General features: G+C 51.1%; 1 long non-coding RNA gene and 1 other non-coding gene across 2 annotated transcripts; one reads left to right on the forward strand and one right to left on the reverse strand.

The window, feature by feature from the left end:
* Nucleotides 1-12,261: 12,261 nt before the first annotated feature.
* LOC113904359 lies at nt 12,262-29,257 on the forward strand. Its single transcript, XR_003514494.1, has 3 exons — nt 12,262-12,907; nt 22,727-22,940; nt 26,260-29,257. It is a non-coding gene; the product is annotated as an uncharacterized LOC113904359 (long non-coding RNA).
* Nucleotides 29,258-69,947: 40,690 nt separating this feature from the next.
* TRNAE-UUC lies at nt 69,948-70,019 on the reverse strand. The gene has a single exon. It is a non-coding gene; the product is annotated as a tRNA-Glu (tRNA).
* Nucleotides 70,020-71,040: the final 1,021 nt, after the last annotated feature.

Here is a 71,040-nt window from a genome sequence, read left to right on the forward strand (position 1 = left end):
TTTCTACTGTACTCAGTGATTAGAATAAAACAGCTGTATCATGTTCAGTGTTTAAGAAGGTCAGAACTACAAATTCTGCTAAGTTGTGTATCAGGGTCTTCCCTGATGGGCCTGTGGTTAAGACTCCAGGCTTCCATTGCAGGGGGCTGGGTTCAATCCCTGGTCAGGGAACTAAGATCCCACATTGCTGTGTGGTGCAGCCAAAAAAAAGTGTATCCATTTACCAGGGCTGCTGTAACAAAGTACCACAGACTAGCGGGGCTTAACCAACAGAAATTTGCTGTCTCACAGTTCTGGAAGTCCCAGATCAAGGTATTTCCTTCTGAAGGCTGTGAGGAAAGAAAGGGTCTCTTCTAAGCCTCTCTCCTTGGCGTGTAGACCGCTGTCTTCATGTGGGCATGGCCTTCTCCCTGTAGGTATAAGTCTGTCTCCACACTTCCCTTTTTTATAGGGACACAAGGCATACTGGATTAGGGTACTCCCTAATGACTTCAGATGAAATTTCATCATGTCTGTAATGATCCTATTTCCAAAGAAGTTCACATCCCTTGGTCCTGGGGATTAGGCCTTCAACATGTGAATTTAGGGGAACACAACCTATAACAAATATGTATTGTAGCTATTTGGAACCAGGCATTAGCTTGACCCTTGACCCCTGGCTTGATTGCCCTGTAGGTACCTCCCTACCCACCCCATCCCCCTACAGTAGCCCCTACTTCCTTCTGCCCTCTCCCTTTCCTTACTTAGCACATTTTCAAACTTTCCCGCTTTCTTTATCTTCCCTTTTCCCTACAAGGTTAAGGGATTTTTTTTTTTTCCTATTATTATAAAATTCTTATAAACTAAAAAAAACAAAATTCTGACCAAAAAACCACCTGAAAACTCTCCAGCAGAAAGCACTGCTTTTACTTTTCTGCAGCACTGCCTTCTAGATACCTGTGTTCATTTCATATTTCCACCCCTCTTTTCCTTGTGGGAAAAGTTTGACCATCTTGGACACTGTCCAGCATTTTACTTCTGCCACTTCCAATCATCTTGAACTTTTAATCTCAAACAGTACAGAGAACAGGCCTCAGGTCCTGCAGGGGCACCATGACTCTTGAGGGGAACATCCGGGGAGACTGTCTTGAGGTCAGTTCACCCCTCCGGTGAGACTTCAGGGGCATCTGCAATGCCTAGAAAGGGTAGATTCAAAGGGATGTGGAGACTTTGCCACCCTCCAGATGGTTCTCTCGGGGACATGAGTCTGAGGTCAGGCCTGGCTCAGAGGACACCTGGAGGTGTGAGCATGTCCAAGAAGTAGCTTCTTCAACCCGAATGAGCCTCCTCCCCCTCCTTTTTTTAAATGGCCCCATCGGGTGGCATGTGGGATCTTAGTTCCCTGACCAGGGATCAAACCCATGCCCCACACAGCATGACCCAGAAAATCCGCAGCGCCAAACTGCCTCAAGGTTGCGGCAGGGCCCAGAGGCAGCCTGAGACCGAGATCTGGGGCCTTGCCACTTCTCTTTGACCTGGACTATTATATGGTTTCTACTAGTTGATCTGCTACCAGTGTCTCCCCTTTGAGCCACCATCCTTACGGCTGCAGGGTGAGCTTCTGAAACTGGTCTGCTTTAAATCACTTTAAATCACTTTAAATCACTCATCTGCTTTACAGTCGCCTCCGCAGTCCCGTCTGGGACCTGTGCTTTCTAGGCCCTGGTCAGCCTTGAAACAGACAGTGCTATCTTGCTACACATCGCATGAGATCCCACAGCGCTTGCTTCTCAGTGTGGCTCCTTCACACCGTGCCCGGGGGTGAGTATAACTTTATCATTCATTCTTTCATTTGCTTGTTCATTCTCCAACAAATATCTTTTGACATTTCGAGGCCAGGAACTATTCCAGCATCGGGGTGGCAATAAACAAAATACGCCCAAGCCCTAGCCCAGATTGAAAGTGTCTTTCAATGGGCACTTTCAATCCAGGAGGTGTCCTAGAGCCTTTCAACTCCCGTCTGAATTCTGAGAGCGAGGCCAGCCCCAGCGTCATCTTCAGGCCTGCTACAGTAAGTGGTCTGACCCTCCAGGGCACCCCATATCCCTCATCCAGCACGCTGGGCTGGGCAGGAGTCCACAACTGTGAGTCACAGACCCCAACTACACACCAAGCAACCGCAGGTGGCTCAGTGCTGCACAGCTCCCCAACTCTCTGCTGCTTCCTCCTCCAGCCTGTGACATTGAAACAGAGCTTTGTTTCTGCTTGCTGGCCTTGCCTACTGCCTGACTCAGAGTTCATGAAGCTGCAGTCAAGCCTAGTGGTTAAGAACATGGACTTGTGGCGTCCTAACTCCATTTCTACCACTTACTAGCTGTGTGACCCTGGACAAGTTATTTAACCTCTCTGATCCTCAATTACCTCTTCCATATATTGATGTAAAACAAATTGCACTCAAACTCTGAGCTTCATGTCTTCACCTATAAAAAACAGGTTATAAGATTCAGTGAGCTTTTACCTTTAAAGTAAAAGACACTTGCTTCTTTGGAAGGAAAGTTATGACCAACCTAGACAGCATATTAAAAAGCAGAGACATTACTTTGCCAACAAAGGTCTGTCTAGTCAAGGCTACGGTTTTTCCAGTAGTCATGTATGGATGTGAGAGTTGGACTATAAAGAAAGCTGAGTGTGGAAGAATTGATGCTTTTGAACTGTGGTGCTGGAGAAGACTCTTGAGAGTCCCTTGGACTGCAGGGAGATCCAACCAGTCCTTCCTAAAGGAAATAAGTCTTGAATATTCATTGGAAGGACTGATGCTGAAGCTGAAACTCCAATAGTTTGGCCACCTGATGTGAAGAGCTGACTCATTTGAAAAGACCCTGATGCTGGGAAGATGGAGGGCAGGAGAAGGAGATGACAGAGGATGAGATGGTTGAATGGCATCACCGACTCAATGGACATGAGTTTGAGTAAACTCTGGAAGTTGATGATGGACAGGGAGGCCTGGCGTGCTGCTGTCCATGGAGTCACAAAGAGTCGGACATGACTGAGCGACTGAACTGAACTGAACTTTTACCTTTAAAGTACTTAGGAAAGTGCTCAGCATGTGGTAAAGTTTAAGCATGTGTTTGCCATTGTCCCTCCTGGGTTCCTGCTTGTTGAATCTCCCTGGGGCTCAGAATCATCTCACTCCTGATGACTCCTGGATAAGATGTTTTGGTCATGGAGACTGCATGGAATTACTGATGACTCCACTTTCTTCCAAAAATTCTTTGAAATATCCTTCATATAAAATAGAAACTAGAGGGACTTCCCTGGCAGTCCGGTGGTTAAGAATCCACCTGTTAATGCAGGGGACACGTGTTCGATCCCTGATCAGGGAAGATTCCACAGGCCACAGGGCAACTGAGTCTATGTGCCACAATTACTGAGCCCACGCTCTAGAGCCCAACTCTGCAACGAGAAGCCTGTGCACTAGAACTAGAGAGTAGCCCCTGCTTGCTGCAACTAGATAAAGCCCATGCACAGCAATGAAGACCCTGCGCAGCCAAAAAAATAAGCGATAATATGGCACAAAAACTGTGAAACAACTTTAAATAAATAAACAACTTAAAATAAAGCAGAGGTAAGGTTAATCCAAACGTAATCACCACTTTTGGTTCTGCTAAGGTTTCACCCCACTTTGTCTCTTAGGTTCCTAGCTGCTGCTGCTAAGTCGCTTCAGTCGCGTCCGACTCTGTGCAACCCCATAGACAGCAGCCCACCAGGCTCCTCTGTCCATGGGATTTTCCAGGCGAGAGTACTGGAGTGGGGTGCCATTGCCTTCTCTTAGGTTCCTAGCAGCCAGTGTTAAAAGGGAAACACTTTAAATTCAAATTTTAGAACTGTTTAACAAAATTCAAAGCATCCATAGGATATGAGTGAGGCTTTCTTTCCACAGTGTAGAGCACAACGCCAGGGGCCATTAAGCCCAAAATGTTTTTTTTCTAGCAAGTGCCCAGATGCAGGTGGCTGGCTTTCCCTGTTGGTGGGAACCCAGCAGGCTTCTCACGCAGCTGCCGCTCAAGGAGGGCTCAGGGGTTGGGCGGCAATGGCTGCTCTTCCCACTAGATGGCGCTCGTGGACCATCATTACTCGCAGCGCCTCGAGGTTGTAGCAAGCAGTTTTTCCGTTTTCTTAGCCGATTTCACGTGGTTATTAAAATCGTCTGTTCTATCATGTTTCTAATCACACAAACCTCCACCTCTCTGTCCTTTGCACTGTCACAGTGGGTTTTGAGGTTGGGGGGCGGGTGGGAGCCAGGAGGAAGAGAGGATTCTTCCTCACTTTCCCTCCTCTCCTCCATCCACCCACCCTCATTAGCATGAGCTTTTGCCACCACAAATCCCAAACAAAGTACAGGTTTGCAATTACCATGACAACTGCTGGAGCTGCGCCCACTAACAAGTTACCATGACAACTCTTAGACCAAGGGGGAACCCTTGTTCGTGGGCTGAGACAATACAACCAAAGGCTAGAACATCTGGACGCTCAAGAAATGTGGTTAACATTTAGCATTCGGCTTTTTCCTTCAAGTTGGGGTGTCAGGCCCACCAATGACATGCCTATGTGACACAAAGCCAAGTTTACTTACTCTAATGCATACAAGAAACCCACACACCAGGCAAGCCATTGGAGCCTCTCGGTCTTTGAGGTCAGGGTGGGTTTTTGTAGGACCAAGCGGTTGAGGTCAGCTGGAAAAACAGGGAATGATTAGGGCTGGCTGGTGGGTTAGGAGATAAGGGACCGTTGATTGGTTCAGGTTCAAAGAAGGAATCTATTTTTCTTTGGTGAACATTCCCTGTGTGGCTACGGCTTTGCTAGATCCATGGGTCAGTTGTTAGAACTTTAAGATCAAGGCAGTTGGTTAGCTGGTTTCTCAGTCTGCCATCTTCCAGTAGCGCTTGAAGACACGGGTGTATCATATTCATATTCCCAGAGTGTGGCACATACCAGAACCTCTTTGAAGGGTAGGTGAAGGAACTCAAAAACACCCCGCTCCTTTTTGTGCTTCCAATTCTTCCTCCTGGGCTTGTCCCATGATAGGTGAGCAGACAGGGAAGTGGATTCATGGAACACACAAATTCACTGAGGCACTTACTTTATGCCAGGCACTGGGCGAGGTCCTGGGAACACCGTGATGGGCAAGCCAAACAGGACTGTGTCCTGACGGAATCAACATAAGACAACACAAAACAGCCTCAGCTTTAGGGAGCAGCACTGATGCTAAAGAGCATATGATGGGGAACATGGCTTGGACAGATTTCCTGGGGAAATGATAGTTGCAGTGAGATGTGAACAAAGAGTGAACCTACCTCTTTACGTAGGTAAAGAGATGGAGGGAGAATGTTCCAGACAAGGGGAAAGGCAAGTACAAAAGTTCAGGAGATGGAAATTCACGGGTTAAGAAAGAAGGCCAGTTTCCCTGGAGGGCAGAGCCTCAGAGCACAAGCATGGTGCAGGACAGGGCCAGCCCAAGCAGGGCTCTGCCGGCCTTTTTATGGATTTCTATTTTTATCCTAAGAAATAGGGAGGTGGCATTACTGTTTTTATAGCTAGGGGTGGGGTGTGTTTTAGAGACATCAAATGATTTGGCAGAAATCCTAAGTGAAGCCATGAATCTTGGAGCTGCTCCTGGGAGTGTGCATAAAGTAACTGATTTTGTGTTTCAAAGGGATTTGTCTGGCTTCATTCTGGAGAAAGGACCTGAGGGAGGGCAAGAATTGACAGTGGCAGCTTGATGAGGCTCTGGCATTGGGACCAGATGGTGCTGGCACAGTGGAGGGTTGTTGCATAGGTAGATGGGCAAAGAGCCGGATAAGGACAGGGGGATGGAAGAGGCACTACGTCTCCAGCTTCTGTGACTGGATGATGTGCTTGGTCACTGACACGTGGGGCCCCAGAGAAGAGGACCAGGTTTTGAGGGGAGGTTTGTGAGTGTGGTCTTGGACAGGTGGCATTTGAGGCGACTCTGGGGTGGGGATAACAGTAGGAGGCTGGGTCTCCAGTCTGGAGCTCAGAGAGAGGCCCAGCCTGGAGGCCACATACGGTCTGCGTACGTGATAACAGCACAACGGCGACTGTTAATTGATGAGTATCTCGGTTCCCATGCCCTTCTGGGGACATTACTGTTGTCACCTTCTGGTCATAGTAGTGCTTTAGGTGGGTGGGGGAGTTTGGGGGGAATTTAGCTCTCTTCCAGAATCCCCAGGCAGGCTCCACTGGGACGAGTATGGCCCTGAAAGTGAATCCAGGAAGAAACAAAGGCACCCACACAAGTGGTGACAACTGTTGGTTTGAAGGTGGCAGCCTGGAGAAGCAGGTGTGACCACACCCAAAAGTCTAACCCAACCATATCTTACCCTTTCACATAGCACCCCATGTTCACTCACATCGCATCAGCTGGCCCCTCAGTTACCTGAGGTTACTGAGGTAACTACTGGTAAAGAACCTGCCTGCCAATGCAGGAGTCATAAGAGACATGGGTTCGATCCCTGGGTTGGGAAGATCCCCTGGAGGAGGGCATGGCAACCTACTCCAGTATTCTTGCCTGGAGAATCCCATGGACAGAGGTGCTGGTTGGCCTACAGTCCATGGTGTGACAAAGAGTCGGATATGACTGAAGTGACTGAGTGTGCGCGCGTGCACACACACTGAGCATGCAGTGTGTAAGAGACTGAGACAAATGAGAAAACACAAACTCACAGCAGAGACTCACATCTCCAAACGCTTGTGTCCAAGATTTCAGTGCAGTCTCTTCAAAATGTTCTGGAAACTCGAGTTTTTTGTTTAGTTTGGTGTGAACTCATTTGGCCTCATAACCTGACAGAAGGGACGTGAAGATGTTTATAGTCTTTATTTACCCTTTTTGCTGTAGGAATGTGGTGTGTTTGATTACAGGGTGTTGTTCCAGAGCCCACAGCTAGTGGTGGAGGTGGTGGGGTTACCTTATACCTATTCCGTGAAAAATCTAAATTCCAAACACATTCCTTCAGATTCTAGAAGCGGGCTAGTGGACTATTTTATCATCAATCTTTTACTACTCAGGGGAGCATACAAGAAAACGTAAGCATGCTAAAAATGAAGATCCTGAAAGTGTGAAAAACATAATCTCATGTTGGTAGAAACAACAATTGGTTTTTGAGCACCCAGAACACTGCTAAACAATTTCCTAGACAGTGAGGAGGGTAAAGTGAACAACATAACCTTTATACGTTCACAAAACTGACAAAACTGTATTTTTAAAATTCTATAAAGGATGTGCACACAGATTAGCAGATAGGAAGCTCTGAAAGAGCAGACAGTACAATTGTAAGAGCGTTTCTTGATCCAGGCAATATGAGTAATTTTTTATTCTTCTCCACGTTTCCAAATTTTCCTCCAGTGCTCAGGACTTTTTTTTTTTTTTTTTAAGAGAATCAGTTCAGTTCAGTCTCTCAGTCGTGTTCGACTCTTTGCGACCCCATGGATTGCAACACGCCAGGCCTCCCTGTCCATCACCAACTCCCGGAGTTTACCCAAACTCATGTCCATCGAATCGGTGATGCCATCCAACAATCTCATCCTCTGTCGTCCCCTTCTCCTCCTGCCCTCAATCTTTCCCAGCATCAGGGTCTTTTCAAATTAGTCAGTTCTTCCCATCAGGTGGCCAAAGTATTGGAGTTTCGGCTTCAACATTAGTCCTTCCAATGAATATTCAAGACTGATTTCCTTTAGGATGGACTGGTTGGATCTCCTTGCAGTTCAAGAGTCTTCTCCAACACCACAGTTCAAAAGCATCAAGCCTTCGGCGCTCAGCTTAAGTCCATTCTCTTTAAGAGAATGGTGGTCTTTAATTACCCAGCAATAGCAATGAACTAGACCAGATCCGTCTTGCCCCTCCGCCGTAGCTGTAGATTCGGGTACGAGGCTCGGTGCAGTTCTACAGCGCAGCAGCAGAGGGCGCCGCGCCCGCGGAGCTCCGAGCGGGGCCGCGGCCGCGCTTTCCTCCCCAGCAACACCGGCCCGCGCGCCGCTCCGGAGGCGCGGCCTCCCGGCTTCCCCCGCCGGGCCTCTCCCTCGCCCCTCCTCCCGCCCTCCTCCAGCCCCAGCCGGGCGGCGGCCTCGCCGCGGCGACCTCGCCTGCGCCTCGCCCCCAGGGCCGGGCCGACCCGGGCGCGGGTTCCCGGCCAGGCTCCTGGCAAGACCCGCCCGCGTCGCGCGGGAGGGCGGAGAAGGCCCCGCGCACCCCGGCCGTCGGCCCCCCTCCGCCCCCGGCACCGCCCTTCCCCTGCCCCCGCCCCCGCCCCTCCGCGGGGTCGGCCGGGCCGCAGGCTGACTCGTACTTTGGAGCCGGATGGGGAGACGTGACCGCCGGGACCAGAGCTGCGCCGGGAACAGGCGCGGGGGCGGGAGGAGGAGGCCGGGTTTCTGGGCACCTGGCGGCCGGGGCGGGGAGCGGCCAAGCCCTCCCCGCGCGCCGGGTTCCCAGGGGAGGGGGAAGGGACGCGCGCTCCTCCCGGCGCCCGCGGCCCCCGCCCTGCGCCTCGGCGCGTGTGTGCGCGCGTGCGCGCCGCCTTCGTCCCCGCGGCTCGTCTGTCCCCCGGCGCCCCGGGCCGCCCCGCCGCGGGGAGTCTGGCCTGGGAGGGCGGCCAGGTCACCAGTCGGGTCCGCCGTAGGTGGTCAGGTAACCCTCAGGGACCGGGGAAGGAATTTATGCCGTCAGAACACAGCCAGCATCGAATCCCAACCTCGGCCCTGCTCGGTTTCCTCGTCTGTAAAATGGGAAAAGTCGGTATCCATCTTCCATTAGGATCGCATCGGGACCAATCAACACTGGTTACCCTTCATAGTTTTCTTCTCAGTGGTGAGGATTGAAAGGGCGACGAGTGCACAAACATTTCAATGACCCACCTTCTCCTTGGGTTAAATGCCTCAGCTCTAGGTTTTTAAGTGTGGCCTTTCTAGGACTCGGATTGCGAACAAGGCTTGATATGAAAATCCCAGGATCTTAGAATCAAAAAGCGGGGAGGGCTTGCCCCACTACATTTAACTGCTGGTCTTTCAGATTCCAGCCCCAGCTCTCTGCCACTTGCTGTCTGTGGCTACTTCACCAAGTTCTTGAGTGTCACTCGGCCTCGGGTTTCTCAGCTGTCAAATGGGAACACTGCTTGGTGGTGACGGGGTCGGGTACTCAGGACTCATCTCCTACTTTCACAGACTCTCATGCGTCCTTTTGGCAAAGTTGCCCTTTGTCAAGAAATTCTGGAGCTGTAGATCCTCCCCAGGCTCAAGGCTATATATCTGCTTCTCTGTCCCGGCAGAGGACCGTTGGTCACCCCCTTGTTAATCGATGTCATTTCCCTTGTAGGAGATGGGCCACTGCCAAGCTCCTCAACCTGACCTTCCTTTATCCCTGACCTTAGCTACGGTTTCAGGGTCCTCCTCCAATCCTGGGGAGGTGGGGGTGACAGATGCTGAGAAAGCTGAGAGGCCCAGATAGGAAAATTGTCCCTCAATGTGTGAGTTCCTAGCAAAACAGGAAGAAAAGAATGCTTACTGAAAACTAGCCCCATGCTGGGGTGATTTATTTGAAGGCTCTGAAGAACCTTGGGGGCGGGAATCATCACCTCCTTTTTGCCCATAAGAAAGCAGAGGACCTGTTGCCTGGCACTCCCAGTCTGTCCTTAGCTGGATCCTCCTCCACCTCTGAGGACCAGTGAGTGTTACAGGAGGTGGTGCCACCTCCACCTAGGGCCCCTTCCAGCTGCTGTGTGGCATTGTCGACGGGAAATGGCTACAGTTCCTATCACTGCCTGGTCCTCCCACCAGTGAGGTTCCCCGGTGGGTGGTTATCACTGGTTTGAAAGGCCAGTTGGCTCTTGGGAAACAAACAGAAGCCTCACCCTCCCTTCCTGTTGGAAACTTTGGCCTCAGCTGCAGGGTGGATGCTTGGGAAACACATTTCAACTCCAGCCTTGGGGGATCCAACTGCTCCTGGAGATCTTTGTCAGTGCGGCTCTCAGGGCTTGTTGGACTTGGGAAGTCTACAGGCCTGGGGGCCCCTGCTCTGAGTCTGAACCCTCTCGATGGTGAGCATCTGCATCAGCGGTTCTCACCCCTGGCTCCCCAGGAAAAGAATGCTGATGCCTGGGATACCCCAGACCAGTGAAATCACCTGGAGGGAAGGGGGCCCGTGCTGCAACATTTGTGTGTTCTAAAGCACCCCCAGGTAATTTCAGTGTGCTGTCGGGGTTGAGAAATCCTGAGGGAAATCAATACAGCGTGTGATCAAAGAACAGAATAGGAAAGTATTTGAAATCTGAACAAAGGAGGATTTGCATCAGAGACCAGCTAATAAAAGCCGTCCAAGGCAGGATGGCTCCTGCAGCTGTGGCTGACAAATTCTTGGAAAGAATCCATCCGTCTGGGAACTGGCATGACTCGGTGCCCCGGGGGGCAGAGGATGGGACCCCGAGGCTCCAGGTCCCCTCTGGGCCACGGGGCTTGCTTCTCAGATCCACCTCTGTGCTGCCAGGCCCTGATGCTCTGTGAGCCTCTGTTCTTCCAGTCCAACTGGATTGCTTGCTGTTCCCAGAACTCGCCCGCTGTCTCCCCCTCCAGGTTTTGGTTCCAGGCATTTGTTTCCATCTGGAATGTCCTTTCGCCCATCTGTTCAAATCATTCCTGACTTCAAGGTCCCTGCCCTCATGCCAGCTCCACCAGGAAGCCTCCCCCTGGGGGCTTCTGTAAGCGCCTGTCCCTGCCACCACCCCACCCCCCAGCCCCACTTCCTGGTCTGTCACTGCCAGGGTGTGCCCAGGGTCGTCTCCCGGCTAGGCTGTGGATGCAGGAAGGGCGGGGGCTGTCAGCACAGGGACCCTCTGTGGCTTCTTCCTGCCCCGCCTGTCCCTGGGGGTGGGGGCGCCTTGCGTGGAGGGGCTGCACGCGTTTCCTGAATGCGACAGAAGTTGGCCCTGTTCCCAGGCAGGGTGGACAGTGACACAGATCAACCCTCTCCGCTCAGGCCCCTTGCTGCTAGTTCCGTGGTCCGGCCGCTCTATTTCCTGAGTGCCAGGGGGGGCTTGTGGTTAGCCGGCAGCGACAGGAATGAGCCGAGGCCAGGCCTTGACCCAGCACGTGGTGTCCCCAGCACCGGAGCAGCTCCCTCGGGGGAGGGGCGGGGGACGAGGGCGTGGAGGCCTGCATGCTGGTGCGGTCTCTTCCCACAGACACCCCTGCCCCCCACGAAGTCTTAAAGAGGGGGGGGAGGGTGGGACCCCGCCACTTCGGAGGGCCGTCGGGGGTCAGCGCTGGTGCCGCGGGGCCGCCTGCTCCTGGAGCCCACCCCCACCCCGGGTCCCGCGCCGCGGGATGTCCACGCCGCGATCGCGGAAGGGGAGGGGGTCCCGGAGGCGGCCCGTCCAGTGCCGGCGGTTGGGGGGCCTTGTTCCTTCCTGCGGTCGCCCATCGCCGGCTCACGCCGCAGGTGACCCCGGCAGCTTGCCAGTGGTCCCCGCTCCCCTCGGCCGCGCCCAGCCCAGCGCTCCCCCTGCCGCAGACGCCTCCTTGGGGTTTTCCGGCTCTGAGCGCCTCAGATGACCTCGCCGGCCGCCGGCCCGAGCCGCTCCCTCCTCCCGCCCTCCACCCCCCGGCTTCCCGCCTCCCGGGCCGCGCGGCAGGGCTTTCTGATGAGTCAGCGGGAGCTCGGGAGCCTCCAGCCGCGCCGAGGCATCTGCTCCGGTGACGCACCGTGACTCACGGGCGCCCGGGCAGCCGCAGTCCCCGAGCGCGCAGCGCCGAGTCGGGACGCCGAGCGCAGGCCCCCCACCCCCACCGGCCCCGGGCGGACCCCTCTCCGCGCCCCGCGCGGGGCAACGGGCTCCTCCCGCCTCTAGTTCCCTCCCCACCCCACCCCCGGTTCCCGCCCGCCTGCGGCGCTCTCCTCCCCGTGCCCCTCCGATCCTGGCCCCAGTCCAAGCTGACATCAGACGCTGGCCGCCCGGCCACCCTCTGAGTCAACAGTTTCCGAAGCCGAGCCCGCTGCCAGGGGCGGGGAGAAAGCGCTGCCTCCGGGGGAGGCGGAGGGGGCGGGGCGGCCGGGTCCGGCAGCCGCGGGAGGGTGGAGGTGGGTGGGGACCAGCGAAGCTTTTTTTTACAAGAAGTCACGGGGGTTGGGGGTGCGGGGGGCGGTTAGGGGGAACCGAGAGGGTGAAAACCACCCTGCAGAGCGGCCGGGGCGGAGAGGAAACCTGCGCCCAGAGCCACGTGCTGGAGCCGGCGCGGGGTGGGTGGCTCGCGGAGGCGTGGGGGAGGGAGAGGCCGCTGCTGGGAAAGGCCCCAGGCCACGTTTCTGGGGGAGGAGATGCGCCGCGAGTGGACACGCTCGGCCCAAGGCCAGCCGGGGACCTTCGTGTCTGGAGAGGGCGGCCCAAGATCCCTCTGATGGGAGCAGCTCTGGCCTAGCCTCGGACGGACGGCCCTGCCTGCTCAGGGATGGCCTTGCATAAATGCCCTGGCCTAAAGGAAATGGCAACCCACTCCAGTGTTCTTGCCTGGAGAATCCCAGGGACGGGGGAGCCTGGTGGGCTGCCGTCTCTGGGGTCGCACAGAGTCGGACAAGACTGAAGCGACTTAGCAGCAGCAGCAGCAGCAACCTGGTTGCCTCCTCTGACCGCGGTGGGATGGGGTTGAGGTTGAAGGGTCTTCTATCTCACCCCGCCCCTGCCCACCACCACCTCAAAGAGGATATCTGTCCAGGGGTCGAAGAATTTGAGAGACTGAGTAAACTGGGGGTGGGTGGCCATCCAGTGAAGGTGAGGAGAGTGGTAGGAAGAAAAAAAGGAAGCACAAAAAGAAGGAAGGAGAATCTTAAGAACCTGCCAAGGACGTAACTGCAATCCTTGGAAAGGTGAGTTTCCTGTTACCTGAGGTACTAGGCCAAAATCCTGAGGAGAGAAAATGGATTAGCTGCAGAAAGGAAGGTGGAGTCTGGGCTTTTTTTTGCTCTGGGTAAGAGGCTGGGCGATGGTCTGCCACTGTCTGGGTTCAGCAATCGCTTCGAGAGGCTGCCTCCTGTGGTTCTAGGATGTGAAAGTGAAAGTCGCTCAGTTGTGTCCCACTCTTTTCGACCCCATGGACTATGCAGTCCGTGGAATTCTCCAGGCCAGAGTCCTGGAGTAGGTAGCCTTTCCATTCTCCAGGGGATCTTCCCAACCCAGGGATCGAACCCAAGTCTCCTTCATGGCGGGTGGATTCTTTACCAGCTGAGCCACAAGGTTTTTAGGTTGCTCAAGGACAAAAGATCTTTTAAAGAGCACCCACTTGCACCTAGAAGTTCCCTGACCCTTTGCCCCGCCCTTGTCAGACAGGAAGGAATGGAGAGGAGCCAGGAAGACAGAAAGCCAGCAGACCTCCACAGGCGCCTGGGTTTCCTCCCCTCTGAGTCCACCTCATCTCACCCCACCCTATACAGCTGCCATGGGTGGGGGGCTTCCAGCTGGAATTCATTCTCAATCTCTTTTTGGGATTTGACTTGCCCTTCTTTCCAAAGCCACGGCTCAGCAAGTGATGCCAGCCCCAGGAGGGGATGTCCGGGTCTCATCTTGCAGCCAGAAGGAGCACAACAGCTGGGTGCCCAGAACCCATCCGGGTCTGTGCAGAGCTGTTTGTCAGTGCGGCCTCCCAGGACCACGTGAGCTGCCTCTCACCCTGTATGACCCTCTTTCAGACCCAGGCAGAGCAGAGCTCCCGGCCCCCTTCCCCTCGTGCCCAGCCTTCTCCCAAGTGTGCAGGCGGGTGGCTCATTCCTGCCGGGTCAAAACCACATTGAGCTGGACTCCTGGGAAGTTCTCTCTGGACCTCTGTAGAAGAGGTAAAAATGACAGCTTTTGGGAAACCAGGGGGTCTCATTTGCTGAGGTGGGTCAAGATGCAGAGCCCTGTGGCATCCAAGAGCAGAAGGACTGGCTGGGGATCCTCATGGGCGCTGTTAGTTAGGAGCAGAAGGTCCTGGGCCCTGGGTGTTTGCACTTCGGGGGAAGTTGGTGGGCTGGACCAACGGGGGTTTATCCTGGGAGCTGAGGCCAGGTGCAGCAGGGTGCTCTGGTCGGATACTGAAGTCAGAAACACTGCAACCCCCAACTTCCACTTTTTTTTTTTTTTCTTCATGCTGAGAACGCCCTTGGTAGGGGCTGCCTCCTCCACTGTTTCAGATTCTGCTTTCTCACGTGTGTGTCAGAGAGGCAGTTATCACCTCTGTCAATCTCTTTTCTCCCACTCCCTGATCTGTGTGCCTATGGCCCTTGGCAGCTGCACTGTCACCCTTCCCACGCTCTGCTTGGCCTGAGAGAGAGAGGTTTTGCTGTCTTCAGCTTCCCTCTCTACCCAGAGGCCTGCTGAAAAGGCCCAGAGTTTCATCTTTGCAACTCCTTCCTGGTGGAACGCGTGAGGAAGTGAATTAGCTGTCAGCTCCGTCCTCTTCTGCCCCACGCTTGGCCTGGCAGCCTCTTTCGTGTCTGAGGTCGCTTCCTGTTTGCTGTGTCTGCTGCCTCCATGAGATCCTCATCCTGAGTTTTGACCCACCCTGCCCTTTGCCTCACGACTCAGCTCAGCCTTTGTGACCCTGGCTTGTTCACCTGATGGACCCCTGGAAGCTGCTCAGCAGGAAGAGCCTATGTGCCTCTCCTTAGAACCTTCCCTATGGGCTTCTCTGGTGGTTCAGGCGGTAAAGGAGTGTGCCTGCAATGCAGGAGACCCGAGTTCAATCCCTGGATCGGGGACCCTGGAGGAGGGAATGGCAACCCACTCCAGTATTCTTGCCTGGAGAATCCCAGGGACAGAGGAGCCTGGCAGGCTAAAGTCCATGGGGTCACAAAGAGTCGGACACGACCGAGTGGCTAACACTGTCACCAGGCAGAGGGTCAATGGGGCCTAAGTGTACCTCACTAAAGGCAACCCGCCCACTGACTGTACCTGCGCACCCAGGAACGCGGGTGGCCCTAACTGAAGCTAACATGTCATGTGTAAATTCCGCAGTGCTACAACAGACAAAGTAGGGGCTGCCTTCCTTCACAAAACGTTTTCCAAGCGTGTTGTTGAATATGAGATTCCTCGTATGCATTTGGAGGACTCATTTTCCTCGCAACTTGTGGGGAATGGATATATTGAAAGTGAGATACGAAATTAGGAGACGAATTGGCAGAGATCAGTCTGTTTTCAGGGAGTCATGTAACCAAGTTCTGTATCACTGCACATGCCAGAAAAGTTGGAGAGGAAACCGAGCCAAACTAGGAACGTCTGCCTCAAAGGATTTGGCATAACTCCTCAAAACATCTGGCACCGCATGGTAGCATTCGTCATGCCACTGAAAAGCTAACCTCCAGTTGTCCTTGACCAGTGGAGCAGAGGGCCAGGAACCCTCTGTGTGAGAAAATGTGGTTCTAGCTTTGGTTTTTCCGTGTCTGAGCTCTACTACCTTGGGCCACCTGCTGATCTGTCTGTGCCTAGGTTTCTTCTGTAAAACAGAGATCCTTATACCTACTTCTTAGGGCTCTGTGGAGGACCAGAGGAAGTAGTTGACAGCTGGTGGGTGCCCAGTGTACACCTGAAACTACCACCACGTTGTAAACCAACTATACTCCAATAAAAATTAAGTGGTTTTTAGCTGTTGGGGGTAACAACTTCCTGAAGTGTATAATCTTCTCCTTTGGGATCCTTTAGGTCTAGGTTCTGTCCAGGGTCAAGAAAGTCAAATTGAGAGAATGTTGAGCTATTTTTCAGAAGCCACTGGCGCAAAAAGACCAACATCTCTAGGAGAGGTAAGGAATTTAAGAGCAGCACAATCTGCCAGCCAATGGTAGATTTCAGGCCTGAGAGAACCTGATAATGAATCATTCTGAGGCCCAATCAGTGACAAAGATGACCTTTGCCCAGACATTGGCATGTTTGAGCCTTTAATGCAGGAGGTGTTGAAAGAACCTAATAAATGCTTATTCACTGAGTAAAATCCAAGTTGAAGGAAAAGTGAAAAATATATATTCTGGGTATCCCTGTGCCAGGTGAGATGTGACCCTGAGGGAAAACACTAAATCAGACCCTGCTCCCGTGGGTCCCAGAGCCTTACACCGGGCCCTGGAGTCTTGCTTCTGAGAATGGGAGCAGATCACATTCCCAGGAAGGACAGATTGACGGGCTGCATTGAGCACCATTGGTAGAGGGAGTAAGAACTGCCCTTTGCACCTCACCTCAGCTCTTTCTGGGCTTCCCTGGTGGATCAGACAGTAAAGAATCTGCCTGCAATGCAGATAGACCCAGTTTTGATCCCTGGGTCAGGAAGATCCCCTGGAGGAGGGCATGGCAACCCACCCCAGTATTCTTGTCTGGAGAATCCCAAGGACAGAGGAGCCTGGCTGGCTACAGTCCATGGGGTGGCAAAGAGTTGGACATGACTGAGTGACTAACACTTTCCCTTTCAGCTCTTTCTAGCCCATCTGACACCAGTCCAGAGAATGTATAGTATATTCTCCTAGGACTCCATAACCAAGGAACCACAAACTGGGTGTCTTAAAACAACAGAAATGTATTTGCTCAGAATTCTAGAGGCTGGAGTTATCTGCAGGGCCCTGCTCCCTCTGAGACTCTGGGTAGAATCCCTCCTTGTCTCTTGCAAGGAAGGTCCCTCACTCGAGTTCAGGGCCCGGCATGAGGCTCTGGAACCCATCACCCACTGGAGCAGGGTCTGACTTAGTGTTTTCCCTCAGGGTCACATCTCACCTGGCACAGGGGTACCCAGAATATAAACTCGGCACTTTTCCTTCAAATTCTTGGATTTGACTCAATGAATAAGCATTTATTAGGCTCTTTCAACACATCCTGCAATCCTTGGCATTCCTTGGCCTGCAGCTACTTCACCCCATTCTCTGCCTCTGTTAGCACATGGCGTTCTGTGCGCATCTTCACGTGGCGGTCTCTTTATTAGAACCCCAGTCACACTGAATAAGGGCCCACCCTAATAGCCTCTTCTTTGTTTTTTTTAAAATATTTATTTCTGTTTATTTGTGCATGCTAAGTCGCTTCAGTTGTGTCCAACTCTTCGCGACCCTATGGACTGTAGCCCGCCAGGCTCCTCTGTCCGTGGGATTCTTCAGGCAAGAATACTGGAGTGGGTTGCCATGTCCTCCTCCAGGGGATCTTCCTGATCCAGGGATCAAACCCACGTCTCCTATGTCTCCTGCATTGGCAGGCGGGTTCTTTATCTCTGGCGCCACCCTATTTGGCTCCACCGGGTCTTAGTTGTGGCACACAGGGCCTTTAGTTGCAGCATGTGGGATCTAGTTCCCTGACCAGAGATCAAACCAGGCCCCCTGCATTGGCATCACGGAGTCTCAGCCACTGGACCATCAGAAAAGTCCTCCAATCACCTCTTATTAATTTAATTACACCAGCAAAGACCCTGTTTCCAAATAAGGTCACATCCACAGGTACTGGCCGGGGGGAGGGTGTTTAGGATTTCACAGTATCGTTCTAAGGGAAAACAGTTCAGCCTGTAACATGTGGTAAGAGTGATGCCTTTGATAAACGGGCTGCTGCACAGGCCAAGAGGGTAGTCAACATGGGTGTCTTGCCCTGTGCCAGCAAGGGGGCAGATAGAAACAGCAAGTTAGCATCCACCTGTCAGGAATCTCAGGAACACTTATATCCTTTAATCCAGCGATGCACCACTAGGAATCCAGCTGGAGAAAAGCATCAAAAATGTCGTAAAACTTAATGCACAGAGGTCTTCTCAGTGTTGTTTACTAGAAACAACTTCAACGTCCAACAGTTAAGGATGGTTATTAAAATAAGCCGCATCCTACGTGAGGGGGTGCTAATAGCTTTTAGAAATGATATTTCCAGGAAAAAAATTTTGAAACATGGAAAAAATGAAATGATATATTCCGTATGTTGTCAAATTTATTTAAAAAATGGACACGGAAGAAAAGAATCAATATAATGTTAACAGTCTCCCCCCTTCTTAGGAGAGATAATGAGTGATTTTTTTAAAAATTATTATTATGGAGCTATATATGTTCTCTGCATTAGCTTGATAACCAAGGAGAAAAAAGCCCTAATGTTATTTTAAAAATAGATATATAAATAGTTTCCTGGAATATACATTCCAGGAAAGTTCTAGCTGGGAGGAGAGTAGCAGCTGCTGGGTGTCCTGCTGATTTCTGTGTTTATAAGCCACAGCCGTAACCTCTCTAGAATTTCTCAACATGTAGCTGGATGGCTCCTTGCCTCAGAATTACCCATGATGCTTATTTAAAAATGCAGAATTCTAGGCCCCACCCCAGGCCTACTAAACTGGGCCCAGGAATTTGCATTCTTACAGGCTCTGCGCACTTGAGTTTGAATTCCCTTTATCTTAGAGGCTAGGGATACCCACTCATCAGTAATCCAGCATGGATCCAGCATGGTTTCTCACATCAGTCGTTTTGAGGAATAAAACCAAATAAACAGGGAAGTTATTCTTTTTATAAAGTTCACTCTTGGTTCTCCCTAGAACAGGAAGCTGCACACCAAATATTCAAAACAATAGAAAATTCATAATTATATTTTATTTTGGAATTAAGCAACAGCAGGTGGTGTGTCTTAATTTATGTTAGGCAAATAATGAAAACGAGTTAACATTCCAGACTCTAGCCTGGTAAGTGATTAAGTGTTAGTCCCTCAGTCGTGTCCAACTCTGCAGCTCTGTGGATTGTAGTCCGCCAGGCTCCTCTGTCCATGGGATTTCCCAGGCAAGAATACTGGAGTGGGTTGCCATTCACTTCTTCAGGGGATCTTCCTGACCCAGAGATTGAACCCAGGTCTAACCGGCATTGCAGGCAGATTCTTTACTGTCTGAGCCACCAGGGAAGCCCCTGACCTAGGATGGAATTAAGAAAAGCAGTTGCAGGAGAATGCCGGCCCACAGGAAAAGCTTTGCCCTATTACCAAGCATGTATTCCACATGCCGTTAGTTCAGCATCGTAATTATAGATGTGATCACTTTTAACTCACAACCTGAAGCTGAAGCTCTAATACTTTGGTCACCTGATGGGAAGAACTGACTCATTGGAAAAGACCCTGATGCTGGGAAAGATTGAAGGCAGGAGGAGAAGGGGACGACAGAGGATGAGATGGTTGGATGGCTTCACCGACTCGATGAACATGAGTTTGAGTAAGCTCCGTGAGTTGGTGATGGACAGGGAAGCCTGGTGCGCTGCAGTTCATGGGGTCGCAAAGAGTCGGATGCGACTGAGCGACTGAACTGAATGGTTTAGGGGAACGATATTAGAAGACGGAAGGTTCTCCACTTTGAGGTGTGTGCCAGCTTAGGGCAGGGGCTGGCTGAGAACACCCTCCGGGTCCTGTAGGCTGTGACTTGTCCAGACCCAGAGGAGCTGTAGCTTCGGGTGGGGGGAGAGAAAGGAGGCAGCTGTGCAATTAGCCATCTTGTCAGTAGGTGAAACTCAACACCACAGGAGGCAAGCATTCAGGGTATTAGTCCACACTGTTGCTTCAGGGAGAAAAGATGAGCCACCGGGAGAACGAAATATCCCGAGAATGAAGACAGCCATGATTAAAAAAAAAAAGGAACTGAGAGCTCCAGCAGCTGTGGAGCTCTGCCTCAGCCTGGAAGGGGCGTGGCCCCTCCCAGGGCCCTCTCTAGAATGATGGCTTCAGGAAGCAGGTCGCCCTGTGCCTGACCCGACCTGTTTGGGTGGGAGGAGGGCAGAGGTTGGGGGGGGTGGGGCGGGCAAAAAAATCGGCAAAGTGCGTGGCCATCTTTCAATAACACCTTCCGATTGTGCTGTGTCGTAATCCCCAGCGCTCTGGCCTGAGTGGATGGGAAATGAGAGCTGGGTGGGCAGGACCCTCGTCCACTCACCAACTCTGGTAGGCCCCCAGCCTTCGGGCTGAGAGTAGGGCGCTGGGGAGGCCGGGCCAGACAGACCTTCTTCCCTGCGGCAATGGGAGGGAGCGCAGGAAGTCCTCCGAAAGGGTTAGGGCCCATCGAGGGAAAGAAATGTCAAAGGAAGCCCTGTATCTTTCATACAACGTGTAATTAACTCTCAACAGAAAGTGCCACGAATTCATAATGGGATCTGACAGCGAAGGAGGAAGACTCCGACAAGCATGAGATTTGTCGTGGGTTTTTTTTTTTTTTTTTAAATTTTTTAAAGGAACACGAACGGTTGCAGCTATAATCGTGGACCTCCTCCGGTGATAGTGTCTCCCCAGCAACGAGCCGGATGGTGCTGTGTCCTGCCTGACCCGGGCAGAGTGAACAGGAAGCGACGGTGCTCAGGGGGTGGGGGCCGTCCGCAGCCACCTCGCTGTCTGCCTGGGGAGCCAGCCCCAGAGCCCTCTCCTGGCCAGGAGCCGTCCTCGGAGTCATCCCAGGTCTCCAGCCAGCAGCTCCTGAGGTTGCCCTTCCGGCGGAGCCCAGGCCTCCTCCCTAGTGCCCTGCCCTCCGCTGGGCGGCTGCAGGCTGTGAGGAAGGGTGGGGCAGCTAGAGAAGAAAGGCAGGGAGCCCCTGGGTGGGGTGGCTGCAGGTGGGCAGGGCCTGGGCAACCGCCAGAACAAACCAGGGCCAGCGTTCTCCCCCCTGGGCACAAAGGGCTCAGTGTGAGGGACACACCCGTCCCGTGTGCAAGCGGGAGGCTCACGTTTCCTGACAGAGGAGGAGGCCCGTTCCCAGATCGTCCTGGGTGTGGCCTGGAGGCTGAAGCCTGCTGGGCAGGCGCCACCCCCCAACCACCGCCCCACCGTGGACTCCTGGTGACCCGTCTGGGTGGCTTCAGCCCTCCTTATCCTCTGGTCTGCACATGAGGATGGAGAAAGGCCTGGACAGGCCGCTTAACTCCACAGGACATGGGCATCTGCCTTTTCTTCCTCTGAGAAAGAGCCTTCTTAGGTCCACTCCCCTCCCCCACCACAGACACACTAATGTGTGCGCTCACACACACACACACACATTCATTAGCTCCCAGTTTAAATGAGAGAAGGTCCTGCCCAACCATAGTCGACTAGTCAACTCTATTGTGCAGACCCTTCCACTTCCCCCAAGCCATTGCCTCAAGAAGTTAAGACTAGGCCCCAAAGAAGTCAGGCCTAGCCACATGTAACAAGAACCGTTGTACTGACCACAGTACATCTTTGCTGATGCTCACAGATCCCCTGGGGCGGCTATGCCTTGCCATTGAAAAGGATGGGTCACTAAGTTACTGAAATCTTCCCTGGGCCTGGTGGGCTTTGGGTTTTACAATGAAAGAGTTGGTAAATCAACTCTACTCCAATAAAAAAGGTAAAAAATCAAATGAAAAAAAGTTAAGAGAATACTTTTTCTACGCTCTCTCATCAGTCAGTCAGGCCAAGAGCCACAGGGTCGCAGGGCGGTCCGCACAGCTCCTGCAACCCTACTGCATCGGGTGGGCCCTGCGGCCTCTGCAAGCAGGAGGGGCGGGCGTGGTCCTCTGACCACCACTGAAGCCAGTAGTAGTGGATGAGAAGCGGGCAGTCTTGGAACGCAGGGCTTTTCTCTGTCCTGTGTTGTGAACTATGAAGAGGACATTCATGTACTGAACATATATTTCTTGGGCGCCCATCTAGGTGCCAGAAAAGAAACAACAGTTCCTGCTCTCAGGAGCTTACATTTGACACAAAAGCCTGGGAGCTTCTCTGCACTCATTTCCTATAGCTGCTCTAACAAAGCACCACAGATTGGGTGGCTTAAGCAACAGAAATGTTATTTTCTCACAGTTCTAGACATTAGCTATCTGAGATCAAGGTCTTGGCAGGGTTGGCTCCCTCTGAGTCACCCCGATTTCTTTCTGCGTCTTCACACGGCGTTCTCCCCGTGTGTCTGTGTGTCCAAATTTCCCCTTTTTATAAAGATACCACTCATATAAAATTAGAGCCCACCCTAATGGCCTTCAGAAAAGGCAATGGCACCCCACTCCAGTACTCTTGTCTGGAAAATCCCATGGATGGAGGAGCCTGGTAGGCTGCAGTCCATGGGGTCGCTCAGAGTCGGACACGACTGAGCGACTTCCCTTTCACTTTTCACTTTCATGCATTGGAGAAGGAAATGGCAACCCACTCTAGTGTTCTTGCTTGGAGAATCCCAGAGACGGGGGAGCCTGGTGGGCTGCTGTCTATGGGGTCATACAGAGTTGGACACGACTGAAGCGACTTAGCAGCGGCAGCTGCAGCAGCTAATGGTCTTACTGATTATCTCTGGAAAGACTTTATCCTCAACCAAGGTCACGTTCTGAAGTACAAAGGGTTAGGACTCCAGTGTGCTTTCTTCTCTGGGAGGTGGACACAATTCAATTCATAACAACCTCTACAGAGACGTATAGGAAAGTATGAAGGCGAGTCAGTTGCCTTTGAGGTGCCTGCAGTCTCCTACTTCTTCAAGGTCTCTGGTGAATGTATCTGATTGGTGGAACCTGGGTCATGAACCTGTTCCGTGCTGCAGGGCAGGCTGGGAAATTCAGTTTCTGGCTTCTCATCTTGGGGAGGATGGGCATCTAATGTGGGATTTTACCCAAATACAGGAAGAGCATTCAAAGGATTCATGGAAAAGTGTCCACAAAGCACAAGAGGAATCTACTATGTAGGTGCTTTCAGATTTCCTCCAAGGGGACCCGAACGCAGAGGATGAGAACAACCATGTTGCTGTTTTGTCTCCCCTTTAGTGCCTGGTGTTGTGTGCTGCCCACTGCAGAGACCAAACACTGGTGACCACAGAAGACATCTGGCAAGTCTAGAAAATGGTGAACAGCTAACGTTTAGTAAGCATTTACTATGTGCCAGGAATTTTTCTGAGCTCCTTACATGCTCCTTACTTGCCTCATTTCATCCTTGAAGCAGCCTTAGGAAGCAGAGCTGATGATTACCTCCCTTTCACAGGTAAGAAAATGGAGATACTGAGAGGTCAAGCAAGCACTTGGTGAGAGAGTCAGGGTTAGAACCCAGCTATTTCAATCTCAGACTAGGAGCTTAGCCACTTTGCTCCCTAAGAGATGGAAGAAGATGATGCAAGATGGGGGAAAACCTCCCGGCTAGGCTGTGGGGCAGGTGGGTGAGTGCTATTAAGTCATTTGCCCAGGTGGCAACCTGGAGGCTCACCAGAGCCACCCCTGGGTGGCAGATACATTGTCTCACGCTCTCTGTGAGCCAAGGTGGGTGTGATGTCGGTGTGAGACACTCCTGACAAAGTCCTCGGGAATCCTGGGAGGGAGGCGTGGGAGGAGGCAGTGGGGAGGAGGGAGGGAGTGGTGCAGGCTGGCCCAGGAGGCCCTGCCTGGCGTGGCTGAAGACAGCTTGCGTCAGAGGATGCTGGGCAGGGCAGGCACTGGCTCCCCTGTGAGGCAAAGAGGCCCCAGGCTGGGCCCTTGCCAGGGTGCTGCCTGGAGAGGACTGGATGTTCCCAAAGGTTCTTCCCCAGGGACCCAGAGGAACAGATGGGTCTTGGAGGGGCCAGGGGGCTGCCAGGGCAGACCCTCAGTGTTAAGAGCCTCTGTATTGCATTAGGGGCTTCCCTGGTGGCTCAGACAGTAAAAAAATCTGCCTGCAGTGCAGGAGACCTAGGTTCAATCCCTGGGTCAGAAAGAGCCCCTGGAGAAGGGAATGGCAACCCCCTCCAGTATTCTTGCCTGGAAAATCCCATGGACAGAGGAGCCTGGCAGGCTACAATCCACTGTGTTACAAAGAGTCGGACACGACTGAGTGGCTAATACTTTATCAGGTCCCTGCCGGGCTTCTCTGGTGGCTCAGATGGTAAAGAATCTGCCTGCAGTGTGGGAGACCCTGGTTTGATCCTTGGGTCAGGAAGATCCTCTGGAAAAGGGAATGGCAACCCACTCCAGTATTCCTGCTTAGAGAATCCCAGGGACAGAGGAGCCTGGCAGGATACAGTCCGTGGGGTTGCAAAGAGTTGGACACGACTGAGCGACTAACACACACTCAGGTCCCTGCCGTGATGCCCAGAGGCAGAGACCTGGAACCTCTGTACCTATGTCTACCCCTGTGCCATTGGATGTTGCAATGTTGCTACTTGGAGTACTGTGGGTAGGGGCGGGGTTGGGGGTTGTGGGGAAAGGAACAGGAGACAAAAGTGAATGAGACACATTTGCAAAGCCCCAAGCATGCCTCACTGGAGATCTTCTCTGACCCTGGCCCTTAGGACATTCCAAGTCCAGAGAGTAATTTCAACAGTGTCCACACACAAGGGGTGTCTGTCATTCACCTGTGAGCTCCCCTTTTGAGAGAGATGGGACCAACCTAGCAGCCTCCCTTTTCAAAGGGAAACAGGGTACATGGTGGAAGGTGGGCTTTTCTTAAAAGCAACAGAAGAGAAAGGTAAAGAGTATTTTCCTTTAGCACCGATAATAAGGTAAGAATAGGATGCTTTCCTATATACTAGCAGGGCATTTCCAAAACATACCAGAGTAACACAAGTAAGAAAGAAATGTGCAGGTAAAGAAATTATCCATTGGAAGTTTTTGATTTTTAAAACTTTTTGGAGGTTTTTATTACAGTAGGTGACTGTGAGATGAAATCATTTAGTCATGTCCAGCTCTTTGTAACCCCCTGGACTGTACCTCTGTTCATGGGATTCTCCAGGCAAGAATACTGGAGTGGGTTGCCATTCCCTTCTCCCAGGGATCTGGGTCTCCTGCATTGCAGGCAGACTCTCTACTGTCTGAGCCAGTTAATAAAATAGATGAGCTTCAAAAATGTTTACAAACATCAGTGATATTCCAGAGTTTTAAGACCAGGTTAAATCCACAATAACATGAAAAATAACCAGGGTGCCCTAAGGTTCAAATATCTCCTCCCAGATAAGAAGCAGAGAAGGGGGATATTCGTAGAATTTGAAGAATGAGGTGGGGCCGGGTTGCCAGATGAAACACAAGGAGGCCTGTTGCATGTAAATTCTAGATAATACAACGAGCATTTTGTTAGTATGAGAGCATGGTCCAAATATTGCATGGGACAGACCTATATGAAAAAAAAATATTCATTGATGAACTGAGATTTAAATTGAGCTGGCCATCATGTATTTTCAGTTGCTCAATCTGGCCACCTTGGATGGGCCTCCCATCCACTCCAGTAGGCGAAGGCGGAGAAGTGACTTCTGGAAAAGAGCCTGGCTTGTTTGCCTGGTGCCTGGTGTCGGGGACTCCAGGGAGACCAGGCCTCTGGCTCCAGGCCTGCCTCCCAGGGCCCTGGGAAAAGGCCCTGGGCCTCTTCTCGGAGCTCTGGCTCCCTGGAGGGAATAGGCAGGGCCCAGCAGCTGCAGAAGGAAGCCTGGAAAACAACCTGGAAACAGTTCAGGCTTCTCTGGGCAGCTGCCAACACATCTCCAAGTGCGCCAGGGCCCCCGACCACACCGCAGGCCACCTCCCGTGGGCCTGAGAGGTCGCCCTGACCCCCTGGAGTAGAGTAACACTGAGCCACACCGCAGCTGACCCGGCAGACGGGCCAGCCTGCACTGACCTCTCCTTCAGGCCCGACGCTGACTTGCCCCCACGTTCTCTGGGGCTGAGGTCATCGAATGCCCGTGGGCCTTTCCTGCAAGGCTGCCATGCCAATCTGTAGGCATTCACTGGGCGACTAGTTGTGTGTGCTGCCCACAGGTACCCTGGGGAGGGGTCTGCTCCCCAGGATTCTGGGAAACCCCTGAGTGAGGGTCCTGTGATCTCTCCTCTGAAGGTGAATGGAGCCTGCCTGCCTGAGGCCTCTGGGCCAGCCAAAGACCCTCCAGCCCCTCAGGCCCCCTGCTCTGCTAGCCCTGCTCAGGGGCCTTCCTCCCAGAGCTGTGTGGGAGCGGTGTTTGTGTCCTTTCCCAGCGAGCAAGGAGGGGAGAGGGTGGGAGGAAGAGGGGCAGGCCTGCCTTGGGAAGTTTAAGCTTGAAATGTTGGATGGGAGCACTCCCTGGGGTGCTGAGAAAGGAAGGAATGGACAGCTTATGAGAGAGCCTGGCTTTGCTAAGTATCTCCTGTGAGGTGCTTTTAGTCCCATTTTTACAGAAGATGAAACTGAGGCCCAGAGAGGTCATGGAATCTCTCTCAGGTCACACAGAAATGCCAGCCTCAGGATTCCCAGCCAGACCTCTCTGAGTGTTAAACCTGGGTCCGTTCTGTGCCTCTTTGCAGCCCGGGAGAGTTCCGATCTAGTTCAGGAGGAAATATCTACTGTCAACTCTGTTTTTCTACTGTGTTAGGTTCCTGCCTCCTCTGCTACCCCCAAGACTTGGCTCATGACTGAAATTTCGACAAGAAAAAAATGCTGAAAGGAAACAGCTGAACTTCTCTGTGTCCACACCAGGAACCCCATCTCCTGGGCTCTCAACCCTCCTCTCACAGAGCCAAGTGACCTCTTGGGCAAGACTGTGGTGGTCTCGGCAGTACTTTGGGGATTGTCCCTGGTCCCTGCTCTCGGATGGCTCACTTGGTAATTCCTGACAGACTGCAAACCAGCCTCTCAAACTCAGCCTGTGTGGTTGGTTGAGTTTGGTTAAACTGGAGGATATAGGCCGCCATGATGCCCCACGCCTACCCCCCCAGGTGACACTGTGACTTGTCCCTGCCCCCTTAGCCTTTCTTAGATGTCTCCCATAGAGGGCTCAAGCCTTCATTATCTTGGGCATTTCTCAGAGTGTCTCTAGCACTCCAGCCCCCTTGGGCCACCATTCCACCCCCTCAGCACCTCACAGCAGTAGGATGACAAGAAACGTCTGAGTATGGTGGGGAGAGCGTGGGGGCTGGGAGGTGAGAGGGAAGGCTCTGTTTCTTCCAGTCATGAGCTTCCTCTATTGACTCACGCATATGTGTTGGCTGGATGGGGAAACATGGGAGGAGATGGAGGCTGGACGTGGTAATACCAGCCCAGTGGCTCTTGGCTCCAAGTCTGCTCACAGATGTTTGTTAACCAGACGTCGTTAGAAAGGACTTCCAAGCTCTACTTGCACCTCCTCTGCTGAGGGTTGACTCAGTAGCATTTCTCAGAAGCCCCTTTCTTCTGTCACAGCTTGCAACTCCTCTGAGACTCCAGAAACATCCAGCCTACGCAATGTCTTTTCTTGACTGAAGTGTGGCTGTTGGAACCGTACTGCCTGGGTTCCCATCCTGGCTCTGAACCCTCTCAGACTTGGGGGTGATCCTCAATCCCTCTCTGCCTCTGATCCCTTGCCTCTAACCTGGGGATGAGAGCAACTATAGCCTGGAGTTGTTGAGATTGCAATGTTGTCAGCTGTAAAAGACTTAAAATAGTACCTGGTATATGGTAGGTGCTATGGAAGTATTAGCAGCTGTCTTATTATTACTATTATGATTATTTTTCTGTCTCCTCTGCCCTTTCCTTCCATGTCTCCAGTCCAGTCTTTATCGATGCACTGTCCTCCAAAGCCTTGGCGGGCTGGCTGGGCAAAGCTGTCCTTACGGGTGGTGTAAGGGCCTTGGAAGGCTGGAGACTCTCCCATGGAGATGAACATGTGCCTCTGAGAAGGTGTGGGGACCCCTGCAGATGGTTCTGAGGTGGGAAGGAGCAAGTCACCCTCTGCTGTACTGAAAGGAGTACAGCTGCCTAGAGCAAGGGGCGTGTCTCCTGGTGGTGAGGGAACTTTGGTTTGGGTCCAAATAGTTCAGAGAAAAACGCATCAGTCAGAGGACTTCTGAGTGTATCCAGATGGAGGTGAAGCCACACACCTGGTCTCACCTGGGATGAAACTGTGGAACTCCGATGGAATTCCAACCCAGCCCAAACTCTGATTGAGATTTGAACCCATGAGCTGGGACTTGAACCCACTGTCTTTTCATTGAAATCACACACCTGGTCTCAGGACTTAATGAAGATCAGGTTCTTTGTGTCTCGGTGTAGAAAGAATTCATTGAGAGGCAAAGTGATAAGTAAGAAGTGTCAATAGATTTATTGAGAGAGGTACACACTCCACAGACAGAGTGTGGGCCATCTCAGGTGGCAAGAGGCCCCAAAACAAGTGGTTAGTTTTTATGGGCTGGGTAAATTCTTAGGCTAATGAGTGAGAGGATTGTCCAACCGTTTTGGAGAAGGGGTGGGGATTTCTAGGAACTGGGCCACGGCCCACTTTTTGGTCTTCTGTGGTCGGTCTAACAGTCACAGCAGCAGTGGGTGCGTTGTTCAGCATATGGATATATTACAGTAAGTGTATAATGAGGCTCGAGGTCTACTGGAAGTCAAACCTTCCACCATTCTGGGTCTAGTAGATTCTAATCAGTTTATGTTGTATCCACAATGACTATGTCATTCTCTTAAAGGTTATATCCTGCCCCCTTCCCTCCTGTTTCAGAGGTTACAATTAAGACACTCATACAGTAGGACTCTAGTGGGTTGGTGGGTGGCTCCCCAAGAAATATGTCCATGTTCTAGCCCCCAAAACCTGTGAATGTGACCTTGTTTTTAAAGAGTCTTTGCAGATATCATTAAGAATCCTGAGATGAGGTCATCCTGGATTATTTGTCTGTGTCCTAAACCCAAGGACAAATGTCCTTGTAAAAAGTAGAAGAGGCGAATTCGCAAACACAGAGGAGAAGGCCAAGTGAAGACAGAGGCAGAGTCTGAAGTTCTGCAGCCAAAGCAAGCTTGGAGCCACCAGAGGCTGGAAGGGAAGCTTTGGAGAAAATGCAGCCCTGAGGACAACTTGACCTTGGATTGTTTTTTGCTCCCAGAACTGTGAGAAAAATTCATTTCTGTTGTTTAAAGCCACCCAGTTTGTGGTAATTTGTTTCAACAGTTACAGGAAATTAATAACAAGGACCAACTGCAAACCACAGCCTATCTGTACCCCAAAGGGAAAGGAAAAGATAAGGGGCCATGGTTTGAAGTGGTGAAGGCAGAGAGAAATGAAACTCAAAGGGTCGATGAAGGACTTTGGTCGACTGCCGCATGTGCTGGAGCAGGTTGTGCACCGCACAACCGTGGATGTTATATACCACATGCTTGTAGATCTGAGTATCTGCTTGGTTTTTCCCTGCAGTGGTCAGTCAGGTGTCTTAAGGAAGGGGTGCCTCTTACTAAAACATACAAAATTACCCTATGGCCTTGTTGGTGTTAGTGAGAAACATCTAGATAGCCCTGTCCAGTGGAACTTTCTGCAAAGATGGAAATGTTATGCTGTAATTATTGTTGTTCAGTCACTTGGTCAAGTCCAACTCTTTGTAACCTCATGGACTGTAGTACACCAGGCTCCTCTGTCGTCCACTGTCTCCCAGGGTTTGCTCAAATTCATGTCCATTGAGTCAGTGAGGCTATCTAATCATCTCATCCTCTGCTTCCTCCTTCTCCTTTTGCTCTTGATCTTTCCCAGCATCAGGGGCTTTTCCAATGACTCAGCTCTTCGCCTCAGGTGGTCAAAGTATTGGAGCTTCTGCCTCAGCAACAGTCCTTCCAGTGAGTATTCAGGGTTGGCTTCCTTTAAGATGGACTGGTTTGATCTCCTTTCAGTCCAAGGGACTCTCAAGAGTCTTCTCCAGCACCAAAGTTCAAAAGCATTAATTCTTTGGCACTTATGGGACCATCCAATAGCACAGCCATGAGTCACATGTGACCCTTGAGTACTCTGAATGTGGCTTGTGGAACCGAGGAGCTGAGTTTTATTTTAGTTAATGTAAACTGTAAACGCCACATGTGGCTGGGGGCTACCATATTGGACACGCAGCCCCAGGTCAAGAAAATGGAAGCTCCCTACTGCTCAGTGCAGAATTTAATCACCAAAAGCAGGGCCACTATTCACTTAATACTATCCATGGGTCCCTCTGCAACTTAGTCCCTGTTGCGTGGAGGCAAGGGAGTCAGTCAGGGACCAAGGTGGTGGGAGAGGTGGTGACAGACAGTGAGGAGAGCCTGGGAGTATGACAAATACCTAACCAGACTGAAGCAAGGGTCCAAAAGCAGACGGGGGTCTAGAGAAACGCCTGCCCAAGGAGGTTAAGAGATTTCTCTCTAAATTGCTGTCTTTCCCTACCCTTAGTCACCCTTCATGAACTTGTCAGTCCTGAAGTTAGCAGAACTCTTTAGAACCTTTTTTTTTTTTTTTTTGGTTGCACCAGACAACTTGGGAATCCCCTGTAGCTCAGATGATAAAGAATCTGCCTGCAATGCAGGAGACCTGGGTTCAATCCCTGGGTTCAATGTCTGGGTCAGGAAGATCCCCTGGAGAAGAGAATGGCAACCCATTCCAGTATTCTTGCCTGGAAAATGCCATGGACAGATAAGCCTGGCGGGCTACAGTCCATGGGGTCGCAAAGAGTTGGACGTGACTGAGAATGTACAAACGCACACTGCGAAGGAAGAAAACAAATCTCAAATTCCGTTTTTTAGGTAAATGTGATACAAATCGATAGAGATGATAAAGACTGTGCAAAGAAGAAAACCAAAGACCAATATCACTAATGGATGGGTGCAAATATACTTAAAAAAGAAAAAAAGCACATGAGCCTACTCTCACAGGGCTTAGTTCAGTTCAGTTGCTCAGTTGTGTCCGACTCTGTGACCCCATGAACCGCAGCACACTAGGCCTCCCTGTCCATCACCAACTCCCGGAGTCCACCCAAACCCATTTCCATTGAGTCAATGATGCCATCCAACCGTCTCATCCTCTGTCGTCCCGTTCTCCTCCTGCCCCCAATCTTTCCCAGCATCAGTGTCTTTTCTAATGAGTCAGTTCGTCACATCAGGTGGCCAGAGAGATATAGAATCACACAGGAAATGGTATTAGCATGTCTGTAGCATCCATACAGCAGGAGATGCAGCTGTTGAAAAAAATTTTATTAAGAGGTTGTTAATTTGACAAAAAGCAGATCATAAAATAGAATTATAGTCTTTCATTTTTTAAATAAAAATATATCTATAGTCAAAGAAAAAAATGTCTGGAGGGATATATCCCAACGTCTATGATGTCAGGGCTCATCAGCCAAAGGACGCCAGGAACACATGTGTAATGGGGTTTATGGGCAGTGAGGGGCATCTCAAGAAGAAGCTGCTAGAAAGGAATTAGTATCAGGTTTCAGCTTGTGGTCATTGCCTTGGGGGATGGTTCAGGTAAGCGGGGCTTTGCTCTGGACTGGATGCTGCTGGGAAGTGGGGGTAATTTTATGACTCGTCTTAATAATTCGCATCAAGATGAATGGAATGAGGTTATAATTGGTAATAACAAAACAAAAACAGCAGGGACTTCCGCAGTGCTCCAGTGGCTGACTACACACTCCCAATGCAAGAATCATGATCCCTGGTCAGGGAGCTAGATCCCACATGCCACAACTAAGGAGCCCACAAGCCGCAATGAAGACCGAAGATCCTGAGTGCCGCGACTGAGACCCGGCGCAGCTAAATAAATGAATATTACAGAAACAAAAACAACAGAACCTATAAGCCAGAATAGGGGGGTGTTTGGTTATTTTTGTGGTTTGGATGATGCTTTTGTTTCTGTCTCGTGCAGACACGAGTACAGAGTGGTTTTTTTTCTTGATCTTCACAGTGGCAGTGGCCTGGGCTACTGTGGGTGTTCTGTGGAGCTGGACATGCTCAAGAAGAGAATGGTAGGCGACATTCTTTGTCCCCAAGACCAAGGCCCGGTTGTGAGAGTGTTGCCAGCTTTGGCCAGCAGGGGCTGGTTTGCCACTTTGCTCTTTCTTAACGGTGTATCTTAATGCTCTGTGTGTTGGGGTTAAGAGTGATTTTCATTTTCTACTTCATATTCTGGAAAATGTTTTTGTTTTTTTAAATCATGTATTACATTTATCTCGATAAAAATAGCTCTTTTCTTTCTGAGCAAAACCAAACCAAAACAAAACAAAAAACCCAGCTGCATAAGAAAACGCTAAACTGGGTAAACCCAACATTTGGTGAGACAGGTAGACAGCCCCGCTGGATGCCCAGAACAAGAGCCACACAGCTGTTCACGCCACATCCTGCCGAGAAGCTCCACTCAGACGTGTCCCCAGGAGGCAGGCGGGGCGTGCCAGGGTTAGAGTTTAGATTAGAGGGAAATTGAGGTTGCTCAAGACCTCACTCCAGGGGCCAGGTGGTGAGAAACACGGCTGGCTTCACCACTGGGTGGAGGTCACCTGGATACCTTGGACACCTGCTCCGAGGCGCTGCCAGGCCAGAGGCGGTCACATGGCCTAGAGCTCTGGCTCTCAGCTTGGCCTGTGCTTCAGAATCACTTGGGTCAGTTGATACCCTCCCACACCTCCAGGGCTCAGCCACCCTGACCAGTTAAATCAGGATCCCTGGGGAGCAGGGCCCAAGTGTGAGCATTTCTTGGCTCTGCAGGAGGTTCCTCCAACTAAACCCTGCTCCTCCAACCCTGGTTTCATTCTCCTTTTTTAGTCTCTACCCTCATCTTTTCCACTCCCTTCACCTCTACTGAAGCTCAAATCTTCACTTCTCTCCCCTAAATCATCCCTGTCCTCCACTCTCCCTGACTGATCTTTGTAAAAAAAATAAATAAATAAAAATTAAAAAATAATAGAAGTCACTGGTTCTCATCTCTGGCAGGGTATTTGAATTGCCAGGGGAGGCTGAAAAAGCATTCCTAGTGCCTGGCCTCTCCTTTAAGAGTTTCTGATTCCATCGGTCTGGGGTGGAGCCCAGGCACTGGTATTTTTCTTAAGTTTCCCAGGGGATTCTGTTGGGGAGTCAGGGCTGAGAACCACTGCTGTAGGTACTTTTACTCCCCAGCCCAGCAGGCATCAAGTGAAGGAGCTAACCCTGGAAACAGAGGCATAAGAGTTCTTTAGGGTCCCTCTAGGGGAGTCTGTCACAAAGGAGAGGAGCCCTTGTCCACAGCTTTGCTGGAGAAGATCACCACGTAGCTCTGTTTGCATCTGGGCAACCACATGGGGTGTTGGGGGAGGAATTCAGCAGCTACGGTGATAGCACCTAGTGATGAGGTGGTCCCTGGCAGAGGAGGACTGGAGAAAGAGAAGGGAGAAAAAGACAGGAATTTTGTCCTAGCTGATGTCCTAAATGCCTTGAGGGGAACTTTGCAGAGGGCTGGCTCCCCCTGGAGTAAAGGGTGGGGAGGGGGGCAGAAACTGGGGAAACAGGGTGGATCTCAATGAACACTTGATTGTTAAGAGCTCTGAGCCTGGGAGGCCTATGATGGATGCTGTGGGTCCCACTCAGACCCCCTTGCGGGGCCCAGGCACTTCACCCCCAGCTGCAGGAAGCTTGTCTGCTGACTGCTCACAGTTGAGTCCTTCCCCAGGAATTGCCCTCTGATGAAGGGAGCTGCCAGGTGCAAGGCTGTGTCGTCTCCGCAGGGCAGTCTGCATACAATGACTAGTCAACAAGGAGGGGCACAAAGACCCAGGCGCCTTGCCTCCTTTGACGACACCCCAGCTGCAGAGCTCCCCACGGGATCAGCTGACGTGTCTGATGTGAGCACATCCCAGTGCAGCCTTGTCTCTGCCTAATCCTGCTTCCCTCATCCCCCTTGCAGTGCTGCTCTGACTTTCTCCCCATAGGCCTCCCCACATGCAGATTCCCAAGTCTGTTTCCAGGGTGCCTGACCTTAATTTATGTGTGTGGGTCCAGAGAGGAATGAAGTTGGGTTGCGTTACAGCTGCTTTGGGGGCCTCATGGAACATTTGTAGGTTCAAAGAACATAAAAATTGCAACTCTGATCAGATATGGGCTCTGCTTACAATTCCTCGGTGACTCCCTACCATCTCTGTGATAATTTGAGAGCTCTTTCGCAATCCAGCCTGACCACCACTGTGGGCACCTCCTCCTCTCCCTGGCTCTCCAGGCAAGGAAAACTGTGATAAAATACATGTAAGATAACATTTATCATCTGAACCATTTGAAAGTGTACAGTCAGTGGCATCTAGTATATGCACAGTGCTGTGTAACTCACCCTATCTAGCTCTGGAAGATTTTCACCACTCCCAAAAGAACCCCCTATTAAGCAGTCACTCTTCATTATCTTCTCCTCCCAGCCCCTGTGTGCATGTGTGTGTGTGCTAAGTCACTTCTGTTGTGTCTGACCCCTTGTGACCCTATGGAATGTAGCCACCAGACTCCTCTGTCCATGGGATTCTCCAGGCAAGAATACTGGAGTGGGTTGCCATGCCCTCCTCCAGGGGATCTTCCTGGACCAGGGAAGGGAAGCCCCCTAGCCCCTGGCAGCCATCAATTTATTTTCTGCCTCCAATAATTTGCCTACTGTGGATATTTTATGTAAATAGAACCATACAATGCGTGGCCTTCTATTGTCTGGCTTCTTTCATGTATAGTGTTCATCCATGTCATAGCATGCATCAGAACGCCATCCTTTTTATGATTGAATAATGTTCCATTTGGAATAACATTCCAAATATATCACATTTTGTTTACCCATTCATCAGTCAATGGACATGTGGGTTATTTCCAGCTTTTTGGCTTTAGTGCTGCTATGAACATTTGTGTACAAGTTTTTGCTTGAACATCTGTACTTAATTCTTTTGAATATCTATCTATATACATATATTAGAATTGCTAGGTTATATGGTAACTCTCTGTTTAACTTTTTGAGGAACTGCTAGACTGTTTTCCATAGTGGGTGCCCCATTTTACATTCCCATGAGTAACGTAAGAGAGTTCCAATTTCTCCATATCCTTGCCAACCCTTGTTGCTTTCTGGTTTTGGGATTGTAGCCATCTTCGTGGGTGGTGGCTTTGACTCGCTCAGTGCATGGTTTTTACCCCCTACCGTGTGGCAGGCAATGGACTAGGCACTGGGGATCCTACGGAGAACACTAAGGCTCTGCTTTGATGGCAGTTCCATCCTGGTGGGGGGATGACACAGGAGAATGCAGTTAGGAGACTGAACCGTGTTCGTTAGCAGGGACAGTAGAACTGCAGCTGGGAGAGCAGGGAAGTGAGCTCTTTGGGCTTCTTGTGCCTCTCCTTGCCCTGGTGGGTGGAGCAGAGGTTGCAAACTCAAAGGCTTCGGGGGCACTGGACATGGCCAGAGGAGGGAACCACAGGGGTGAGCACACGTGCATTTGTGTGTGTATTTTGGGGGGTTGGTGCTATGACAAACTAGAGGGTACCAGTCCTGCCTCTAGGGGCAGATGCTGCTTTAGCACTGGTTTCATACTGGTGAATAGAACTGGGCCTGGCCACACCGGATCAAAATAAGATTTTAACATGAAATCTATACTTTTTTTACATGATGGCACTTTAAAAACATTGTCTGGGGCCCATTTTGATGAACTGCCCACCAGTCTGATTCTGACAGGGATGTGTTTCTCAGAGGCAGAGCCTCATTCATAGAGGCAGCATCTCTGGGCCACCCCCCTCTCCCCGCCCCCCCCACCCCGCCCGACCCCCACCACCCCCACCCCCCGACCTGGGAATCTGCCTTCTAGCCTCCTCTCTGCCCCACCCACTCCCACCCACTCCCAGCCACCCCCCAACCCCCCACCCCGAGGCGGCCTGAGGCAGCTGGAGTTTGAGAACCACCAGGGGATGTTGTAAGGAAGGCCGTGGAGGGCTGGGCAGGCAGGATCACGTTCCCTGTTTGCACAGGCACTGGAACGCCCGTGGCCTGGGCCCAGTTTCTCAGGGCAAACAGCCGTCCAGAGTACATACTTCCGTGTGCCAGGAACAGGGGCGTGGCGGAGAGGGCCCTGCAGGGGGAGAACGCTCCCTCCAGCCTGCCTCTGGCTGTCTGCAGCCCCACGTGGTTGGATGCCCGGGCCGGTGGCTTTTACCTCAGTGGGCAGTAGCCCCTGCCCAAAGCCTGTGGCTTCCCCGTGAACTCTCTCTGTATGGACGCCATTGCGGAGGTGGTGCCAATAGAGATGTCAAGTTCGAGAAGAAGGCAGCTGCAGTTCTCTGGTAGGGGTGTTGGTTTCACAAAACCGCAGGCTCCTCTTCAACATCTGTGAACCGCCTGGCCGCTGTGCGGTGTCTATTCCGAAGCCGCCATGACACCGCAGGGTTTGCCTGGTGACCCGGGCGCTCAGTGGGATTGGCGTTCTAGGCCAGTATTTAGAGGTTCCAGAACTATAAATGCCTTCCTCCCCTCGCCATGTCCCTGTCAGCTCACTAGTGACCAGACATATGGAACCAGCAGATACGGAAGAAGAAATAAATCTGGGGTTCGTCTTTATGGGGATAATCATCAAAGGAACCCATTCCGCTCACCCCACCAACCCCCAAAATGCTCGTTTACATATTGTAGCTAAAGAAGGAACTTTGGTTGATTTCCCCAACAGGCAATAACAGAGAACAAATTAATAAGCTATGTTTCTATGTACATTTCTATCCCTAAAGGGTCCATTTAAACAGCATCTTCTGCCTAGATTACTCTCAGCAAATAATTTTAGTTGTTAAGAACTATAATCAACATAAAATATAACTGCTGTAAAACTATATAGTAGTCTTAATACCTATAATAAAATATCACACTTAGTAGAGATTATGGGTGCTAAGAGCAAGAGCCAGCGTCTACCGAGCTCTTACCACAGGCTGGGTTCAGTCCAAAGTGCTTTACTTGGATTATCTCAATCTTTACAACCTTGTGAGATTTAATCCTCAAAACCACTCCACCAGGGAAGTAATATCACCATTTTACAGATGGGGAACCTGGAGTCTTGGAGCTTGTATGTGCTAGGTGTTTTCCAGGGTTCCTATCATATCATCCCTAGGCTGATCCTGCGAGATTCCCCTCCCAACAGGGAAAGTATCATTTTCTTTTTAATGGATGAGGGAAGAGTCAAGGGCAGGTTAAATATACCCATGGTCGCACAGCAGATGTATTAGGTAGAGGAGACGGGGTTTGAACCCAGGGATGTAGCTCCAGAACCCGCCCTTTAACCTCTAAGTTACCTCAGGCTGTGAAACAGTTTTGAGGCCCAGAATACACCCTATGTCCACTGTGTCAGTGTTCATAGAGGGGAAAAAGCTGGAAACCACCCAAATGTCCCTCAGTGGGCGAAGGTCACCCCAGTTAGGTTGCAAACATTCTAGATGGTACAGGTAGATATTAAAAGGACTGCTCCTTTTAAAAACCACACGTAAAGTGGATCTTATATGTGCTGATGTGGAACAGCATACATGATATATAAAGTGGAAAAGACTAGTTGCTAAATAATATGCATAGCATAATGCCACTTAAAAATATGGGGCTACGCTACATTGTATCAATCAGGGCCACACTCTTACTGGATAATTCGAGGAGAGTTTAATAAAAGGAATACTTATAGAGCTGTGGGCAGCATACAGTGAGACCAACAGGCATGGCGCTGCAGTACCCTAGGCAATATAACACTGGGGGTTCTATCACTGCGTGCTGGAAGCCAGAGACAGAACTGTGTGGAGGGGTAACCCCCCAGGAACTGAGAGTCACCCACTCTGATAGCCAGGGAGGGAGAAGGCAAATCAATTCCCTGACCTCACTCTCTTCCCGCCAGTCTCCACCTGCTATTCCGCATTTGCCAAAGCCACCTGGAAGCCAGAAGGTCATCACTGGGGGGGTCAGCCTACTGGGGCAGGTGGAAAGCAGGTGCAGAAGTGTGGACAGGGGACCTCAGGGGCCGGTGAAAAGTTGCCAGCATGTTAAGGCTTCTGTGCATATTTGTAAATGCTTCAGAAAAGGATCTGAGAGGACGCAGATCAAATTGTTCAGGGAGGTTTCCTCTGGGTGGCAGGATACAGGAGGATTTCCACCTTTTGCTTTAAGGTCTGTATTGTTTGAGTTACCACAAAAAAGAGGCACGGTGGGGGTGAGACAGCAGCGTCAGCCCTGGCTCCTTTCCTGTTTCTAGATCACGCAGCTGCTGAGCAATGCTGGGAGAAGGGCAGTTTCCAGAGGCCGCGCCTTTCTGCGTCCCGTCCCATGTGCTCGTCTGACAGTGTGACCCCGGCCCTCCTCCACAGGGGGGGAGTGTGTTTCATCCCTCGCACCTGGGCGGACCTTTGAGATTCTCTTCATCAATCGAGTGCTGAGGAGGTGGTGTATGACTTTCAAGATAAGATCATAGAAGGCAATGCGACTTCCATTTGTCTCTCAGGTGGTGTCCCCTAGAGCCGTGAGCCAATGTGGAAGAAGTCCGGTGTCCTGAAGCTGCCAGGCTGGGGAGGCCACGTGGAGAGGCCTCAGAGCAGTGCCGAGGAGAGCTGGCTGTGACCCACCCCCAGCCCAGGCAGACTGTGAGCACAGGGGTCTTAGAGGTGACCCAGCCCCGGCCGTGGTGGGACCACGAGCCCGTGAGAGAACCCCTGCCAGAGTCACCGGGTCCAGCAGCCCCCAGATTCCTGAGTCTCAGAAACTGAGAGAATAAACAAACACCATTGTCAAGCTAAGTTTGGGGGTCATTTGTTATCCAGGAATAGTCCCATTCAAGCTGGGAGGAAGGGTGAGGACTAATTGCCAGCAGGCCTGCTGATGGACTGTGGAGCCTGTTGGAGTAGAATAAAGAGTGGCTTGAGGACTGCCACTGGCTCCTCCCCTTGACCCGGGAATCCAGGCATTTTGTCCTTTATATTCACGCGTCCTCTCCCAGCCTGTCTCTGGGCCCTTATTTTAACCAGTGTCCATGCTTGACCTCCCCTTCCCTCCTCTGCTCCCCCCACCCCACTGCCTTCCAGAGCAAGCTGTCTGCTCTTTGTAGTTTCTCTCTGCCCCACCCGGCTGCCCCAGGAGCACCCAGAGGATTCTGACCACTATGTTTTGGGGGCTGGATTTGGAGGCTTTTCTCACTCCCATCGGTTGGGCTGTGGACGTTGGGCACTCGGGTCCGGAAAAAGACTCTACCCGCTTCTTCTTAGAACTGGCACCTCCCACGGCTCTGAGCAAGAATTGGAATAGTAGAGACCACTCTGTGATAGATCCCCACCCCTTGCCTGGCGCAAGCACTGAGTCAGCAGGCCAACTGGCCATTTCTGGAGGCTTCTAGCTTCAGAGCACAGAGAGAGGGCACTGAGGGTAGCTCCCCTCTGTGTGTGGAGGAAATCAGGCTGAAATCAGGCTGCAGTAGATGAGAGTTAGTCCAGCTTCCAGGAAAAGAGGGACTAAAGACCAAGAAGGGGAGTCCTGTCATCGGTCTTCTGAGCCTCACCTGCACCCCGCCTCTGTATGACTGGGATATGGGGGCACAAGCTGGCACAGACCTCTTTTTGCTTGTTTGATCTGAAGAGGCAGGAAAAGTATAGGAGGAACCACATTACTGAGGTTTTTTTTTTTTTTTTAAATGAATGGAAATTTCTTTTTTTTTTTTTAATTTTATTTTATTTTTAAACTTTACATAATTGTATTAGTTTTGACAAATATCAAAATGAATCCGCCACAGGTATACATGTGTTCCCCATCCTGAACCCTCCTCCCTCCTCCCTCCCCATACCATCCCTCTGGGTCATCCCAGTGCACTAGCCCCAAGCATCCAGTATTGTGCATCGAACCTGGGGAAATTTCTTTTTTTAATTGATTTTTAATTGGAGAATAATTGCTTTACAATGTTGTGTTGGTTTCTGCCATACAACGTGAATCAGCCATTAGTATACATACATCCCCCCTCTTGAACCTCCTTTCCCCTGCATCACTGAGTTTTAATCCTGGCTTGCCAAGCTCTGTGACTCTGGGAAGGTTCCTCAGTGACTCTGTGTGTAAGATGGGGACAGTAATAATTCCTTCCTCATGGAGCTGTTGGGAGGAATAGCAGTTAAGGTATAGCAGGCTTAGACATGGCCTGATGACAGTGAACACTGTACAAAATTACCTTTTATTACTTTTACTGGAGGTGGGTTTTCTGTCACTTAGCCAGTAGAGTCTTGATCAAGATAAAAACCTTTTCTAGTTGCCTCTGGGTTAAAATGTTCCCAAGCACCCATATGTCCTAGGAGCAGGAAATTACCAAGCCAGATAGGTGTACCAGGAAATGCCAGTCAAGCATTTGCCCTCTGCCTTGCTGTGCTGCCTGCCATCCATAACTGATCTGTCCTGTTCCCACATCTGGAGAGGGTGAAGTCGCATAGCTCTTCTTCTTGCCCTATGGCCTACTCAGGCTATTTACAGACTTCTTCCCTCTGATTTGGAAACCAGCCGCCTTCCTTCCTGGGTGTTTGCCTGGGCTGCAGTCTGGCCCTGCCTGAGTGTCTGTACCCACAAGAAACCAGATGTGTAGCTGGCATACGGAGGAGTGAGCAGAAAATGCAATCTCTCAGAATATCTGTTTCAGTTTCTAACTCTATCAGCTTATCCAGTTACTCACTTCTATTAAATACTTGTGCCCATCACCACCCAGGTAACTAGATTACAGGCAGAAGGGGACTTTTGGAAAGAGAGAATAATGAAAGGAAATTCAATTCAGTGGGGATTTGCTGGCCACCTAGTGTGTGCACATCCTTGTAGGGAGGTGTTGGAAACCACGGATGCAGTGACTGATCAACTGTCCATAGGATAACCTTCCTCTACTCCTAGCTCACCTCTGACTTCCAGGAGGGGCTCAGGGTTTTCTTCTGGGCCTGGGGCACACTGAGAGCAAGGTTGGGGAGCAAGCAAAAATGACGGGCAAATGCCAAGGCTGAAGTGGCGAACTCAGGAGAAGTCTGGACAATTGTGCTCAGATCTGAATTATGGCCTGGGAGCTCCAGCCCAGCTCAAATAGGTCAGATTGAAAGAGCAGAACAAGGGCTAAGCTTTCAGTGTGTGATATAGAGATGCTGCAAGGGCCAATAGGCTAAAGTAGGAGCCGAGCCCAAGGGACCCTAGCAGAAGACACTGTCTGGCCAGACTCAGTTCAGTTCAATTCAGTTCAGTCGCTCAGTCGTGTCTGACTCTTTGTGACCCCGTGAATCGCAGCATGCCAGGCCTCCTTGTCCATCACCAACTCCCGGAGTTCACTCAGACTCACGTCCATCGAGTCAGTGATGCCATCCAGCCATCTCATCCTCTGTCGTCCCTTTCTCCTCCTGCCCCCAATCCCTCCCAGCATCAGAGTCTTTTCCAGTGAGTCAACTCTTCGCATGAGGTGGCCAATGTACTGGAGTTTCAGCTTTAGCATCATTCCTTCCAAAGAAATCCCAGGGCTGATCTCCTTCAGAATGGACTGATTGGATCTCCTTGCAGTCCAAGGGACTCTCAAGAGTCTTCTCCAGCACCACAGTTCAAGAGCATCAATTCTTCAGCGCTCAGCCTTCCTCACAGTCCAACTCTCACATCCATACATGACCACTGGAATAAACCATAGCCTTGACTAGACGGACCTTAGTTGGCAAAGTAGTGTCTCTGCTTTTGAATATGCTGTCTAGGTTGGTCATAACTTCTTCCAAGGAGTAAGCGTCTTTTAATTTCATGGCTGCAGTCACCATCTGCAGTGATTTTGGAGCCCCCTTAAAATATTCTGAAATGCCTAGAATACAGAGAGATTCTTGACCCTTGAGAATCAATAGCTCCTGGGACTACAATGTCAAAAGTTGATCTTTCCAAACCCCATTAGACAGTGGAAAGAGGAAGACTGATGCTCTCCTTTGCTGTTTCAGGGATGCTGGAGGTGGGTAGGGCTGTCTATAGGGATTTGAACGCTCTTGTGGGCTACAGGGCTGGGTGGGGGCTGGGACAGGGATTGATACCTGCTTAGCAGTTTCCAAAACCTGGTTCATAACCAAAAGGGGGGTGAAATGAGTAAAGGCCACTTTACTTTGCTTGCTATCTTCCGTTAAATACCTGGTTTGGGCTAGTTTATTTATTTTTGGCTATGCTGGATCTTTGTTGCTGCGTGTGGTTTTCTCTAATTGCAGGGAGTTGGGGCTACTGTCTACTTCTGGTGCACGGGCTTCTCATTGCGGTGGCTTTTCTCGTTGTGGAGCACAGGCTCCAGGGCGCTTGGGCTTCAGTAGCTGTGGTGCATGGGCCTAACTGCTTCAGGGCATGTGGGATCTTCCAGGACCAGGGATTGAACCTCTGCATTGATAGGTAGACTGCTAACCACTGAACCACCAGCAAAGTCCTGGGTTAATTTATCTTGAAGGTCCCTTTCACCATTCATTTATTCATCATGCATCATGATAATTCAATCATTATTCATTCACCTGTCAGGTCTTTCTATAACGTAGGGATGCAATTTTGCTCTGACAATCTATGGATCTGTGTGTGGTCATTTATCTATTAAAATAAATGTGTGCCCACTTGTGTGCCCACTGTGTGCCAGGCCCTGTCTTAGGTGCTGAGAAGAGGCCCAAGTCCCTGCCCTCCTGGGGCTTGCTCTCTGGGGAGAGATGGATTAGCAGGAATCCAATACACAAGTGAGATCATTTCAAGTAGCGTTACAAGTGCTCTGAAGAAAGTCTCAGGGGATGTGCCGGAGGGGGTGGGTGGGTAGGGGCTGATGACAACCGTATCTTCTATAGCTCTACCTGTCTTCATGGATGAGTAAGAAGGAGGCTAGAACACCCAGACCTCTGCTAAGTGGAACTTTCAGGCTAGTCAAAGTGTGAACTGGGCCAGGAGATGTGAGAACCCATTTGTGCTGCTCCACCAAGGTGGTGACAGGTTATTATTTATCACAATAAATCCCCAAAGCATGAAGTGCTTGGCTGGTTCTGGAGGCTGGCAGCTGTCACAAGGGTTGTGCTACAGAAAACGTGTATTGCGAGTCAGTACAGGGTTATAAGCCCTTCTGAAAACATTTGGGTAACTTTTAAAAGAACATCTATTTTATTTTTAAAAAGGCAAAATATATATACAGTACCAGATTTGAAAGATAAAACAGTAGACATTGCAAAGTCAGTCCCCCTCTGGTCTCTGGCCCACCCCTCTCAGTCCACCGCCCAGTCTAGGTTCCGGTAACCTCGAGGGGTCTGTGTGCTCCCATGCTGGTCCATGAGCTTCTTATGCACTTATTTGTGGATGGATGCTCCTGAAAATTTGCAGTCCTCGGCCTTCCCTTCTGCCAAAATATATGCCTGCATCTGGAGCAAAGGCCCAGAATACAACTCCAGAGAACCCCTTTGGGAGGCTCTTGGAGGGAGGGGAATAGAAGCAGGTCCTGTCTGAGGCAGGTGGATCCCGGAGTGGCTGAGAGCATGGGTCTGGAGCCAGCAGACCCAGGCACACATCCTGACTCTGCCTCCTTCTCGCTGAATGACTTGCGCAAGCGAAGGAATCTTCCCGAGCCCAGGCTCCTCCTTCATAAACGGGGGATAATCCTTACTCCACTGAGATGTGAGGATTACATGAGCTAAGGCAGGTAGGCATTTGGCCCCATACTTGGCACAGAGCTGAGTGATAAAAAGCAGCTGCTGTAATTATCATGGGGTGGTTCCAGGTACCCCCAGAGCCCATATTTGTATGCAGACAAACTCAGGTCATGGGAAGTCTTGTCAGGGCATGGAGGTCACAGAGGATCACCTGCAATATATGTGCATGCATATGCTTGTGTGTTGGGGCTGGAAGTTGAAGTTCAGTTCTGCTGGCTTTGCTTTGGTGGGTCCCAGGTTCTAACCCTAGTCGAGCCACCCACCCACTGTCTGGTTTCGTGCATCTCACCTGGCATCTCTGGGCCTGTCTGTTAGATGACAGGACCGGTTTGGGGCATCCTTAGGCAGATCCGTGTCAGGACTCTTTGCTCAGGATAGTAAGCTGGGTAAGGGCCCTCATGGCTGTGGCCTTCAGGGACATAACCCACACTGGATACAGCCTGGCCCACTGGTGTGAGGAACATGGGTTCTGACTGCCTTCTCAACACTCTCTCTTCTCCGGTGTTTTCTGTAATGTTCTCTTCCCGACTCAGTTCCTGGGAATGCGTCTACATTTCCCTAGGCCCTGGCTTAGTGAGGGGAAGTTTCCGAGAGCTCAGGCCAGGCTGGGCTCCGAAGGAAGTGGAGTCAGCGGGGTGTGGGGATCAATCGGACTCAGACTCACGAGGGACAGGAACAAACACGCCTTGCTGGCACTCGTGGGCGGGCAAGACAAAAGCCACTGCGGCAATTCATTGACCATACCTGTCATCCTGCAGCTGGGCCCCAGGCCGCTGTTGTCAAGAACAGGGAGGGTTGCTATGAAAATAAACCCTCTGCAGCTGGCAGCTGTGTGCTCCGGCCCAGCTGTGCTCGCAGGCAGGCAGCACGCAGACCTGCACTCTTGTTTGACCGAGCCTGCGCTCCCGTCAGGCGGTGAAGAGGAAACATCCTGGCAGGCACGGAAAACTCCACAGAGCCTCCAGGAGAAGGAGCACCACAGGGAGCCACCTATTTCAGCTGACGTGACAGGAAGCTGCTGGAAGGAGCTTTATTGTGACTGCTCCGGCAGGGTGAGACTCACTGGGGGATCTGGGGACACAGAGTGACGAACTTGCTCATTCTCCTGTGATTTCCACGTCCAAGTGAGAGCTCCGAAGCCAAGGAAGCGCCCCAGTGGCCCGTCCCTCATGCTGCGGCCACTCTGCCTTCATGCCTGTGTCTTCACACAGACGGGAAGCCATAGAAGGCAGGAAGCAAAGCAATACGATAATACCTCTTGGTAGCAAACTTCACCCTCCTCCCCAGCCCAGCCTACTTGCCTCACAGTCTTCAGGCCTCATGAAAAAAGACTGTGGATAGATGTCTGTTCTCAGGGACGATGGAGAAGCTGGAGCAAGACCCATGGCCATGCCAAGGCCACACTTCTCCAGCAGATGAGGAGCAGAAGCCTCCTGTCTGCCCCTCTGCACCACCTCTCTCTACCTCCCAGTGACCAGACAATGCTGACCAAGACCCCCTCAGCCCAGTCCCCAAACCCCCAGGGAAGACACAGTGAGTCTGTGCCCACCCAGGCCCTCACTGCCGCCTGTGGAGGCTGAAATCTGAGGGAGCCCTGTGAGAGATGCAAAGCCCTTCTGGATGTCTCTGAGCTTCCACGTAGTTCTTGTTCCAGGGCTGCTGTTTCTCCCTAAATTTTCCTTCTGGGAAGAAGGGCCTCCTGGAAAGGTCCCTCAGAGCCCCAGAGGAGGTAGTGAATTCTTTCAGCTCTTGTATATCTGAAAAAGTCTATTTCATCTTTGTGTTTGAAATATATTTTATCTGACTATAGGCTGACAGTTTTTTTTTCCCCCTTTCACCATCTTCTGACTTGTGCTTCCAATAAGAAATCTACTGATATTACTATCTTTGTTTCTCTGTGAGAAATGACTGTTTGGAAATGGCTGGCGAGTGGTAACATGAACCATTTCTGATCCTGTGTGAGTTCTGCAATTGCTCTGACTGATCCATTTTAGTTTTTTTTTTTTTCTCCCCCAGACGTTAGATGGTTTTCCTACCTTCCTCCACGGATCAGTACTCAGCTAAAGACTTGAGGGAGACCTTCCTCAGGGCTCCAGAGTGTTCTTTCTGTGTAACTCTCCCTTTTCCAGTATTCTGCCCCACAGTTCCAGTCACGCGGGCCTCCCCAAGCCTGAAAGCTGTTTTCTTAGCTCAGGAAAAATCCCAGGCTCTGTTTGGGTACCCATTCTGTGTTTTGTAGACAGAAAAGTCTCTTTAAGCAGTAAGCTAAGAAAGTTGCAGGGCTCACCTTGTTTGTTTCCTGTCTCTATGCTAGCTGTTTTCCAGGACTTAATGCCATTGTCCCACATGTTTTGTTCAGGTTCTTAGTTGTTTAAGACAGGAGGATAAATGCACCACGCCTGGAAGTAGAAGCCCTTGATCTGTTTCTTTGGAGTGTGCTAAGAGGTGTCGATTTATTCTGTGAGAATAAGAGATGCAAATAATCTGTGGCAGTGCATCAGAAAGACATGTGCCTCTGTGGAATTGATAGAGATGTGACATTTATGTACCACAGCCATTGCCATTTTGCATAGCAGTTGCTAATAAGGGATAACACATGGAACATATCATGAAATGTCACTGAATATAACATGCATTGAAACATATTACTAAACCACTTATTATGTATATTCACTTCTGTTTCCACATCTTATGGCCGCCCTAGTTCGAAAACTCCAAGAAATTGACTTTAAAAGAAACAAGTCACAACCTAAGTGAAAACTAGGCGAGGTATATGAACAAACAGTTGACAGAAAGGAAATACAAATGGCTCATAATTACATGAAAATATTTCTCAACTACATTCATAATAAGAGAATGCAATTGAAAACTATGAAATACCATTTTCACCCACTGCTGCTGCTGCCGCTAAGTCGCTTCAGTCGTGTCCAACTCTTAGCGACCCCATGGACTGCAGACCACCAGGCTCCTCCGTCCATGGGAACTAGACTGGCAAAAATCCAAAAGTTTGGTCGTATACTCTACTGGCAATTCTGGGGAAACAGGCACTCTCACACACTGCCGGTGGTTGTATAAATTGGTACAACTCTTATAGACGGCATAGGGCCTCTGCGGCAGCCATCCCTCCTTCAGAGTCTATCTTACAGAAATCTCTGCACAGATGGGAATAACGAATGCTATTCTCTGGGGTGGTGTCTCAAATAAAAAGAGATTGGGAAAAACTCAAGTGTCCATCAGCAGGGGATTAAATAAATTCTGGTATATTCACAAGAGCAAATATTATGCAAATATCAAAAAAGACAATGCTGTTTTCTGTGTATTATAAAGATCTCAAATATATTAAGTGGGGAAAATAAAATAACAAAGTGTAAAACAGTATCTATAGAACTGAGTAAAAAAGAACAGAAATAATAATATTTATTTTGTTTATGTTGTAAAAAAAAAAACTGGGAAAATACACCAAATCTAATAATAAAGGTTAGCTGTCAGCAGTGGAACAAGGCTTTTGTCTGAATACTTTCTAATACTTTTTATTGTTAACCATGAGAATGCATTTTCTATTAAAATTTAAATTAAAACCTGCTTCTGGGCTATCTCCTCCCCCCTTTACCCCTACCACCACTGCCAGAGGTCCTTATTAAATCTTGCTTAAAGTAGGAAAAGAGCCTCCTGGTTGTTTGCTCTGCTCCTGTCCAGTTCTGGCCCCTTTAAGTGGACCTGGGGCTCCTGCAGTTCCCTCTAAGAGTGCATGAAGAGCTGCTGGGAGCCCACCTAGCTCCAAAATTGGTTCCGCTCACTTCCTCTTTGCAGCCCTGCCACTCCTAGCTTTTAGTTTTTCCTTCTTTCCAGTCTGTACTCCCCTCCCAACTTCCCCTTTGGGCCTCCATCCTTGACAACCAGCCCTCTGGACGGATGACTCAGTTTGGGAGCTGCTGGCCTGACCCTCAGCACATCTCTAGATACTGGTTCTGGCATCTGCTGTCTGACTGTTGAGACCCCTTGGCCCCCAAGCTCACTTTAGCTCTGGGCTTCTCTGCCTGCCCAACTGACAGGGGAGGGTCTTGATGATCAGAGCACAGTTGCTCCCCAACGCTGTACCTATCTCCACATCACTGCTGCATGCCAGTCACAGGCACAGCTCCCTACCTGGCGCTCCATTTCTCACTGTGTCTAAGAATGAAGTCTACACCTGAACCACGGGTGTAGACTCACCTCCTCTCCAGCCACTGCCTGACACACTATCCCCCAGTCATGCTGGACTAAATTCTTCAAAACTGGCAAGTGCTTTCCTACCTCCACCCTTTGCTCTTCTTGCTCCTGGAATGCCCTTTCTTTGGCTAGGAAGTTTCATCTGTTTCCAGTACCTCTGTACATGAGTGCACATATATGACTTGCATTTCCCTGTGTGCTCAACGTGCAAGTCAATACAGGAGTATACTCAAACTGTTTTCTAGCAGCGTTTCTAATTACTGCTCTCTTGCTTTGGTTTGAGCTCCCTGAGTGCAGGAACTGTGCATTGATAAGACCCTAAATCTAGACAACCACGAGGTGCAGAAATGTAATTCAAACTCCTGGAGAGACCTACTAGGAAGGAAGGATTTGGGGTAAAGAGCCGAAGACCATGGTTGACTCAGGCTGGGTCTGGTGGAAGCCCTGGATTGATGCACTAGGCTGGGATGTCAGAGAGGCTACCATGGGAACCAAAACGATGCAGGTGGGGTCCGAGAAGGGGAGAGAAAGTTGTCAGAAGGAGGGAAGAGGTGTAGGGTGTGGCTTCCGGGCAGAGGAAAGGGCAGGTGTCCATTACTCCTACTCTGGCACTGGGAGACCAGGTGTGTCTCCTCCCTGTCTGAGTCTCATCCGTGACTCATTCCAACTCTTGCCTTGTCATTCAGCTTCCCGAATTTCAAGCCCTCTCCTCACCTGCGCGGGGTGTTGGCTAATTTGCCTGTCTAGAATCCCTTGCAGCTCCACCTGGTTTTAATGAATGGTCTTCTTTTCCTTTCGGGAACTAGGCCCTTTGACCTGAGCTGCCAATCACAGGCCCCGCCCCCCCAGGGATGACACCGTGGCCCAAGCTAAGCCAATCAGTTCCTTCCTAAGAATTGGCATCCTGGGGGAGGCACTCAGAGCTGCCGCATTGACGGCCCCTATCTAGAGACCTCTAGAGTTCCCAATGGGCTCTCCAGAGCTGCCCGGTTCTTATCCTTCCTGTGGGCAGCCGTTCCTTTCATTTGGGAGCCCACTTCGGGAGATGGTTCTGGATTTCTCCAGCACATGTGGTCACATCCTGTCTCCTAGCATTTTGTTCAGATCTGCCTTTTAGTATTTGTCACTGACTTGCATATAATTATGTGCCAACTCAGCTCCATTCATTCAACCTGTATTCACCATTATTCACACACTGATTATGTATGCCCGATAAATTCCTCTGTTTGTTCAAGTTAGAATTGTATTTTGTAGCTTGGAATCCCCCAAAACCTGAACGAATATACTACCCGAGGCCCAGCAGAGCCAGGAGGAGGGCTGCTGCTGCCATGCGCCCGCCCTCCTCTCTAGCCTCGTCATGCATGACCCCGTCCCAGTGCTGGACCACCAGGAGGCCATCCTTGAGCTGTGTTGCTCACCACCATCCCTGCGTGTTTCTCCTGCCTCTCAGCTCCACTGTGAGCAGTGGAGTACACACACGGTAACTTTTACTCTCAGCCTCTAGGGGAGAGCTGAGCTCAGGCTGTGCAATCCATCCATAGCTTCCTTCAGCTTATTTCCATGCTGGCCACCATGGACCCTTCCACCCAGAGAATCCCCTACTGCCATCAAGGCAGAACAGACGGACAAATACCAGACTGGGACCACTCCTTCCTAGAAGCCTTCACGACTTTCCCATGGCTACCAAGGTCCAACCCCCCACAGGGGGCCAGTGGGGCCCCTCTGCAGCTGTACTAGCCCCCGGGTAGAATAGTTCCTTCTATGGGTTGAGAGAATCTGTTCCAGGCCTCTCTCCTTGCTTCTGATGGTTTGCAGGCAATCTTTGGTATTCCTTGGCTTGTGGACATATCATCCCAATCTCTACCTTCATCCTTTTTTTTGGCCATACTATGAAGCATGTGGGATCTTAGTTCCCTGACCAGGAATCAAACCCATGCCTCCTGCAATGGAAGTGTGGAGTCCTCACCACTGGACAAATAGGGAAGTCCCTCTGTCTTCATCTTCAGGTGGTGTTCTTCCTGTGTGCTGATCTGTCTCTGTCCAAATCTCCCTTTTTTGGAAGGACACCAGTCATATTGGAATGACCTCATCTTAACTTGATCATCTGCAAAGACCCTATTCCCCAAAGAGGTCACATTCACAGGTACTAGGGGTTAGGACCTCATATCTTTTGAGGACACAATTCAACCCATAACACCAGCATATTCCATGCCTGCCCTTCTCCCACCATTCCCCAGCATGCTGCTGTGTTCCCCCTGACTCCCCAGCTGTGAGCACACTCTGCACTTGGGTCTTGACTTGCCTGTTCCCTCAGCTGACTCCCTCCCTCCCTTCTCACTATACTGAGACCCAGCCAGGCCTAAGGTTTAGACCAAACCCCACCTTCGCATCCCTCAGAAAAGCTTTCCTGATTTCCACCCATATGTGACCACTTCCTGCTCCAAACTCCTCGTGGTTTTGTTCAGATCCCTCTTTTAGTATTTGTCATAATCTGTCTCCTGCATTATTTGCCTATTTATTCATTTACTCTACGTTTGTTCAATATTAGTCAACATTTTTTGAGCATGTTATACATACCAGGCACTCTGCTAGGCTCTGGAAACTCAAAGGTCAAACAGAAAACTTACTCTTTAGGAGTTCCTACATGGGGCAATTAGCATGAACAGCAGTCACACCAGAACGAGGTATAGACTGCCAGGTGTGCAAAGAGCAGAGGGAACTCTGAGTTACAAGGCCACTAATTAATTGCATCTTAAGGTACAGTGAGCCTGTCACTTCCTAGGTGATCTTAGAGGCTGTTTGGCAAGACCATAGGTATGGAATCAGGCAGCACAGGTTTTAAATCCAGCCCTGCCACTTAGAGTTACCTGTAACTAGCCATGCCAACTTCAATAATATCATGTAAAATGGGGTGCTAACAGTACACACCGCACGAGGCTGCTCTGAGCACTTAGGAGTGATGAATATAAAATGCTTAGCATAGTGCCCGATACTTTGTAGGTCCTCAGTAAATATCAGTTGGGCTTCCTGGTGGCTCACATGGCAAAGAATCTGCCTGCACTGCAGGAGACCTAGGTTCAATCCCTGGGTTGGGAAGATCCCCTGGAGAAGGGGAGGACTACCCACTCCAGTATTCTTGCCTGGAGAATTCCATGGACAGAGGAGCCTGGTGGGCTACAGTCCACAGGGTCACAAAGAGTCGAACACAACTGAGCAGCTAACACACACAAACATCATTTATTCATGACGCTCCATCTCGAAGACTTGGTGCCTTTGGAGGTAGGGGTGGGAAGGGAGGAAGAACATCAAACGTCATGTGCAAAGGCATCAGGGCAGGCATCAGTGGGATTCTCAGTGAGGGTGAAGGGTGGTGTAGGGAGCACAGGGAGAAGATGGAAAGAGGGCAGGGCAAGGCGGAGAACCCAGTCTCCCTCGGGGCAAAGATGGAGTCTTTCTCACTCTGTACCTTGTACCTTGGGCAAGCTCATAATCCCTCATTTCAATGTTTATTAAAATGAATTCAGTGGTTGGATCCAATCCTTTCCAGGGATATACTCACTTTTCAACTGAGAAACTGTGAGCCAGCAAAAAGAAGGAAAAATAAAAAGAACTTCCACAAGTTTAGCCCAGAGAGATGCGTTTAGAACAGAGAGCTGCATATGGAGGCCGCCTCCTAGGGCTGCTCTCCAGCAGTGGGCGAGGCTGGGCACCGGGGCCCCCGGCGGCCTAGACCCTCCACCTGCCCTCATGTTCCCGTCTGTGCCCTCGTGGGATCCGAGCAGCCTGGACGAGGGATGGGACGTTGTATGAGAAACCAACTGTGCCACTGGATCCTCTTCTGGAGTTCAGGCTCCTGCTCTAGCGGAGTCAGCTGAGGACACGTGGGAATGTCTCCTGGTTTTCCAGCTCTTTACTTATCCTCCTTCTCAGGCCTCTTAACAATGCCATATAGCCAAGACAGGTGAGTCAAAAGTCCCCGGGGCCTATGGCAAGCAGCAATTATCCTCCCAGTCATGTTTTGTTGACACCTGCATACCCAGAAGTCTCATCCTGCAACACTCAAGCTGGTTTCTAACCACACCCCTTCCAACAGGATGGACTCACCTCTGCCAAGGTTATAGGATTTGCCAGAGGTCAGAGAGCGGGTTCTCCAGCAGGCAGGAAGGCTCTGAGACCAAGCCACTCACACCCTGCCCTGGGTGATGCGGTGACCTTTCAGGAGTTTGCTTCAAAACAAAGATACATACGAACAGGTCTTCAATCCTGATTTTAAAAGAAAGAAAGAAATCCCACTAAAACTTGAACTTGCCATGCAGTGTTTCCTGGTTTTTGATTCAGCAGGGCCCAGAACACTTAAGTGCCCTGTAATAACAATCCGAGTAACCAACACTTCCATAAGCACAGAGGTGCAGCACTTTCCCAAGTGCTGTTCTCTAGTGAGGAGAAGGGGATGACAGAGGATGAGATGGTTGGATGGCATCACTGACTAAGTGGACATTAGTGTGAGCCAACGCTGGGAGATAGTGAAGGGCAGGGAAGCCTGGCGTGCTGAGGTCCATGGGGTCACAAAGAGTCGGATGCAACTGAACGACTGAACAACAACTCTCTAGGCTACTCAAGGGCAGCCCTGCCCTCGACCATGCTGAGCTGGGCTGCCTGCTCTGTCACCAACTGTGCCTTCTTCTACGGAAAGTGAAAGTGACTCAGTCGTGTCCAACTCTTTGCGACCCCAAGGACTATACAGTCCATGGAATTCTCCAGGCAAGAATACTGGAGTGGGTAGCTGTTCCCGTCTCTAGGGAATCTTCCTATCCCAGGAATCGAACCCAGGTCTCCCGCATTGCAGGTGGATTCTTTACCATCTGAGCCGCCAAATGTCAAAACCTCAGCTCAGGAACAAGCTAGGAAAATAAGTTTTGCTGTTAGAGACTGAGGACCTGGATTCTAGTCTCCCCTGGGCCAAGTAATTAGCTCTGTGACCTTGGCCAAATTATTTAGCTGCTCAGAACTTTAGTTCCTTTCACTGTTGAGTGGACTTAATCATTCCTGCTGGGTTCAGCTCGTGGTGCAAGTGTGAGGACCAAACAGGAATAATATGTGGGAGAAGCTCTGTGAATGGGAAGAGCTTACACATGGCAGCTTTGTCATGAACTCCTGCTGGTCTCCCTGGCTAAGGAATGGGGTGCCCCTGAGATGTGAGAGTGAGCCGGGGGACTCTAGCCTTCTGAAACAGAACCCCCGGCGATCCCAGTCAGGGTGTCCCAGTGGATGGGCTTTTGTGTGCTGGATGGGGAAGCTGGAGTTCTGAGGTCAGATCTGAGTTCCCATCACACCTCTGCCCCTTAGCAGTGACAACTCCGAAGCCCTTACTCTCGTATAAACTCTGCTTGTCACCTGTAGTAGGGGCAGGTGTATATGGTAGGTTGGGCTTGTAGAGGTTCTCAATGCAGGCTACACACTGGAGCCACCTGTGGGACTTGTAATAAATTCTGCTGCCCGGGACCCAACCCAGGCCAGTGAATGCAGACCTTGGGGCGGGGGCCCAACTGCTGTTGTTTTTGCAGCTCCCCAGGTGATTCCTGAGGGCAATCAGTAGGGAGGGTCTGTGGGCTGCACGGTGGAATGTATCCACTGCCAATGCTAGGTCTGACGCCCCAGCTGGCCCCTACTCAGCCGTGCCTCCCTCCCTTCCACCCAGTCCCTCCGAAGCTCAGCTCTGCCGGATAGTTGAGCAGGGCAAGAGGAAACCTGCAGCGGAGGCCGCAGTTTTGCACCACCCCTGCCCCCGGCCCAGCCAGCTGATGGCGGATGCACAGATTCTGTAGAAATAGGCTCCTGACCCGGGCTGCTCTGCTGTTCTTTCTTCCCTCCCAATCTCAGCAACAGTGCAATCACTCTCTCCTCTCCACCTGCCCCCACATCCTCTCTTCTCTCATTCATTGCACATTTCTTGAGGACTTGCTGCATGTCAGACACTGTGGGAAGCGTTAAGAGTTTCAGACCCAGATAAGGTACTGGGATACCGGCCATGAGACGGAGCCAGTGAGGGAGATGGGTGGAGACTGGGAGAGCGCAGGGATCCAGGAGTCAAGCAGAGCTGGCTCCAGTCTGGATCCACAGAATGGCCCTGTTCACATCACTTAGCCTCTCCGTGAGCCTTTAATCTACAAAATGGGGCTACTCTTCCCCTCCTTCCCAGGTTTGTTGTGAAAATCAAAATAAATGAGGGATGTAGAGAGCCTGCGCACTGTAGGTGCCCAGTTATGACAAGAAGAGAGGCTGGTGTGGGGTGCCCCGGATGCCCGCAAAGCCCAGTGGGCTTCCTCCGTGTCCTCATTTCATCTCATCTCACTGCCACTCCCTCTCCTTTGCCTTTTCTCCCCTTGAATCCTCTCTTCCCTTTCCTTGAACAACATAGGGCATGACCACCGCCTCTCTTCTGTGAACACTTGCATAGTGCAATTGGCAAACCTTCATTGACTAGCTATTATATCTCTGCTTTCTATTTTTAAAGCACACGGCTAGAATTTAGTACCCTGAACTGCTTTGTGAGTGTGCATGCCTGCTTGTGCGTGTGCATCCTTGCCCAATGTGGCTGCCTGATCAGAGAGACAGGGTGGTTTTCTTTCCTGGGGCCAGAGCAGCTGCTGGGTAGCCTGAATTGGAGCCGCTGAGCCTCTTGGCTGCTGGGGGGGTGGGGGTGGTGGTGTCAGCCTGAGAAGGGAGGACGGAGGGGCTGGTCAGGGTGAAGGCCAGAGGCGTGGGGATTTGGAGCTCTGACTCAGCTCCCCTCGAGGCCTCTGCCTCTGTTCCTGGAGTGAGGCCATCACACAGGCCTGGCGCTGGCTCCCATCCGAGGCCCCACCAGCCCATTTTCCCTGATCACAAGGGAGCTCGCCCTTGGGGCTGAAGGCTGGGGCCTGCTTCCCAGTGACTGTCTGGATTATAGACTGTTGCTTGGGGTGCTCCCAAGTGGGCCTCACTGTACATCACCCCCACAGCCACTGTCCCCTCCCAGCTGCCTGACTTTGCTCCCTCCCGGCCGCACTGATATCACCCACATGGGCCGGCAAAGGCCTGCTTGCTCAGCACACACCCTGCCCCCTGCTCCTGCCCCCCCCACCAGAGGCCCAGATTCCTGTGGAGGAGAAAAGTAGCAGCACTCACTCACCAGGAAGCCATACAGGGAGCCTCACCTGCAGACTCCCAGGCCCTGGGATAAGTCTGCTGTGGGAGGAAGCTGATGCTCATATAGAGGTTCAAACCCAAGGGCTGGGCTGAGAATCATTACACGTAAAAAGTCCCCCACAGCCTGCAGCTCACTTCTGAACTGCTGACTGGACACACAGATCTTTGCTCCTTTACTCATTAAACTGCTTGTTGTTGTCTAGTCACTAAGTTGTGTCCAACTCTTTTTCGACCCCATGGACTGTAGCCCACCAGGCTCCTCTGTCCATGGGATTCTCCAGGCAAGAATACTGGAGTGGGTTGCCATTTCCTTCTCCAGGGAGTCTTCCAACCCAAGGTTGGAAACCACGTCTTCTGCTTGGCAGGTGGATTCTTTACCACTGAGCCACCAGGGAAGCTGCTTTAAACTGCTAATCCTTCCATAAAATATAACTCCACCTTGTCGACTCCCTTGTTCAAGCTGGAGGACTGCAAAAACAAATATAGTAATCTCGGGAAATGACAATGTGTCAGGCCTTAGAACTTAGGTTTATCTGTGGGAGACTCCCAGGCAAATCTATCCCTAAATGATAAACTAGACATGCTTCCAGAAACTTCTCAGCCTCAGACAGGCACAAAGAGATAGGGGTCCGGTTCACAGTCTGTCTCTTTTAAGAGTCATCAAGTGGGCTCTGAGCTCTTCAACCACAGAAAGCTACCTTTCTAGTAAGAAGATGGTGGAATTTTTGTTTATCGCTGTTAGTAGTTGAAATAGGAGTGCTTTCTTTTTAAGACACATTTGGAAAATAATCATCTCGAGTAAAACCAAGGAGGTAAGAAGGAGTCTATCTCAGATTTTCAGGAGACAGAATTTTTAGGACTGTTCTTCACTGAGATGTCACACTCATAGGACGGCATAATAAATACGCGGATGGCCTTCTTGTGTCGGTGGGCCACCTAAGTGCCCATGTGGAGGAGGTCAGTACTTGGCCATCTCTCCAAGCTCCCAGAAGTCCCGCCCCTATCCTAGTTACTGTGTCTTCCATACCTGGCTCCTTGTGCCCTGCCTGAAGCTTCTTGGCAACCTTGGTCCTGTAATCTTTTCCTTCCTCACCTCATGCCCACTGTGATTACCTATCTCCCAAATGCTTTTCTGATTAGCCTGGATGTCCCCCATGGAGGCAGCAAGCTTCACGAGGTCTGGAGCTAGTCGTCTGGCTCACTGCTGTGCCTCCAGTGCCGAGCTCAGAGCCTGGTAAACATCTAGCTGCTGAATGAGTGAGTTGAATGGCCTTAGCTCTGCATCCCAGTTCTGGTTTTCTGTGGATGTTCTGCTTCCACAGCCACCTTGATTTCAGGCACTTTGATTTATTTCCTGATCAGAGAAAGGGTAGAACTTGGGAGAAGCCCATCTCAAAGGGCTAGTGTGAGGATTACAGGTGACCGTTTCTGGTGTATTAGTACTTAAAGGATGTTAGAAAATCATATATACTTACTGTATTTAGAAGTCAACCCACTGGAGCTGTTGCCACTGCTCATTTCAATGGTAGGATCCAGGCTGGGCTGCTGTGATAAAACAACCTCCAGACACAATGGCTTAGACAAAATAGAAATGTATTTGCCTGCAGGTCAGCAATCCAGAACTCTTAGGGAGACTCTACCATTTTTCTTGCACAGATTCCACCTCTGGCTCCAAAGCTGCTGTAGTTCTTTTGATCTCCCAGGTGATGGTAAGGAGGAAAGGGAGACAAGGAAATGCTCACCCAATCAAGAGGACAGAAATCATTTGTGCTTATATCCCATTGACCAAAACTCAGTCACATGACTATACCTAGCTGCAAGGGAAGCTGGGAAATGTAGTCTTTAGCTGAAGATTCATGTTCCCACCTAAAACTATTATTTTAAAAGAAGGGAAGAAGAGACATCAGTGACTATCTAGGAGACTCTACCAGAGCAAGGTTATAAACCTGGTGAGGTCAGAAATTCCGTGTGTTTTTTGCAGCTGCTCATGATATCCTGGGAAGTGTGATGCTGAACCCCGCCTGGCCTCACACACACTTGTTTCCACCATTCAATCAACAAGCCTAATTCATGCTCCAGTGAAACCTGAAATTGCAAGAAGGGGAAAGAGACAAGTCAGTTTTCAAATAATAATTGCATGAACAGCAGTGGACTGTGGAAAAGAAGACAACCATTATTGGGAAGCCCAGGGCTTCTCAAAGTGTGGTCCATGGAAGCATGCTATTCTGGGACATGTTTGTCACCAGTCTGCATATGAGAGAAGTACAGAGATTGAGACTTTGGAAACTTTTGTAGCTATTTGACAGAACAACTTCATATTGGTTGATATAATATTTAAAAAGTGGAGCTTGTATATCTTTCAAAATTTAACTTTCCTATTAATTTATTTTTATTGTATCTTAAACAAATACTGCAGGTCCACTGCAGATGGTTTGACAGGCACTGGTTTAAGCCCCAGGAACTCTGTTAAACTTTCACACGTTACTTCATGTAGCTCTAAGGGAGGTGTTGCTAACTCCATTTTGCAGATGAGAAAATGGATGCCTAGAGATGGCTAGAGATGGCAGAACTGGTCTGTGCAGTCCTGTTGGCTGAAGACCAGGAGCCCCCTCAGAGCTCTTGAGGGCTGAAGGACTGGCTTTCAGGCCCCTTGGAACCCAGGCTGTCCAGGCAGTGACGGCCAGACCCAGCACTCTCTGGAGCACGCCCTGGGAACACAGAGGCAGTGCTAGGCATGAAAACAGGCTCACATGTGACATTATCCTAAAGGGCTGCCCATCTGCACATACAGGGCCGCTCGGAGAACAGACTGTGGCTGAGGGCACTGCCAGAAGGAGCTGGCATGAGGGAAGGGAAGGGGACAATGAACTATAGTCCCCACCTTGCCTCTGGCCTTGGATTCCCAAACAGCAAGCACAGTTCAAGACCACCGAAGGGGCTAATGAGAAACAGGTGCTTCAACGAGAAGCAGTGGCCTCGTGGCTCTCTTTCTGGCACATGCAGTGATTTTGCTTTGGGGGATCTCACCCCGCCTCCTCCCTCCCTGGGTTTGGTTTCCCAGCTGCAGGACTTGTTCAGGAAGGAGCAGACGACCCAGTTCAAGCCAGGGAGACACAGGGAGGGTGGAGCTGAGGCTTTCCTTCTATGTTTCACCCTGAGAGGGTGTCAGGCTGGAGCCCTCGTGGCCAGCTTGCCAACCCAAGAGAGGAGTTGTTTGAAAATGTGAGGAACCTCAAGGAAGGCAGCTAAGAGCTGGAAAAGGGGACCCTAGGCCTTGCCAATATTATTTGAGACCCTAGATCCAGGGCGAGAAGTGAGTGGAAGAGTGAAATGAGAAGGCCAATTGTTTTCTTTGTGCTTTGATGGAGTTGGGTTTTCTGTAATTTATAACCTTCTTGTCATTCCTGGCCTCACCAAGGCTATACATCAGGCCTTGATAAGAAAAGGGACGTGTGGGAGTCGATAGGCTGGTGGGATTTGGGGATCTGAGTTCTCTCCCCATCCTCACTCCCAGGATCCCTCCAAATGCATTCCAGAAAGCTTTCGTGCTGGAGGCCTGCAGCCCAGCTATTCATCCACGGAAGGATACCAATCAGACTTATGCAGAGCCCCTTTCAAACCCACCCCACCTAATCTTCACAATGTGCCCAAGAAGACAGGTATTATAATCCCTGTACTACGGATGAGAAGACTGAGGCCAAGGAAATCCAAGACTGTGTCCCAGGCTCACAGAGCAGGACTCCTCATGTTTCTCCTCCCACATCCCTGCAGTCTCTGGGACTTCCTGATGTTCCAGCAGCTCATGCTAAGCGTGGGTCCCCCCTCCCTCCTCTGTCAATTCGTTCCTCGTAGAAGCTAACCTCAGCAAGGCAGTGCCCTGCTGAGATCCACTGCCCTCAAGCTGGAGCCCAGCCTCTCCGTCCCAGCCGCACAGAGCCACTCTTAGTCTCCCAGATGTGCAGTGAACACGCAGTCTCTTCCATCTGCTCTGCTTCCCTTTCTCTGGAGCCCCCCAGCCTGGATGCTCAAGCCCACCTATAAGCTCCCTTCCCCAGGTGAGGCCCCTTCCACAGCTGGGCTCTTGAACTCCAGTCCAGGTTCTTGTGTATACCTGCCCCCAGGTCATCTCCATTTGGAGGCCCTATGGTGAAGGTTATGGTGAAGACACCTTAACCCCAAGTCCCAAATGGGTTCATGGCTTCCCTCCTGCTCAAACCAGCTTGCCTCCTGAATCCCTGACACTGACCCCACCTCTCTGCATCCATCCACCCAGCAGCCCCAGGCAAAAACCTGGGAGTCACTTTCTCTCCTCCTTTTCTTTTAATCTTGTATCTTCTCAACTACCTGGTCCCACCCACAATTCCTAGTCTGTACGTATTGCCATCCCCTTGGCTCCGATCATCAGCAGCACCTGAATTCCTGCAACAGCCCCTCACCCTAGCTGGGTCCCAGTCTTGTCCTTCCTGTCCATTCTACAGACGTCTGTTGGTTCTGAAAGATGGCTTCAATAAGTTTCTTCCTTTGTATTATAAAACCCTTCAGTGGTTCCTCACTGTCCTGGCTCCTACTTACCTGCCCACCTTCATTTCTCCTTGCTGGTTTATTAAGTGCTGCTGCTGCCGCTAAGTCGTGTCCGACTCTGTGCGACCCCGTAGACGGCAGCCTACCAGGCTCCTCTGTCCTTGGGATTCTCCAGGCAAGAACGCTGGAGTGGGTTGCCATTTCCTTTTCCAATGCATGAAAGTGAAAAGTGAAAGTGAAGTTGCTCAGTTGTGTCTGACTCTTCTCGACCTCATGGACTGCAGCCTACCAGGCTCCTCCGTCCATGGGAGTTTCCAAGCAAGAGTACTGGAGTGGGGTGCCATTGCCTTCTCCACAAAGTGTTGCTAGGCTCCCTCTAACATAATCTGTGCTTCACCCCAAGGTACTTCCCATGTTTGCCTGGCCAAGCTCTAGGGCTTGGCTCGCTTGCTGCCTCCTTCAGGAAGACTTCCCTGAGCACGTGGAGGTGGGCAGGTCCCCTCACGCACACCCCACTGTGTTCCCTGCCCTGCAACTGTGGGGAGTGGATCACTGTGTGTTTCCTTGTCCACCTCTTCTTAGTTTAAAATAGGGAGCTCCTTAAAGGCTGGATTATTCACTGGTGGGGTGGTGTGTTCAGCTTCTAGCTCAAAGTCCAGTTCAGAGAAGATGCTCCCCGCATGTGCTTTATTGAATGAATGAATGATCCTGATGCTGGGGTTCCCAAACTGCAGGGCCACCTGAGGGTGCTGTGGGTGGGGGGAGGCTTGGGGGTCTCCTCCACCTGGGGGACCAGGTAGTTGAGAAGATACACGATTCCTTCATTTCTCTTATTTGTGGCTCTGGGCTGACTCACCTTAGGACGAATTGTTCTATGGGACACCAGGGCCCCACTTAGGGAGAGTCCTTGGCCGGGAGGGCTGGGGGCAGACCCAGGCAGTGGTGGGGGAGAGCGGTTGGAGGGGTCAGCAGGTTCAGAGCAGGCTTGGGTGGACCGGGTAGAGGGAAACTAGAGATAAAGGGAAGCCCAGCTCAGACACCCCCAGAGACTTCACTGCTTGAACATAAGTGCAAGGCAGAGCCTCGGGTGCTGAGAAGTCCTGGGGAGTGGGCACCAGGCTGGAGCAGGCCCATCTGTGCTCCTCGACCGGGTCCGCAGGCTGGCTGGAGCAGGCCCTGCCCTGGAGGTAAGAGCTCAGTGTCAGGAATGGGAGTTGCACACCTGGGAGCCAGGATGCCTGATCCTGTGGGTCAGCTTCCTCCCTGCCCCCCAGCCTTTGCCTGCTTCTCAGGACCATGGCTGCCACACCATGACCTGGTTAGCTTTGCTCAGAGGTCTGAGACAGAAATTAGGGTGACCGCTTAGTGGACGCTGTGTGCCAAGCACTCTCCTTGGCGTCTGAGTGTTTGTAACAGAGTCCATGTGATCTCAGTCATCGAGCCAACACAGATGCTGCCAGGATTGTGACTGTCCTTTGTAGGTGCTCGTCCAAGGCCACCTGTCTGGGGCAGGCTGGGTCTGTCTGACCCCACAAGGCATGCTCGTCTTCCAGCCCAGGGTCGCTCCTCTAGCTCCGCCCTTCCCCAGAGACCAGGGCCTCTACAAAATCTGGAGCCAGCCTGTTTCCTCCTCAGGGAATTCCACAGCCCACCCTCCCGCCTCCCCGCCTTGCCCCACACTATGGCTCTTTGCCAAGACAGAGCTTCAGTCCAGCCTATCCTGTGCAGGGCAAGGATGGATAGATGCGCCATCCTATAGCTTGACGTGGCTACCATGTGCCGTCGCTACCATCCTAGGACACAGAGCAGTCTCCCCAGAGATTCCAGCTTTGCCTTTTTTGTGAAGGCCACACATGCTCCCAGAACGGCAGGAATTTCTGAACTGAGGCCTGCACCTCCTTTTTTTTCCTATGAAAGACAGACCCCGTATGTACGCTTAGTTCCAGACCTTGTTATTAAGAAGAGGTTTGAATCCTTATGAGTTTGAGGGCTGTGCGACCCCAGGCAGGTGACTTGACCTCTCTGATCCTGTTTGCAGAGTTTTTAAAAATGGTAACACAGCTCAAGGCGCCCGTTAGGAGGATTAAAAGCGGCTGTGCATGGAAAGTCCCGAACAGTCCTGGCAGTCAGTAGGTGCTTCATCCGTGGTGGCCCTCACAGTTCTGACTGTTGGCTACAGTGCCTCTGCCTACCTCTTGAGAGTTGCATGCTCCTGGCACGGGCACTACTTTCTCTTCTTGGCTTGCCTCTCCTTTCTCTTTTTAAGGGCATTTGTGCAGCAGCCGGCTACAGCTCCCGCTCAGCTCAGACCCTCTCGGAGTCCTGAGATCCTGCCAGCAATCATGGCCCCAACCAACCTGGCTTCTCTGCTGACATTCCTGTGAACCGTAGTCAGGATCTGCCCCAAGGTCCGCTGGGGTGTGTCTGCGCCGGGAGGGAGGAGGGGGAGGGGAGCAGCAGCTGCTCCTTTGTTCGCCAGCCACCCGGGCGGGTGAGCCAGGGCACAGCCTGTCCAGGCCAAGAGCAGGAAACAGGTGGACTCTGCGGAGGCCCAGACAGGGCAGTGGGACGTGAGGAGGCCCACGTCTGGGCCACGGGGAGGTGTGCGGCGAAATGGAAAGGGCTCCCTTCTGAGTTTCCAGGCTGTGGTGTCTCAGGCCCTCAGCTGGGTTTCAGGTTGCTCTGGGGCAAGGCAATGAGCTGACTCATGTAAGTGTGTATTAAAAACTGTTTAGTCACTGCCTCTCTGTTAGGGTACAGGATAAGTTGCTGTAACAAAAGGACATCCCCCCACCCCAAAGACAACAGAATACAGGAGGCAGGATTGTAATACTTCCTCCTGGGACAGTCTGGGGGCTCCCCGCCGACAGGCTGGCTTTGCCGCAGGTGGTTTATTTGGGAATGCACTTTTCTTCCATCTTGTGGTTCCACCACCTCCAAAGACAGATGTTTTAAACCTGGGATCTGCAAACGGCTGGTCAGAACTCAGGGGCTCTCTGAGCTTGCGTGGGCAAAAATGACATCCTGATTTATACCAAGATCCATTGAATACTTGAAAGGTAGCACTTCTTCCCATTCTGACAAGAAGCCTAACAGGAGTATTGGCAGGTATAGTATCTGCAACAAGTAAATGTGACGGGAAGATATCTGTGATTTCTGTTGTGAATCAGTGTTTATGCTTATGAGTATTACTTTGAAAACTCAGTAGCTATCAGACCCATTGTTAGATTATTCTTTAATGTGTTAATAAGAAGTATGTACCTACTCTTAGAGTGTAACTTTTTACTGTTTTTGTGATATTTCATTGCAGTTGTTTTTCTTGGCAATCTTCTGATTTTATGGCATGAAGAACACTATTCAGCGAAGGGTCCGCAGGCTTCACTAGACGGCCAGAGGGGGCCCAAGACAGGCCAAGCCAAGAAGCCGCGGCTCACGTGTTGCTCCCTGTGCTGGTTGAAGCTGAATCGACATTCTGGCAGGGGAAAGGGTACAGGTGCAGGCAAACAAATTCCTTCCGGGTCAGTGGTGTGGAACTTGCACACTTCACTTCTGTCACCTGCCGCTGGCAGAACTCAGTCACGTAGCTGCCCCTGGCTGCCAGGGCAGCTGAGACACAGGGTGTTCCCCGGGCAAGGACGGACCCAGCCAGACTCTATAGTTATGGAAGGAAAGGATCAGTTTGGGGGGCCAAATAGTGATCTGTCACCATCTCCAACAACTCTTCTTCCCTCCTGGAAGAACCCAGCACCTTTCCACTGTCCCTCTTTCTTGCTTCACAGCGCCACCTCTTACCAGCCCTCATCTGCTTCTTCCTGCATCCTCGACTCCCCTATCTTCTTTCATTTTGTATAAGGGTCTAGGACCTCATCCTTCTTTCCTAACATTATGGGTGCTCCTATCTGAGGCTGACACTCCCGTGTGCCCCAGATCCCAACCCCTCTCATGGACCCAAGCCCACCCCTCCCCCGATTCTATTGTTTCTCTCCTGTACCATTGATTCCCCCACCTCTATTGAATCATCCCCACCAACAAGGAACCACTTTCCCATCATCAGAACCCTTGTCTTGACCCCAATTCCCTCACCAGCCTTTGTTTCTTTCTTGTCCCCACCCCCTCACCCCCAAACTCCTCAGGATGGTGGTCCGTGCTTGCTGTCCACAGTTCCTCTCCTCTCTTCTGCTGCCCTCTTAGATCAGCCCATCAGTTTCCCAACCCCATCACTCCATGGAAGCTTCTATTGGCAAAGATCTTCACGACAGTAACCCATTCATCACTGCTTCCATCTACCTAACCCACTGGCAGCTTCAGACCCAAGGATCACTCCCTCCACCTGGAGACACCACATTGTCCTGGGTCCTGTTACCCTCCCTAGTTGTTCCTACTCAGCTCTATCCCTCCACCCCCGCCCCCACCAAACACAGGCAAGCCCCCTGAGGTCGGATCTTGGCCATCCTCTCTGTCTGCAGTCCCTTAGTGGGCCCATTTAACCTTACAACCTTGACACCCAACCACTGTGAACGACTCTCTATTTCTCATCTTCAGCCTAGACCTCTCCCCTGACTCTCCCCTGACTCGACTTCAAGAAACATCTCAAGCTTAACATGCCCAACCCCCCAATCCTAACTCAGCCCCCAAAGCTTCTCCTCCCCTTGGCTTTCCCATCTTGCTAGGTAGCTAGACCAGAGACCTTGGAGTGATTTCTACTCTAGTCTTTCCCTTACATCGTCCTTCTCATTGTCTTTGTCTTCAAACTCAGAAGGCCATTTTTGTTTTATAAATATTACAAAATCAGATAGTCATATATATGTATATGAGGACCTTCTAAATTGTATAAGTGTGAGACCCCACAAAAGCTGAATCTGCCCCTGCATGAGATAAAATGTGGAGTGCTCCACAAAGATTCTGCCATCAGTTAATAATGAGCAACGTGAAAAAAGCCTCATGGGGGAGGCGTCCTTGGACCTGGGTCTTTATGGAGAGGTAGAGGTTCACTAGGTTCCAAACAGGATACTAAGAACATAAGCATCTCCAAGATTTTGCAGGTCTGTCTCCAAGGGCCTCATTAGAGACTTCAGGGAGTGCTCCTGTTGGAGTAATAAGAGCAGCCATTTTGCATGCACCCTTGATGTCCTGCTGTGGTATGACAGATCTATTTGGTCTTCGTCCCTGGTTCCCGGCACAGAATTCCTAAAACCCTCGTGGTTTCCCGAGTGAGAGGGATGATAGGAGTCTCTCACACAGAGCTCCTAAATCCCCTGGAGTTGCCAGGGTGATGAGAGTTTTGGGGAATCCCCTGGAGGTCCAGCGGCTAGGACGCCACACTTTCACTGCTGAGAGCACTACTTTAGCCCCCCATGGTGGGCTCCTGGATGCGGGCTGGTTACCAGAGAGATCAACCATGAGTAAAAGCTTGGCACTTCCAGTCCACTGCCCATCCTCTGGGTATAGGGCAGAGGCCAGAGATCAATCGATCCTGTCTATGTAACGAAGGAGCTGGAGATTAATCGAGCCTGTCTAGCTTCCCAGGTGGTGCTAGTGGTAAAAGAACCTGCCTGCCCATGCAGGAGACATAAAAGATTCGGATTCAGTTCCTGGGTGGGGAAGATTCTCTAGAGGAGGGCATGGTAACCCACTCCAGTATTCTTGCCTGGAGACTCCTACGGACAGAGGAGCCTGGAGGGCTATAGTCCATGGGGTTGCAAAGAGTCGGACATGACTGAAGTGACTTAGCACAGCACCCAGCACATGATGAAGGCTCCATAAAACTCCCTGACCGTGGAGAGCTTCCAGGTTGGTGAACACACCCTTTCCCCCTTCCCTTGCCCTGTGCTATCCTCGAAACTCTTCATCTGACTGTTATCTGTATCCCTTGTCACATTAAAAAAAAAACCCAGGAAATGTCAATAAGAGTTTCCCTGAGTTCTGTGAGCCAGGATAGCAAATTATCGAACCCGAGGAGGGGTTGGAGGAATGCCCACTTTATAGGCAGCTGGTCAGAAGTACAGGCGACAGCTTGGGACTTGGGACTGGCATCTCAAGTGGGGGCGGTCTTGCAGGACTGAGGCCACAACCTGTGCGGTCTGTGCCGGGCAGTTAGTGTCAGAACAGAACTGTAGGACACCTGGTCATGTCCGGATGTTAGAGAACTGCCAGACAGTTGGAAAATGCCCACATGTTTGGTGTCAGAAGTATTCTGTGACAGAAGAAACAGATTCTGTGCAGAAGAAACATTTTTCCCTTTAAGATGTTCTAAAAGCTTTCCCTGTATTAATTTATTAATCTTCACCATAAAACACGTGGCACATCCTCAGAGGTACAGAGAGATTGGAGTATCTGCTCAGGTTCTCACAGCTGTAAGTGCACGGCTAAGACTCCAGCTCCCCTTCCAAATACAGCCCCCAGCCCTGGATTTGCCTGTGTATGCGGCTCCTGGAAGTTTCGTTTGCCCACACGGACCCCGGTTTTCCTCTGGGCACCCAGCATGAACTGTTCCCCGGGGTCTCCCACTTCCCCAGGGCCCTAATTCATTCTCATCCCGCCTGAGGAGGGAGGCTGGGGCTCCCCCACCCGCGTCCCCAGCAGCCCGCCCTCCTGGCTGCTGGCAGACGTTGGTCACCGCCCCCAGTCACAGCGCAGCGCCTGCCACAGCCCGCTTGCAGAGGGCGGGGGCGAGGCAATTACTCGGAAAACCGCAGGCAAAACTCCCACGGAGCCACAGGGAAGTTTTTTTTTTTTTTTTTTTTTAAAGAGAAAGCTCTGATGTGACAGTGTGGTGGCAGGAATCTTATCCAGTCTCATCTTCCAACTCCCATCACAACCCACCCCTGAGAACCTGCTGCCCGGCAGCTGAGAGCACGGTTTGCACCACGTGAAAATGAGAGTGAAACCCCCGAGGGCGGCTCGCTGAAATATGTGCAAAATGAAAGAAGCCCTCCCCAAGGCCTGCAGCGTTTCTCCCTTCTCCTCTTCGATCTGCAAAACACCGGATTTCACTGCTGCCAGAGAAAATACCGGGGTCAGCGCCCCGGGCCCTGGGCCCTTCCAACTGGATCATCCTTCAAGTTAGTCACAGTTGCCTTGCACACACTCCTGTATTTCACAGGTACTGTCTAGAGGGTAGCATTTGGAGACACACATGGTTTCCTTTGTGTCTTAAACCCTCACCCCACAGAGACTCAGCTGATCAGAGTAGAAGACAATAAGAAACCAGGTGGGGAGAATCAGAACTCCCTTGCGTGTAAATGCATTCTGCAACTTACAAGTGCCATTGTCCCATTTGTGTAGACACGGCCCTGTAGTGGGTGAGAAAGAGGCATGACGTATCAGTCACCGGGCTGATACGTGGCGGAGCTAAGGCTGAAACTTAGGGAGTCTGGCTCTAGATCCAGCTCCCTTCATGGAATAAGGCATGGCAGGGGTGTGTGTGGGGGGTGGGGTGTGTGTGGGGGGTGGGGTGGGGTGGGGTGGAGGGGGTGTGCAGAGAGGGACAGAGCCCTGATCCCATCAGCCCCCAGGGCAGGCCCAAAGGAAGGAAGCAGAGCCTGTGAGGTGGCATACTTGACAATTAGTAGGTTTGACGTGGTAATTTACTGTGGATTGGGGTTATTGCCTAGTACATTTTTAGCCTGGAGCTATGAGTTACGTGTGCTCCAACAGGCCTCTCATGGGAAGACAGGAGACCTAGAGGGTGACGTCCACATTCCACCAAGAACCCCATCCAGCAGGGAGCCCAAATCCAGGGTTTCCAGGCTGCATCAGGCCAGCACTCATGTTATGTTTGGCCCCAGAGTATCCTTTAAAATGTCAATTTGGGGCTAACATTTAAAATGAGAAGCGTTCACAAAATAATTAGTGTTTCTGGCATCTCTTTAAAAGGTGAAGATTAGGTGATATTAACCTTACTGTTCCAGGATCCCAGCAGGGCTGCTGCCCCTAAAGAGGTGTGTGGTCTCCAGGGCACCAGGTCTACAGCCATGCACAGCAACCTCCTGTCTGCACCCTGTAGGCACTGGGGATTCTGACTCTTGCCACAGAACTGAGGCTCTTAACTTTTTGAAGGTCATGGATATAATTCAGGGGATCCAGGGACTTGGATGGGTAAAAATGACACCTTGATTTTCACTAACCCCTACCAAATGCTGAGCATTTCCTTCCACTAGGACCATAGGCAGAGACCACGGTAGCAATGGGATCTGTGACTTTGTCACTAGAAGAAATCACAGACAATTTCATATCACATTAGACTTTCATAGATAGCTCCCAATGTCATTTATGCTCATCACGACTCTAAAATCAGAGGGTGGCAGAGGATGAGGTGGTTAGATAGCATCACCAACTCAATGGACATGAGTTTGAGCAAACTCCAGGAGACAGAGAAGGGCGGGGACGCCTAGCATGCTGCATTCCATGGCGTCACAAAGAGTCAGACACGACTTAGCAACTGAACAATAGCTCTAAAATCATGACCGATTGCCAGATGTTGTTCTTTAGTGCATTTGATAAAGAAGCATGTATGGTATGATATTAAAGGTTCGGTTTTAAATATATATATATAATTTTCAATATAATTGGTTTCATTGGTATTTTACACACTTACTCTGAGAAAAGATCCACAGGCTTCATCAGCTTGCCCAAAGGGTCCAAAGCACAAACTTGGACTCACATCTTTAAAAGATGGTTGTCAGGTCCCTTCGGGTTGGGAAGGCAGTTTTCTAGACTTTTGGAGAAGTGAGGTGGAGGGGGACTAAGTGCCTCCATTCAGTCCCTCTCTGGTGGTTTCACACTGGACTCCCCACTCAGGGCAAGAGGCCCTCTGAGGTCCTCCCAGAGCCCAGGAAGGGAGCCCGTGGCCTGCAAGTAGGAGGCTGTGCAGAGGTCCTGCACTCAGTGGCACCAGCCCTGGGTCTCCAGGGTCCCAAAGCAATCCCAGGGTGACCTTGGTGGGAGAAAACTTAGCTCCCAGGCCCTAGCGGAGACGCCAGGGCGAGGCCGGCCGGGAGCCACAAGCCACGTGGGCGCTGACTCATCCCCGACGGTCCCAGCCCAGCGGTGCGCACCCCCCAGTCCCACCCCCGGCATGCCCTTCCCCCGGCTTCCCCACGCTTCCTCCCAGGCTCTGCCCAGGTGCCTGCAAACCCACGTGCGGGCTCCCCTGGTCCACAGCGCCGCTCCTAGCAACCGCCCCCCTCTCTCCCTGCCAGATCCGGAAATGTGTGGTCTCGGCTGGTTTCCTCCTGAATCCTTGAAGCGCCCACTCAGCCTCTGCCTGATGCTTCGGCTCCCATGCAGTTTGCTGAAGTCACCCTGCTGAAGGGCGTCAGAGCTGGAGGACAGGTGGCCCCGGACCTCCCACTCCCGCCCTGCAGAGCCGCCTGATGCTTCGACAGCCGCCTCTTCCAGAACCAGTGGACACGCTCGCTCCGTTGGTTTCCATGACACTGCACTTTCCCACGTCTCCTCCGGATTTCTGACAGCTTGTTTCCTTGCTGGCCTGCGTGGTCTCCTCCCGGCTTCTCGTTGTGGGCGTGTCCAGGGCGCTGCCCTCGGCTCTTACCCCAACCGGTGCCCACCGCCCCCTCTAGAGGGCTCTCCTCCCGGTAGCCTGATGCCACCTCCCACCACTGTGGCCCCTGGGGCCTTGGCTACCCACGGTCCCCAATCCCACACGGCCAGCATTCACAGAACTTCTTGTCCTACCTCCTATGAATCAAGTCCTAAATCACAGGTCAGACTGGAGGGGCGTGGGGGCCGCGGGAGGGCGGAGGGGTTTGAGTTTGGGTTGGCCAAGCAACCAGTACCTGGGGGATGTTGCTGAGAAGACTTAACCACACCCCTGAGCCTGGGCTACTGTAGGTCTGGAGAGGCAAGCTTGTGCAAGGCTAAGGATATAGGACTCTGGGAACCCACTGCCCAAGTTCAGATCCTGCCTCTGCTACTTGCTGCTGTGACCTCAGGCAAGTTCATCTATTTGTTCATTAATTTATTTAACAAATGTTAATTGAGCCCCTACTGTGTGCCAAATTCTGCTGAAAACACAAACAGAAACACAAAAGGACTCCCCACACTCTTGATGTTTGGGCTTCCCTGGTAGCTCAGCTGGTAAAGAATCCACCTGCAATGCAGGAGACCCCAGTTCAATTCCAGGGTCGGGAAGAGCCCCTGGAGAAGGAATAGGCTACCCTCTCCAGTATTCTTGGGCTTCCCTGGTGGCTCAGATGGTAAAGAATCTGTCTGCTATGCTGGAGACCTGGATTCTGTCTCTGGGTTGGGAAGATCCCCTGGAGGAGGGCATGGTAACCCCCTCCAGTATTCTTGCCTGGAGAATCCTCATGGACAGAGGAGCCTGGCAGGCTGCAGCCCATGGGGTCACAAAGAGTTGGACACGACTGAGTGACTAAGCACAATACAGCACTCTTAATGTTTAGTTAGACTCAAATACTATCCAAACAAATGCTAAATTATGACTGTGACAAGCAAAGTGAGGGAGAGATCCAGCCTGCTCTGAGAACTCAACTGAGGATGGTCTTATCAGAAGGGTCAGGGGCGGCTTCCTTGAGGACATGACCTAAAGCTCAGATCTGGACCTTAAAGCTCAGATCTGAGGGATGAGTGGAGTTACAAGATGTGGCTGGCTGAATAATGGCCCCCAAAGATGTTCACGTTCTAATCCCTAGAATCTGTGAATATGTTCCTTTACATGGCAAGAGAGATGTGATTCATTTAAAGGCTTTTTTTTTTTTTGGCCACACTGTGCAGCTTGCAAGATCTTAGTTCCCTGACCAGGGATTGAACCTGGGCCATGGCAGTGAAAGCCCCAAGTCCTAACCACTGGACCACCAGGGAATTCCCTCCAGTTAAGGATCTTAAGATGGGAGATTCCCCTGGATTATCGGTGTGGACCCAATGTAATCACAAGTGTCCTTATAAGGAGGAGGCAGAGGGTCAGAGAAGATACGACAGTAAAAGCAGAGGTCAGAGTAATGGCGTTGATGGAAGGGGGCCATGAGCCATGGAAACCTCTGGAAACTGGAAAAGGAAAGGAAATGAATTCTACTCTAGAGCCTCTAGAAGGAAGGAAGCTTTGCCTACCCATCTTGGACTTCTGACTCCAGACCTGTAAGCTGATAAATCTGTGTTACTTTAACCCACTAGTGTGTGAAAGTCTGTTACAGCAGCAAGAGGGAACTAACACCATAGGAGAAGAATAGAAAAGTGTGTGCCAAGGCTGGGGATGAGAAATGGGTTCCTGTGATCTAAAGAGAGAAGATATGTATGTGTGGGTGTGAATGGGGGTGGGTGGTCAGGGGTGGGAGCCAGGAGGCTGGACAGCTAGGCAGGGGCCAGACCATGATCAACAAGCAGCTCCTGTTTGGCTAATGTTATTAACCCCTCTAAGCCTCAGATTCCTCACTGAGTAAAATGATGACTTCGTAGGCTTGTTGCAAGAACGAGAACTGAATGAGGCCGTGTACATGTAGCTCTTACTTAGTAAGTGCCTGTTTCGATCTCACGGTTTCGCGAGTGGGCTCCTGGAGCCCTGGGAAATCTGTGAGATTCCTTTGGGGCTGCTGAGGATCCGGAGGGAAAGAGGGGGCAGTTCTGCCTTCAAGCTGAACTTACATTTTTTGCCCATTGGACTTGGCTTCTGGTTAAGATCGTGTTTGAATAACAGTTTCCTCATCTAAGACGCAATTTGAGAGCTGCTACTCTAACCTGCGGAGAAGGCAATGGCAACCCACTCCAGTACTCTTGCCTGGAAAATCCCATGGATGGAGGGCCCTGGTGGGCTGCAGTCCATCGGGTCGCTAGGAGTCGGACACGACTGAGCGACTTCACTTTCACTTTTCACTGTCATGCATTGGAG

This window comes from Bos indicus x Bos taurus, chromosome 14 (assembly GCF_003369695.1).
Source record: "Bos indicus x Bos taurus breed Angus x Brahman F1 hybrid chromosome 14, Bos_hybrid_MaternalHap_v2.0, whole genome shotgun sequence".
In the NCBI taxonomy this organism is placed as follows: domain Eukaryota; kingdom Metazoa; phylum Chordata; class Mammalia; order Artiodactyla; family Bovidae; genus Bos; species Bos indicus x Bos taurus.